A 72,089-nucleotide genomic window follows, 5' to 3' on the forward strand; every position below is an offset into this window, starting at 1 on the left:
CGAGTACAAGCACAAGAGAAATTCCGCCCGAAATCATAGAAATAGAAGGTCAGGAATTAGATACAGAGAACGAGGGTGAGGTGATTGCAGAAGAGCCCCGAGGAGGTGTAGGGACACAACACACCCAGGTAGAGAAAGGGACAGTTAGTCAGCAGGAAGATTGCGTGGAAGAAACACGAGGAGGGATAGATACAGACACCGAACCTGAAGTCTTGAGGATAAAATCCAAAGAAAGTAAAATCCAGCCAGATACAGAATCTGAAGAAAGTGAAGAAGAAAGCAAAAGTGGAAGAACTTTGAGGAAAAGAGCTGGGAAAACAGAGCGAGAAGGGAAAGGAACAAAATTAAAAAGGCTGTTAAAAGAAGATATTTGGCCCAACAGATCAAGAGATTGAGATACCGACTAACCAGAATAAAATCTGCCAATGCTGAACAAGTGAATGAAGTGATTAGTCAAGAAAAACAAGAAGACACAGACCAGAAACACTTGCCAAGAGGGTAAAGAAACCGAACCAGAAGTACAAGTCACCGGAATGGACATATGTGGCACTTCCTGATATACAAGAGGAAGCTGATAGCCAAGAAAGTCTAAGAGTGACTGTGCAGAAAGTGGACGAAAGAGAGGAAGATTCGGAAATCCTGAGAGTTCTCTTGTCTGACTCCAGAGAAGAAACGGATGATCAGGAAGTTCTGAACAAAGACTGTGAACCGAAAGGCGAAGACGATTCACATATAGAGTAAAATGACAAAGGAAATCACCTGGAATTTAAACCCGGACGAGACACGTGACCAGAAAAGAGCCAAATAGGCAACCAGAGCCTTAGGTTTAGACAAAAGTAAATTGTTGAAGAAAAGAGGCTAAGTCAAAAGACACTGATCATTACCGAAATGGCAAACAGAGAAAATAGAAATCCCACATGTGGGTTTCTCCGAAGATGGTGTAGAATGTGTTTTTGTTGTACAGGATTACTAATGCTTGTCTGGATCATATTGGCAATAACGACTTCATTTAGAGTAACATTTGAAAATATAGAGCACACAGTAAACGGAACTAATAAGGAAAAGGTTGATGAAAGTCATGTTACCAAACTGGTAGATAGAACAGAACTTCATAAAGATAAGTCCATAAATAATTTTTCTAATAATGTTTTTTCAAAGTTGTTGTACGAGTATGTAAAAACCATGGAGGTTAGAGACTGCTACGTTTGCATGCAGTTACATGCATCTGTATCAGAAGGTGTTACTTATCATCACCTTCCTTTGACATATGGGATAACTTGTAGTGTCTTAGCTAGTTTGTTTTATAAAACAGGGAAATTAGAATACTATTACACTGATGTAGATAATATTTTCTCACAGATTCCTGTAGTTCCTGAATTAAATAGGGTAAAGCCTGGTAAAACTCTTGGCGAATTCTTCTTAGAAAAAAGAGAATTGACTTTAGAAGAAGTATTTAAGAATAACCTTACTTGTAGTTTGAGAAAATAAGAGAAAACTTTCCTGAACATGGTAGAGGAGAGGAGAGTTAAGATGCAAAAGAAGATGTCTGGGGAAAAGATAGAAACAACATTTTGGGATGCTGGAAAGGAAAATCGTTTAAAGGGAGACACAAATCCAGCAATGGCTTTAGATTGGCCCCAGAAAGGGAAGTTATGCATAAGTAGGGATAATACTGTATATGATAATTATTTTGTAGGTGCAAGTGAATGCCATGACTTATATAGAATAATAGGAGGATGGGGATTTAAAGGAGGAAAAGATCCAGTATTCCCTCGAATATATTTCATTTGTGGGAACAGAGCTTATTATAGGTTGCCGGAACACTGATATAACATTGCTGTACTTACATTCCTGACGAAAGTCAAAACTTAAGGAAATACATAAAGAATATAACTGATTTGCATGAAGAAATTGTTCCACTGGAGGTTGAAGATGTATGGGAGAAACTTGGTAAGGGTTTTTCCACTATTAAGAATTTATTAACAAAACTAGGTAGTTCCTTTGTGGGTAAAATACTGATACCTGTGACCTTTGTGATTATCTTAGCGTTAATATTGAGATTAGGATGTTTGTGTATGAAAAGAAGAAAATTACAAAATAAAATAAAAAGAGAAGATAAGATAATAAAAGGAAAGAGAAAGAAATAAGAGAAAGAGAAATAGAAGACATAGAACTAGAGGAGTTACAAGAAAACATGTACAAGGAAACAAAAGAGAACGATATGGGAAACACTATGATGTAACCTAACAAATGCAACTGGGACTGAATAAAACCATTTCCGTAGAAAAAATTAGAACATTTAGTGATTAGTGGTGATGTTAAAATCACCAAAGGGGGGATTTGATGGAGCAGGTAAAACAAAAATGTTTAACCAACTGATGGACGGTGTGAACCACGAAGGGGACAATGCAGAACCTGTACTAAGATGCTTTCTCTTCTTCCAAACGTTACTTTCGAAACTTTCGCCTGGGAGCCGAAAGAATAATATAAAATTTTGCGCTCTGCCATGCCAAGTCTCATGGAGAACCAGTTTGCCCTGAGAAACTTTTATAAAATTACAAGATGACCCCGGACTGTCCAATCAGAACATTTCTCTACCCCTAAAATGTTGCATGTTAAGATGAAGTAAGAGGAAAAAAAGGGTATAAAATACCCTCATTCGCCAAAGGGGGGTGGTTCATTGGGAGGATCTTTCATGGCGTTGGGTCTGCATTGAGCTGGTGAAGATTTCCATGGTTTGCCTTGGGTTTCTTTGATTTTCGGGAAGTTATTTCATCTGGTGGTTTCATCTTTGCTGTGGGTCGGACATTTATCCCGGAGATTGTACCAGAGAATGCGGATAGTTCTTTGTTTGTTCAGAGGGTCGCCAACGTTTGACATTTGATAATTATTAAATGCGCCTTCTAAATCTATGCTTATTTACTACATGTTTGATTTCTCTTTAAATAACCGAATTTATACTATGACCTGTAGTGCATAAATGCTAATGCGGAGAAAATTATTATTAGATAAACAAAATTTGAATTAATAAGAAAGGAGTTTGTGGTTCTTTAATTGATTACAGAAAAGAATTAAATGTTTCCTAGGCTTTAATTGTGTTTTAGCTGGTTCTAATTCACCATCAACCAGTCCAACTATTTGGACCATCGACCAAGTGGTGGAGTGCCTTGATGTTAAAGTCAAGATTCTATTGGTGCACGTGTATATAATGTATATAATGTATATAATGTAAAGAAATGTAATCCTGATAGGTAATAAGGTACCCACATGTCCAGCGCCTTTTCTCCTGTGTACAGATTCGGGTGAGACAAGTGCGTGTTGGTGTTATGGGCCCCACCAATGAATTAGTGTATGGATGAGTTGTTGTGATTACGAATCTGTGACATAGGGGGAATATGTCAAATTGCCCCTTGCGCTGGATCAATATATAGCCTGTAGAGTCAAATAAACTGTATTATATTGTTTCAACCCTTGCAATCCAGTGATTGCGCATAAACATGTTATCATAAACAAGGGAACCCAAGGATATGACAGGGACAATAGGTGGAGTTATTTATAAAGGAACAAGAGGTCCCTTCCAGAAAAACTTTCACACAGAACCTTCGATAGCTAAACGACACCAAGCACACGAGTCTGACTTCAAAGCAAAGGGGACCAGATTTTCCACATACGTCCGTCGGCGCTGCAGGATCATAGTGCGGTGAGTTCATCACTGCAGTATATTTTTGATGACAGTTACCCAGTTGCGTAGTTATGGCAAGGGGGTGTGCACTTCGGTGCCATAGCTCATCCCTGGCTCTGAATGTAGGAGGCGGGATGTCTAGTTGTGTAAGTGACAATAATGTGTAATGAGTCTGGTTCTGTTGTATACAAATAAAGTGACTGTTCATGTGCTATGTTCCATTTGGTGAATTTCGTGGAACCAGAGATTGTGCAACATATAATCAGCTGTTGTGAACACAAAATCCCAGTTACAGCACCAAGAGTCCATGGAAAGGGCAGGTCTCTACTTAATATATGTGGGAATGTCTAATGGTGCATGTTAGTTATAGATTGTACCTTTTTTAACAAGTCGAGCATAATTGCTTTTATTGGTGAACTCTTTTGTTTAGTATCCCAAAATACATCCTGTGCAACTGGGTGGGACAAAGCTCACTTGAAACTGTTAAAGTTCAGTTTACACCAGAGTGGGAAAACAGGCCAGACTGTGACTTCTAGGTTTAGCTGTTACTCAGGCCCCAACCTGCCAGTAGAACTGCAACCCTAGAATGCAAAGCCCCCCTTTCTAGGGGAACTCTCACACATTATAGCCAAAAAGGTTATATCTATCAACTTTTATTTTACCACTTGTTTCCCTAACTAGCTCTCCCATCTAGGGCAAGTCAAAGAGCAAATATAATCGCCAGATATCGGCATGTACATTATCCCATCGGCAGGGGAAGACATAGGTGATTCCATTGTTAATGGTGCTATATTTACCTTTGGTGCCAGGACAGGGAACCTATTTGCTCAGCTGCTTAGATGGCATAGGTCGTGGTATGTGCGATATGGGGTAGGGTAGGGGTTTGAAGAGCGGGGATGAAAGCTCCTTTGTATAACCAGAAGGTGATTACAATGAACATATAGTTACTTAGTTACACTATGGACTATGCTCGTACAAAGACTAGCTCATGACGTCGATTTACCACGCCGTTCTCTCAGATTCTGAGGAATTCGTGTTTTGACATTTAATAATGGGTCCCTATAAGCGGTTAACTGAGCTTTGATCGCATACACATGGATAAGTAGTTCCGTTGTGCTGTGACAGCACCTCATGTCAGGTTTTACACAAGGTGGCGCTTGTCTTGTTTGTGAATTTAAGGCTTTGTTTCTTGGTACTTTTTAGTTCAAGCCTGGCTAGCGCATGCGCTGCTCTGAGAGGCATACTGTATTAGAGTATGGACTTGAAGCCCAGCCCACTCTCCGCCCATATTTATCATTGGCTTTTGTCATTGTCCTTCGTAAATGCTGGCTTCTGATTCGTTAATAGGCTTGTTAGTCCCTTCTTAGTACCGCCTTGTCTTCATTTGTAACCTCCCATGATGACTGGTCCTTTTACTTCTGTTGTTACACTGTATGTTGTCGTATTTAGTCTGTAAGCACAATATTCTTTGATGAGTTTCTTCTACTGCATGCACGACATGCTTTCCTGCAACATTCAGTGCGCCATGCGCGCTTTCACTTTCCAAGCAATAGATCTTGCATTTACAAGAGTTTGAGCTATTGGCGTTGTAAATAACAATGTCTTTTATTTATGTGCTAATTAACAAAAACGATAAATAAAAGGCATTGTCATTTACAATTCCAATAGCTTAAACTATTGCAAATACGAGACCTAATACATGTAATGTAACTGGTCCTTTTGTAAAGTGCTCTGACACCTTTGAGTAAAGTTTACGCTATATAAAATCGCATTAAATAAAATTAATAAAATAAAATTTAAAAATTGCAAATGCTTGTTTTTATTGCATTTCGTCTGCTTTTCGTGGTTATTACGCATCATGAGACCTAAGGTTTTTCAGCGAAGTTCCCCGCCCTCATTTTGCACAGCATCACAGTTACCTTACAATTTTTTTAATACACTTCGAACGCTTTTCCTGGTTATTACACAACATAGGACCACTGACATCACAGCGAAGTCGGAAGGGAGTTCCATTCCAAGATGGCCGCTCTGCAATGTAGCTACACTAATTGCCTGTGGTAGTCTTTTTTCTATTTTGATGCCCCGCCCTCCAATATAACCTTCCAGACAAGGCCCTCCCTTTCCCTGTCAACAGCAGGGCTGACAAGAAGGTCCGAAGGGGAGGTGGCTGGAGATGAGCAAAGAAGGATTTTTTTTTTGTTTTTTATTTTAATTCGCAGTTTGTTTTAACAGCTTTTTAATCCCCCTTGATGATTTAAGCTCCTTTTATTTCTGCTCTTGGATTCGCATCTCCATCTGAAGCCGAACGGCAGCTGTCAAGAAATCTCCACTTAGTAACAAGGTATGTGACTTCTCTCGAGTGATTTGGATTAAGGGTGTTCCCCACGTCTTTACCGAGGGCGAAGTAGATTATGGGTATCTCCTTTGTTTCCATTTCAGAGGGGTAAAGGATCTAAAAAGACCTGCCAGTGTCGCCCCGCCCACCATTTTTGGTAGTACTGCTCACCACTTGTGTTTTTATGTTGTTGACATCTCTCCTCTCCCACCCCCGTTATGCTTTATACCCCCGTTATGTTGTATCCCTTCCACTGAGCGTTCACGTTAATCTGTTTGGTGCTGGGTGTTGTCCCCTTTTTGGGGGGAGTTCGGTGGGGCCATCGTTCTCCGCTGTTCCTCAATTGGGTAATTGGATGTTAGCTAGACTAGCACCGCACTAATGTGAAATCATGACAATTAGCTTGCCTGGGCTATTTAACTTCGTATAAAGATTGTTAATAGGAATGGTTACTCTTTCTTAGTCGCAAGAATATGTGAAAAAAGTGTTGATCGTAGCCTCCAAAGGGAGGCGCGAATACTTCGTTTACGTTCTAGTTTGTGGACTGTTGAACCATCATTGTTTGTGTGTGTGTGGTTTCAGTGTACTGAGGTAAGCAGTCCCTGCAGCTGGTAAAGTACTTGGCAGTGTGCAGCTTTTTGGTTTAAATTTTGGGTTTCACGCTGTGACCGTAATCCTTCAATCCCTGCACTGGAGCCTCTTGAACGCGACTAGCATTTAAACCGCAGAACATGCCCAGGCATAACACTCTACCAGGACGAGGGAAGAGCAAACTACCTACCCGAGGCCGCTTGCTCTTAACCGGCGGCAGCTAGCAGTAAAGTATTTTACATTCTTTGGGCATAGTTCATGTCTCTGATGGTTTCACAAATCAATTGAATGCATTAAATATTTTAATTTTCTAATCTTGAGTAGGAGCTCGAACTAGTCACTTTAAAGTAAATGATTGTTCCTTCGAACTATTTTACGTTGTGTTTTTTGGGTCCTATTACATTTAACAGTGGCATCTTTTTAATGCATTCTTGTATTTGTAATGCGCTGAATATCACCACCAGGTAGCTTCAAGACATGTATTTAATCAATGAAACATTGACATTAATAACACATTTAAAAAAAAAGAATGACACAAAACGTCCCGACAAGACGAATAAAAAAGAAATAATCGACTTTCGATTTAGCAGAACGTCCATTTAGAATTCAATGCTGGCCACAAAATGTCTACAAATTGTTGCTATGTAGAAAATTTTAAGTGTCAAACTCGCTTGGCTGAACAATGTTTACTAAGATGGAGCAAGCCTATTTGGGTATCGCCAACCCGTTAATTACCGTAACTTGTTTGCATAACGCAGCTTTTAATTAACTGCAGCTGTAGAACTAACGTATCATGTCGGCTAAAAGAATTAAGCCACTAACATACACTAAAACATTCTGAAATATTCTCATCACAATTTACATTTTTAAATGCATTAATGTGCAACGTGACAAAGTTAAAACAATGATCTTTACTACTTAAACACTGTGTACACGCAGAGATGTACTAGTAGCAGTGTAACTAAAGTGATCAAATTACAGGTAAACCGTAATGCTATGTTTTGTGATTTAAGAAGCGCCCCTAAAATACTTGGTGTTGCTTTAAATTATGCCATTTTGTTTCAAAATCTAATGTAAACCGTTTGAGAATGTATATTTAGATACTAAAAAAGTTAAATATTAAAATCGTTTTTAGCTTACTAGGTTTTAGTGATTTGAAAAAGCATCAAATGCTGTTGGCTTCATCTAGACTTGAAGGGTTAAAACGCCGAGTGCACAGGTAAAGAAGGTTGACTCTTCTTAATGCTGTATAACTTCATTGTTTCTGTCCACGACTTCTCCTTGACAATACCCACCAAGCATTGGCAATGCAAATCGTTTTGGATTTTGTGTATTGACAACTGTTGCCAATGTTTACTTGGGTACTGGTAGCTGGAGCTCACTTATCACACAGTGAAGCTTGCACTTCTTGCTGTGTTGTATGCTAGTGATATTTGGTAAATATTTTATGTTGTACAAAAGCCAAACCAGACCTCAGTGCCCGTGTTTTTTAACCCCTTACAAAGTGTATGCCAAATTTGCTATTCCTATTTGGTAAGTACTGACTTGCTTATAAGACCTTAGTATATGGTGCCCAGGGTACCAAGGACAGGTAAGTCAATGTCCCCACACAAGGCTTCAGCACGGACTATGCCACTCTGTGTGACAAGGTACAGAAAGGCTCCCAGCCTGCTACTGCAGACTGGAAGGACAGTGTTTACACTGACAGCTCGACTTTGCCATTCAAATCTATGGCAAAGCCACCCCTTCCCTTAACATTATGCAAGTCTCCACTAAGGAAGGCGTAGAGAGCCCCATGGCATAGAGCTGCATAGTCTTAAGAGGGACATGCATGTGTATAAATGTCGTTGCAGCAGAACCATCAAAATATCGTTTTGCTGTTTGAAAGTTAGGAGCCTATTGGCTATTACAGGGATGTAGGCTGGCCCCTAATTGGCTAATTTCTGAAAGGGACTACCTACCGGGGTACTGTAAGGTATCCAATTAATCGTGGCATGCAACCCATACCTGTTGCCTCGATCATATTTAATGTCTCTATTGAAAAGTAAAGCAACATTTAGAAGGATAGCATTATGTGCCACAGTAGTCTCACATGGGCTACAACTCACAGACAGCTTTGTGCCTGCCTGGGGACTTGTGTGAATGACTCCCTGGCTTAGGATCAAACACAGCCTGCTGCAGGGTGAGGGGTTACCTATCCTTCGTAGGAAGCCAATCTGGGTGTTTGCCCAACAGGCAAGCGTCAAAGGGGAAGCTACCTTTGACGGGCAAATGGCAGTAAAACTCGAGAGGGGCTGCTTTTTGTTCAAATCATTCAGGTACTTGTATAGCAAAGCTCCTCATCTGAGAGGGTTTTCAGGCGCTGTGCTGCGTGTATCAGTCTAAGAGCCAGGTGTTAAGTTACTAACTGAAGGCTGTCAGCAAGGGTGAAGTGCAGAGGTGGAGGGTGTTTCCAAGACTTGACAGCAAGGTGGCAGAAGGAGCATCCTCTGGAGTGGCAGCGATAGATGCATGGTATATGTGCGAGTTGAGCAGAGATTCCTGGGAGAATGTTGGCAATTCAGGCAGTGCTTCATGTAAGCGGGTCTTTGGTCGCAAAGGGCTTTGTATGCGTGGGTCAGAAGTTTGAGTTAGCCTCTCTTCTGAATGGGGAGCCAGTGGAGGGCCTTCAGGTGTTGGGTGATATGGGTCCTCTTGGGTAGGTTGAGGATCCGTCTGGCTGCTGCGTTCTTGATCGCCTGGTGTTTTCATGAATAGGGTGGGGGTGCCTGGGTAGTGTTGACCTAGTCTAGCTTGCTGATAATAAGGGCTTGCGTCAATGGTTTCCTGATGGGGAGCCTCTTGAAGACTTTGCGGACAGTTAGGAATTGCCACAAAGGCAACCCCATTGACTGCCCCTCAACCGGAGCATCATTTGAGCATCTTGACGTCCTGCATCCCCAGCATCAGGACCACTCCATTATATTCTGTGGCGGTCATGCTGTTAAGGTGTGAACTAGACCCCCAAAAAGACCGCCATCCTGTTGGGTTTGGTCACCCAACTTTCACGATTTTTTGGGGGAAGCATTTTCAAGCTTCTTGTTGACCAATGCTTGTTTGCAGTTTATATTAAGTGATAAAACTTTTTAAAAGCTGTATCTACCAAACTTTCAGGCGGATTTTGCTAAGTATGTACTGACATTTTTGTGTGGGTGTGGTGTTTATTGCATTAATCAGTAGCCAGGGTTACTGTATATATCAGTTTATTCGAGATGACCATTATCTGGGTCTAAGTGAAGAATCTTGTTGCCATGCTTGCAATATTCAAAGTGGTTTGACTTTAAAGGAATCGGTAAAAATACCATAGTTCTTACTAATGCCTTATAGTGCCTTTAACTGTGAGTAAACTAATCATAAGACGTAATGGCTCTTAGATGGGAACTGAAGACATTTACATGTTTGCTGAGCAGCAGTATTCCAAGAGTCACTTCATGGCTGTATACATTTTTTTCCCTTTGCAACCTATAGCTTTCTGCAACATCTCTGGTAAAAGGAAGAACCACAAAGAATATAAGCTCACACTGCCTCTGGAAAATTGACCATCATTGATATACTGGTCTTTGCAAATAAAACAATGTAAGTATAGCTGTAAAGTCTTTACAATGCAAATTAACAATTTATTGTGATGCATAATCAAAGGGAGAAATGCTGACTTTTTTTATTCCCTTTCAATATAGATGATCGAAGCATTGACAACATCCGAAGCACAGACCCTTCTCTACCAGTTGAACGAATTGCTGGAACAGGAGCTTAGATGGCAGCCCAAAGCCTGTGGGCTGAGACTTATTGAATCTTCTCATGACAATGGCCTTCGCATGACTGCCAGGCTAAGGGACTTTGAAGTCAAAGATCTCTTGAGCTTGACCCAGTTTTTTGGGTTCAGTACTGAGACTTTTTCCTTAGCTGTTCATCTGTTAGATCGTTTTTTATCCAAAATGAAGGTAAGTTAGACTTCGTATGTTCTACTCTACATATGTTAAGCTTTATTTTTTGTGCTTTGAGTGGATAATTGCTAAACGTTGGGAGCACTATTTTGCTGAGAAAAGTAATGTGATATTATGCACCAAGGGAAAAGCTATTACTGCAGCCATAATAGACGTGTGTAGAAAAGTGGAGTAATATGTTGTATGGCTGGATTGCCTTACCATGTTGTATTCTCATAAAACACCAAAGATGGTACTTGGGAGTCACACAAATAAATCCTTAGTACAGTACTGGTAGAGCTGCAAAGAGCAGTCTCTTTACTAGAGGAATACATGTTAAGCATTTCAGAGTACCAACATGGACAATAAGTAATTGAGACAACTCAAGAAAAATCCAACACCAGTTTATACAAAGAATGTATTTTTAGCTTATGTTAGACACCAAAACGAGTGGAATATCGCCTAAATTGTAGGTTTAGGCGAGTTAGGGGTGTGGTAGCTAGTAGCTAATGGGCAGCTTGGCCCTGCGTTTAGTTTGCTCTTGAGGTAACCACATCTGGTGGTGGTCACCTTTCCTGCCGAAAATCCAGTTTCTGCCCTCCTAAAGTTGGCAGAACGCTCTTAGGTGTGCTGTCCACCCTAAAGCCTAGCGGGAGTGTACACTTCCCACATTGCTAATTTACTGCCTTGTCAAGGTGCAAGCATGCTTGGGGCAAGGGGGGGGGGGTCTATTTCCTCCGCAGGGGACAGCACAGATGCATATCGGAGGCTTTATAGCTTTTGACTCAGACCACTCTTCTGTTCCAATTCACTAGCTATCTGGGGAGGAGGGAGGTGTGACCTTCTTGCCCATCCCTTGGATTCCTGGGAATGATGACACTGCCTAGCTAGCCGTCAATCTGGTCTTGACTGCAGCAGCTGCAGTAAAGTGCGGGCTGGTCAGCCAGAACACAGTAAAGCTGGGGGCAGCCTCTAAGGTGCCATCTGTCTGTATTCCAGGGCACGAGAACCATGTCAAGGTGTGAGATGGCACATTGTTTGATACCAAACTTGATTTATTTTAGTGATTCAATCACTGAGCTGCCAATCTCTAGGGTACTCTGTTGGCAGCCCATGTTATCTTATGGACAGAACTCTTAAAGTGGCTTTCAATAGGGAACACCACTATAGGGATGTATAGGCTTGCACTTGAATGTCCACACCATAAATATAATGCATCCTGGGCTGAGGAGCCCTTCCTTAGGGGTGCCTTACAAACCTTAAAGGCAGTGTTTGTATGGTGCCACACATGGTGAGGGCACAGTCAAGTTTGTGCTTTCTGCACTGCTCCTGCAGACTGCAATGGAAGGCCTGCTGTCAGTTGGTTGCATGGGTTGACCAATGTGGCACAAACCCATGCTGCAGCTCTGGTGACCCCTTTACCAAATATGCCTTTGGTACTACATACTAGGTAATTAGAAGTGGGCAAGCTTTTGCCAATTTGGGATTACCAAGTTGAGCATCTCCGCTTTAGGAGAGAGCACAGGCATTGGGGTCTGGACAGCAGATTCCACTACACTATCAGTTCTAACCATCAGCATTTTGAGCAGAAAGTGGGGGTGACAATACAAAATGCAGCACTTTCCTACAACGAGGCTAAGAATGTAAGATCTTAAAACGTAACAAATACTATGCTGAAACACTTGTATACAAAAAAAAATTCCTTTTGGGGGAAGGCGGACTTTTAAAATAAAACCTTTAACTGTTGCGCAGATCATAATCTCCATGTTCTTGATAAACTACATTTGGATCTTGGCTGATTTGATGTACTATGTCTTCAGGTAACTACTTTTTTTTGTCTGTAGACGTGGGTTTCTTACTCTTTGTATTTTCTCTCAGGTCTTGCGACCTATGGATTCAACTGTCTGGGCTAAACATAAATACTATTGCATACAGTACTGCATAGTGTCCCTTTCTCATGATTGAATGGCTTTTTTGTCTGTTTGTCCCTACTCTTGAATGACTGGCTTCCTCTTTATTCTAGTTTGTTCGGCCTCCGGAGCATTTCTTCACCCATATTTGTTTGGCTAAGTTGGTCTTTCCACTGCTAAATGTAATAGAATTTTTGTTTCGACTGATATTGTGCACTTGGAGCACATTTTTCTCTTGATTCACGAACCACTTCACTCGATCCCACCCTTAAGTTCTGAGGTTGGAGATGCTGTTTATTCCTCTGTGTGACAGCCTTCATGCATGGGGATTCCATGGGTATTGTTGCATAGCACTTTGCTTGCCCTTGTCTTCAAGCCCTCTTTGATGTCCATTTCCTGCTCCACTGTGGCTGGCTGGCTCTATGGTCTTTGCCAATGCCACATGCTTTTAAAATATGCTGACACTGGTAGTAGTACAATCTGTCTTGAGTTTCTTATACTTTCTAGTTGGCCTCCACATTGCATGGAACAATGTGGTGCCAAAATACGGGGGCCATCTTGAAAGTGTGAAAACATTATTTTTCTATACTTTAAAAGATGGCAGTCCCACAATGTATGTATTATCTTGGGAGTGTAAAAAAAAAAAAAAAAACCACAATGGCTTGTTGCCAATTTTAGCATTCAGTGCTAGTGCATTTCAATAGGCTTGAGCTGTGGAAAGCCAATAGCAGCAACCAAAACCTGTGGCGAAGTGAGCCTGATTGGCAAGGCCAATGCTTGTTTAGGTCTCGCCTGACCCAGCGCATGGGCTGGTCTGGCGAGACTTATTGAGAGGGCTCCAAAAGTGCTACCAGGCCAGCCTAGAGCTACAGTGCATGTGTGCGGGCACGTGCACTGCGATTACTTTCACTTTCATGGCCGCTTTGATGTTTGATCTTTATCACTTTCACGGCCGCTTTGCATAGCCAACAGGTCTCACTTTTGGGACCTTGTAAGTATTTAGTTATGCAACTGTTGCATGGAAAAACACTTATAAGGTCCTAAAGGCGAGACCTATTGGCTATGCCAATGCTTGTTTTAATTGGCTGCTGCCACAATTGATCTTATGGGTACGGGGCACAAAGCTTAGCTGCTTTTTTTTTTTTTCTTTAAGGAGCCATCATTGTGTAGAAGTGTTTTTTTCTTTTTTTAACGTGCAAGTCTTCCTATTGAATGTTAGTGGTTTTAAGGCATGTATTCCACAGAGGAGGTCTTAACTGAATTATTTACTGTAATTCGTACTCCATTTATTTGTTGGCTGTTTAGCTTCCCTAAATAACATTAAACAGTGGCATTTCTAGTGGAAAAAAAACTTTCATGGCAGTGCTGGTCTCAGCATTTATTGTCACAACTGACAAGCTCACCCTTGTAGGCCCACTCTTTAGGCAGGTATCTACCAGTGAATCTTACCCAGTGTGTCATAAGCATCGTAAAGGCAGAACCCTGTGAGCAAGTTGCTGTCCACACTGTATTCTGTTTTCTTGCTTGGTCTTAAATTCACTGTCATTAGAACCTCTCGATGGCTTCTTGAATGACCATACAGGGTGCATTTGGTGGATAGTTCCTCAGTCCCTTGATTGCTCCTGTTGCCCCTCAGCTCCACAGGAAATGGCAGCCTTCTCCATGAATTACCATTTCCCTTTTGTTTGATGTATATTTACATCCAATCTGGTGGTGGTTTCACACTCTTGGCATAGCTTTCACAATACTGATCAGTAGATGCTCTTTAGGCTTAACTGCTATCAGGGGAGATTTTACTTGCCGTTTTTGTGACCAGTGTGCCAGGAATAAGGTCTGGGGCATAGAGTATGCTCTGCTGGACGCCTTGCTGCTTCTTCCATCACAGCCCAGTGCATCACCCGGGGCGAGGACTCCAGTCCCCAGGGTGCCCTAGACAGTACCCAGCTGCCGCGACTGAGGGTGGAGGCGTGGTCCATCGTGCATAAAGCGCTGCTTCTACCCCCCGCCGCGCAGGACAAAGCACAGACCAAGGGTGTGCCTGTCCGGGGCTGGAAGAGGCTGGGATGGGCCACCTCCCTGTCATTAGTCCCATTCTAGATCATTGTAGTGGGCTTAGTTAGTAGTGAGACACAGTACCTGTTTACTGGTTTTCTTTACCTTTTTTGTTTTTATCTCACTTTCAGTTTTGTCATTCCTCCCCAAGTTAGGGAAATGAGCAAGATTACGTGAAAAGGGGTGGCGGGGGACGGGAGTGGTGGGTACTCTTGATGCTTTTCTTTCTCGGGCAGAATCCGTGTTAATACAAGAGATTCAGTTGACCGAATGCCAACTCTCCCTAGATCCGCTATACCCCCCATAGGTTTAACTCCAGCATTAGTCTAATGTCCCTAATTTGTGCTCCCAATCGCCCTCAGCGCCCACAGTAAGTCCACAGCTAGGGCTTTCTACTGTATGTATTGTAGATAGTTTATTATTCTCTCTGCCCGCTACTTCTGCTAATGTGATCACTAGGCGGCAAAAGACAACCCTGGCCCTAGGTGGTGATCCTCAGTTAAAGAGGAAAGCGTGTAGTTCAGGTGAAACACAAGCCCGTGGCAACAGGGAGGGGGGGGCAGGCTCTGTGCCATCTTCTATGCCCCTAAATACAAATGTGGGTGCTGCAGTCATAGCTAGAACCTCCATAGAGAACCAACAGCCCTATTCTTTGCTGGCTCAAGATTTTTTTAAGCGGGTTGAAGTTAAGCTGCTAGTGCTGATTGACCCCCCGATTGTTATAATTGGCTGCAATAGATTAGAAAAAATGGAACAGCATATTTTTAAAGCCCCACAAGTCTACTCTGGGATTAGACAGCTTGAGTCCACTGACGTGAGTCAGGAGAATAGAATAGCACCTGATCCACTTCCACACTTTGTGGCTTGTCCTCCCCCTGCCCCCCCCTCCCCCAGTTTTAGCAATTTCCCCGAAACCTATCACATCGCTATTACCTTCACAAAGTGGTCCATTGTTACAGAAGGAAGGACCTAAGGGTCCTCAGGCTAGAATGCAAAGTACGGGTGGGGGTATATCTACTAATGTTTTCCTCCACCTCCACCTCCCACCTGGGGCCACACCTTATACTATTGTATTGGCAAATGTTCCAAGACTCCAAGCCCCAGTTCGTGAACACCGGTCTTCCCTTAAGAACAAGGCCCTTTATTTCTTGAACAATAGGACTGGTTTCTGGAACCATCTCCTCTGAGTTCAAGATGGTTCGAAGAGTCTCCGGGGTTGGTCAATCCGACAAAGTTTATGATGGTGACTGTGTAGTTCTAAGTTTCAGGTCTACAGGTTTGGTCCAGTTAATTTTGGACAGGGCAGCGTCACTTAGACTATGCAAAGATGCTATTAACGTTCTCCCGCTCGGCTATTTTTATCAATCAAGCACTTACTTTAGAGGGGAGTACAAAGGATACCTGTGAACATGCCTGGCCCTCATAACTTTGCGGTGCCGACCTTTAACAGATTTGAGGTTTTTGGTTCGATGGAGGATAATGATTGACTTTAATCCAGTTCATGCTTCACTAGCTCTAAGATGTACGATACTAGGGAGTCAGGAGTGGATCATTCAATATTTGTTATTCGGGTGCATGGGGCTCTTCCCCATTAACATTTAAATCGCCGCTGAGAGCTATTAACGGGGAAGATAAAGTGGGGGAAGTTGTTAGAACCAGCGAGCCACCCTCGAGCGCAGTGAGTCTGTTGGTGGGTGTAATAGAGCCCGGCTTAGTACCTTGTGACAACTTGTTACCACCCAGTCTAAATCGAAGTCATAGTGATTTTAATCTTCTACTGGAACATTGCTGGGTTAAAGAATAAATTATCGTCGCTGGATTGGTCATCTTTCATCGAAGCCCATGACATCTTGGTGTTTCAGGAAACCTGGTCAGTGGAACCCGTGTACCGCCAAGGTTATTTACACTTTTGTAAACCTGCTATGGCTGGCCTGAAGGGGAGACCAATGGGGGATTGGTCATCTTTCATCGAAGCCCATGACATCTTGGTGTTTCAGGAAACCTGGTCAGTGGAACCCGTGTACCGCCAAGGTTATTTACACTTTTGTAAACCTGATATGGCTGGCCTGAAGGGGAGACCAATGGGGGGTTTAACAATCTGGGTGAGACAGAATGATGGGTATAAAGTTCAGCAATTGGATATTGATAGTAGAGATTTTATTAATTAAACTTCAGATTCCGGATGTCACGAACCTACTAATTTTTAATGTATACGCAAGAGGGATACCTGGTGGTAAAGCCTCTGACATCGTTGCCCTCCTGGACTCTTATCTTTTTCAGTACAAAGGTACGGGTAACCTAATAGTAGCAGGTGATTTTAACTGTTCATTTGAACCGCTAGACAGCAATGATGTAGATCTTAGCTTAGAGGAGGCTTCTCAATGGAACATTCCGCAACTGACACTAACCCCTATTAAAAAATGGATGGACGCTGCACTTCAGCTTAAAGTTTTATGTCTGGAACGAGGGATGCAAATGGGAGGGTGGACTCGGATAGGCAGGGTTCCCCAACTTTTAGCAACGGGTTGAGAAGTAGTCACAGACATTTTTCTCAACAAGGAACTTTGGCCTTCCCTTATGGATATGGCTGTCATGGAACGGGTGGAAAGCGACCATAACCCCCTAGTACTGTCTTTGCAGCTGAAAGGACGCCATGTCACCGAAGAACAGGCAACGGAAAGCGCCAATATTTAAGTGCAGCTTAGTACTGATTCTAGAAGAGTTGAATCGTCAAACTGCATTAATAATGAGGAACAATTGGAGCTTATGAGGCAGTTGGTTGATAATGCAACAGTATATCTCCAAAGATGTGTTACACAGGAGGAAACTGACACCAAAGTTATTCTCATCCATAATGAACTTTTTAATAAGCTTAAGGGCTTTTTTATAACTAATCTAAACTTTTTTTAGAAAAATCATGGCCCAATGGTGGATACATGGTACGGGAAATCGTGTAGGGAAGCTTACAAAGCATTGGCCAGGGCCATAAGATCCAAGAATAGGGACAGGATTAAAAGCGCGAGGGTGGAATACAAGCTTGTACAATATAAAGCGAAAAGGGATTGGGACGAGCCATATTGGGACGAGTTATTCAAAGCCAGCAAAGATGGAAATATGGCTACATTCTGGCGTTTGGTGAAGTGGGGTAAGGGGAAACCAAGTCAAACTGCTCTAGTAATCGTGTAGCACCCAAACTGTGGGTATCCCATTTCAAGACCCAGTTTGCTATTGCGGATCATGAATTAGACCATGATCATGAACCATTCCTGATTCCTGTAGGTATTTCTCCCCCTCCCCCTTGAACTTTACTAGGCAGGAGGTAGATCTTGCACTAAACTCAGTCCAGAGAGGTAGAGCACCTGGGTTGGACTGTGTACCTTCAGATCTGTTCTTGCAAAATAAGGCTACATGGGTAATTTATATTCAGTCCCTAGCGAATGCTATTGCTAGCGGCTCCCCAATACCAGACTCATGGCAGGGAGCCGAGATCCTTCCAATATTTAAAAAGGGGATTGTTCAAATCCAGGTAATTATAGGCCCATAAGCTTAATCGACTGCCTACAGAAAGTTACTGCCAGGCGCGTGTAGTCTAATCCAGATTTGGATAGATGATTGACATCCTCTCTCCATTGCAGGCTAGGTTCTGCTCACACACTAGCACTATCGACCAGGTTTTTAGGTTTGTTTTAATTTACTGGCGCGTGGTGATTTTAAGAGGCGGTATATATTATGCTGCTTATGTAGATCTAAAGTCTGCATTCGACCTAGTTCCACGTGCAAAGATGTGGAGAGTATTTGAGGAACAGGGCATGCCTTTGGAACTACTGGCCTTTTTAATCAAACTCCACAATTCCAATTTTGCACATGTTCGATGGGGTCAGCAGGGGAGGGTGGCAGATAGGTTTCCGATTGCCAGAGGGGTTCCTCAGGGGTGCGTTTTGGCTCCAACTATTTTTTTCTTTGTTTATAAACATGATGATTCTGTATCTTATGAATCATCCAACCAACGCCCCTACTCTTTCTGGCATGAAGATTCCCCCTGCTTATGTTTGCAGATGATACTGTTAATTTCCAAAACCCAAAAAGGCTTGCAGACAGCGATTGATAGATTTGAGGAGTTCTGCTGGGACCATGGCTTTATAGTCCATGTGGACAAGACCAAGTTCATGGTGCTACATAAACAATCGTAAAAGGGAGAGTAGCAATGAATGATGCCACATTAGAGCAGACTCAAGTTTTCACATACCTGGGTTAAACTTTAGGTAGCAAACTCAATTGGAAACCACATATAGGTCAGTTGGTCCTTAAACATGCACAATTGTCTGGTGCCCTATTAAAGGAACAGCGTCTCTCCCATACTAAGCCGCTCGCCCCTGCGTTAAAAATTTACAATTCAAAAATTAGTGCTTCTGTCCTGTATGGGGCCGAATTATGGAGTTTTAGCAACTTAGCACCACTGACGATTTCCCAAAACAAATTTCTGAGGGGTATAACTGGTCTTCCACAATCTACACCACTGCTGCCCCTTTACTTAGATTTGGGTTGTAATTTTTTTCGAGGATGTGGCACGTTGTAGACCAGTGGCTTACTGGAGAAGGCTCTGGGTTACCCCTGAGCTTTCCCGGTATGCACAGGCTCTCCTCGAAGTAAGGGATGCTGACCGTGCGTGTACAATTCCCTGGCTGAGGCAGGCAAAAGTTATTTTTAGTGCGATGGTGTTGAGTTAATTGTGGGAAAATCCTGTAGACAATATTTTCCTTTTAGAAAGTATTTCAAGGAGACTTACTGGAGCATGGTTACCATGAAGCGCTTTTCGTCTCTATCTAGGCCGTCTCTAACGAGGGAGTTTTTGGAGATTAAACATGTTACCGAATATGAAGGATACTGGGATTTTATTAAGGTTTCTAATGACCGGAAACGTTACCACCAATTTCGGGTGGGCACACTCCCAGTTAATTCATTTGTTTGTAAGTGGTGTACTACGATCTGCACCAAATGTTCATTCTGCCCTACCCAGACCAGATCTATAGTGCATATCTTATTCATTTGTCCAGCCTATAAAAAAAACCAAGGCACAAGTGGCTCAAACCAATCTGTCTAAGGGTATTAACAGCGGCAGCGAAGCATTTAGGATTCTAAAAACAGACACAACGGAACCTATAGTAATTGCGGTTGCCAAATTTTTTATTCTGGATGTGCCATTCGTGCCAATAAGATGAGATTGCGCTAACTTGTTTGTTTTTTTTGTTTTTTTTTTTTAATGTAGATACCTGGTCCTTTTATATAGTCACATATACGTGTGGCACCTACTGTAAATAGGCACAGGGTTTTTATTGAATATTGTTTGTATTTTCGGATGGAATTACTAGATGTGCTTTCCTATTGTGTCCGCTTTATATTTGTGGAAATGGAATGTTTTAATATTTTAAATGTAAATGTCTTTTATGATTTTTGTTAAATCGAAATAAAGACTTAACGAACGAGCTATCAGAAACAAGAGCTTAAATTCAGCGCATGTTCCAAAAAGTTGAAGCTTGGATGGATTGGTACTTTTATTGATGGCCAAGCTCTAGTATCAAACTTGATATAGGGGGATTGTCATTTCTCCCGTTGAGGCCAGTCATTGACTTCAAAATGTCTGTCTCTGGATGAACAAGAGGCATCTCCCGATTTGTGATACTGAGGGATTCTTCAGCTTTGCTCTACTTGTAGAAACTGCTATTTTTAGGGACACTCTAGGATTAAAGTGGACTGTGGCAATGCTATTGTTTGTAATGGACTAAATCTACAAAAATTGTTCAAAATGCTGTTTCATGTCTGTTTTTCGACCATTCCGGAAATGCATCTCGCACTCTTAAATCTACGTTGAATTTTACAACGTGTAAAGTTTAACTCTTCACAACTTTTTGGATCGGAGCTCTACAATCTTTAGAACCTGCCTAAAACAATCCTTACAAAGAACCGGCGCTTAAAACTAAATTAATTCGGATAAACATCTTAATTGAACCAATTAGACTAGTAGAACATGGAAAATAATCACTGGGAAGCCTAAGGATTGAGAAGAACTACCTTAATTGAGGTACTGTTGCATATGAATGTGATAGAGGGAGGTTGTAAAATTGGAAATAAAAGGAGTATCAAGGGGCACTTGAGGTACTTTGAGGATGCGCATAGTTTGGGATAATCTAGTAAGGTATGGACATCCACATTTATTAGCTGTAAGAGGTCACAGAGCTCTGCAGAGATTAAGTAGCGTCCATGTGAGTTTGAATTTTTATCTGCAGTCTTGTAGATATTTTGTAACCGAAATTAAAAGGACTAACACAGAAGGATTTCCACAACTAGATATTTAAACTACAACTAGTGTTCATTTATCTGTCACTGAAAGTAAGGCAACCTTTTGGTTTTAAGGACAGATAGAACTTCTACTAGGCTGGCACCAGGGTATTCTTTACAACACGAAAGGCTGCAGAGCCTCCCTTTTACAACATCAGGCCTCTCAAAATCATACAAATGTTACCAGACCTGCAGCTCTATAGATTTAAATCTACTCTGCCCTAAATGTAATACTCCTCACCCATAGATTCCTCTCAAATTATATGATCCTGAGCAAATATTTTGATTCACATAGCTGCAATTTTCTTTATCACACACGTGCACATTGAAATACGTGAGTTCAGCAGGTCTGCTCTAACAACCTCTTTTATTAGACTTAAATGTTTGCTCTGTATAAAATGGAAATCTAGCCACATACGGTATACATTACTCCTGCCTTGCCTCTTAGTTCATTGACGGCATTGTCATCCAGGCAGGGGCAGAAATGTTTCTCAGTTAATGTCATGTAAAGTTATGATTTGTTTTACTCCTATTAAATCTTTCTTTGCATCAGACTTTTGAATTACAAAAAAAATTCCTGATATATTTGAAATGTTTGTACTATTCATTTACAAGCTATTTAAATGCTCAGTTTGGAATAAAACTGACTGCCTTTTGTTTCACAATGATGGTCAGACAGCTCACTTTACAAATTCCTCTAGCTCCATTAAGAGAAAAATAAACACCATATTCCAGGACAAGATGAGCAGCATTAGTAAAAAGACAAACTGACGTTTGACCTCTGTCCTTGAACAGACCGCCAATGCTAAAGGCATCTTTCTTGCACATTCACTTTCTGAATGAGCAGAACATCTGTTTCTTTCCAGCTCAAGTTCACTTGCCAGAACAGACCAGTAAGTCCTAAAAATAGCTAGACCTGATCAAATATGACTTTCCATAGCGAGTGGGCAAATAGATTTGTCACGGCCTGCACGTCTTCAATTTGCAAAGACCTGGAAAGAGGAGGATCGTTCCTCTAGCCCACCTTATTGATTTTATTGCCCATGCTAGTTGAGAAAGTGGTCTGTGTAGATGTTTAGACTGACATTCCATCTCATTTGGGCCATTAACTCGTTTAGTTTACAAAGAAACTAAAGTCTGTAAGCTATCACTCTGAATCTCTTGAACACTCCGATGCATCTTCACCAGGTTTAGTGCATTGTAAATTGGATTATCCCTTTGAAAAAGGTCTAGCACGTTCTATAGCTCTATACGGAGGTATCTTATAGGCTGGAAACAAGCACACACAATGCTAGTGGTGGTAGACTTAGTAAATGTATTGTTTAGCATAATGTACACAAATGGAATCCCACCATTTGTATGTTTAAAACCACTCTGCCCATCTCTCTCTGATGTAAACTCAGACTGAGGAAACCAAATCACCCAGGTATTTGTACAGAAGGTAGCTTAGCATAAGCACACCTGTTTAAAGCACAGCTCACTCGCCACCACACCACCAGACTTCTGAAAATACTACCTTTTCTAAACCTTGCTTGCCAGAGTGAAAAGCGTGAGTATAGCTGTAGAATTCTGCTGTGTGGTGGCATAGGGATCAACAAGACTGACTTGTACAAGTTTACTGTTATTACACCCAACTAGAATGCTTCAGCACTAGTGAGTGCAGAAGGTAATAGAGTGCAAATGGACATATGCACTTGCATCGGTTGGCTGCCTGGAGCTTAATCTCTGCTGATGCCATACCTTGACTTTACCTATTCATTGCACAAGACTTTCCGTCATGACTTCAAACTCTTAAGTCAGCCTATCTGCGTTACACAATTGTTTCACCGTCTATGGTCAAAACATGCAAAAGCCATTCCAGTCCTTAAGGTAAACATATTTTTACCCATCAACCGTACAATTAGTCTAAACCATTTGCCACTCTTGGACATCAAGTCTTTGCCAACTTTGTCTTGGTTATTAACACCACCCTACAACCAATCCACTCAGTCATACAAGAATGCGGCTTGTCTCCTTAAACATTCTTGATGTATCTTGACCTAGACTTCCATGCTGTCAGAACCATAAACGATGGCACCAATTTAATCCTATTAGGGCCATACTTTTTTTACATGATATTGCCCAGCTCTGTTCATGCCTGAAATCTGCATATCTCCTTGGTGGCCTGACGTCTCAGGATACCAAACATTTAAATTTATTGTGCATTTTCTTCATCTGCCCATTAATGGATCATTTTGAATGAATAGGGCCCCTTGTGTTCCGTTATAATTAAAGCACCAACCCTTAATCCTCCGTGAAACGGTTTACTGTTTCAAGGGATACTTGGCTGAATGGCATGTTCGTTCCTTTGGGGGGGGGGGGGGGGGGGGGGGGGGGGTTACTGTTGTAAAACCCACCTGGTTTAATGCATTCTGCAACCATGCAATGAAGATTTTAATCGCGTTGCTTATGGTATTGCCATCTGTGTGCGCACAACAGTTAAGCATAAACCACCCTGTATCTAAATGCTGTGTGACTTGCACATGGACAAATCGTTCCATACCTCTTTCTAACTGTAGCTGGGTGCTGAGGTCAGCGGCCTGAACTTGTTTGGACTCCTTCCTTTTGAAACCATGCCTTTGGATCTTCTCATATTGTTTCTCAAGTATGACACTTTGGATTGCGCCCCTTGTCATGATTATTTGGTGATGGGTCCCCCCAAAATAAAATATCCAATATTCACTTGCCATCATAATCCTAAGTGAAGAGTCTTCATGAAGGAGGTTGAGTGCAGCCTGTTAGATTATGGCACGTTAGTTTGCATGCTTTTACCACGCATGCCATTACAACGCGGTGGTTACGACTGCCTTACCGCGCATACCATTATAATGCAAGTCTGAACAACTACTTGCTGTAGGGGGAGTGGGGGGGGGGGGCACTAGATTTTGGAATAGTATAATTTACTATTCCAACTCCAGTCTGTGCCAGTAGGGAAGGTGTTGGATTTTAAATCTAACACCATCTGCCCCCTTCAGCAAGTCGTTCGTTGTAATGGCATACGTTGTAATGGCATGCATGATTTTGCATTCGTGGTAAACAAAGTTGTACCAGCCTGCTATAGCCGTCCTAGCAAATACCTTATTTCAATGACCTACACAATCTCCTACTCTATCCCTTGTATAGCTCCCAATGTCCCACACCCTTGATTGATTTCGCGCTCTTTAATTGTAGTAAGTGTCCTTCAGATTTCTTCAACTGGCATATCCCTCTGCTTTAGGTACATATCTTTGGTATCTTGTCTTGTTTCCATGCATCCTCTCCTTGATAACCAGTTCCCTGCTGCTCAGTGAGTGATGTCCTAGAATGTGTATGTATGCTTTTAGAGATCAGTTGAAGAGTGGGCTGAGCAGCAGCAGGCTTCTCCTGGTGGGGCTATGCATTTACCATCTTATCTACCTGTAATCTCAGGATATCATTTACAATAAATCCTCCTATTTTCTACATTACCGGCTACGTGACTTTCTGCCTTTGAGGGTATAAACTGGCGACGATTGGGGAAATCCTATTTGCTCTTAAACGTTTACTTAAACTTGCTTGTGTTGGGCCATGTGAGTTACCGGTGATGGGGCTTTGTTGCACCCAAACATTGCCTTTTGATCGGGCATTTGAGTTGCACCCAAACATTGCTTACAGTTGCTTGTGATTGGAATGCCGTCTTTCACCTGTAACCTCACTACCTAGGCTCAACATCCAATTAGCCATAATGTTTCTTCCAGCAAATGAGCGAGGCTTTCCTGGAGGAGCATCACAGTATGAGCGGTCAGATCACAGCAATAATGTGGGCAATAGGATTTGAATTTGCAGAATACCTAGTTCATCACACTGAAAACACAGGCCCAGAAGAGTGCTGACGGTAAGCCGTTGAGGCTAGGTTTGTATCCGTAGCATGTTGACAGCATGTACATCTCACTGGCAACACGCCTCTCTAGGCTACAGCAATGAGCTCAGCACCTTCCACACAAAGGAGTAAGCAGAGAACTTAAAGAAATGCCAAATACGAAATTCCTTGCTGCTCAGCTGTTACAACAGTGGCATAAAATAAAACCATATTCGCAAACAGTCTCTTGTGAGCGAGGCCTTCAGAAATAAATTCAAATACATGGAGTTCTGCACTGCACGAGTTGGGTGTTGCTGTTCACTGTTACAAAGCCACTCAACACGAGGCGTAGTTAAGCTTGCTAGTCTTATTCACCATGCTACCTTCTCGGCTACATGACTTCTGTGTAGGAGTATCTCGTTATTACAATATCCAGCATACACAACGTTATCTAAAGCCTTTCACATAGAGGTTCTTTTCTCTCACTTTAGAAAATATTCTCACTCTGACACCTTTGCTTCCATCATTCAATCCTCAGTTTCTGCTACCCTGTGTACCCCTGCACTAATTACGCTTCTACACCATTTAATTTGGCCTCTTACCACACACCTTGCAGATGGCTTTGATTCAAGGTCATTCCGTGGAACAGTCCAACTGCTCCAACAGTGACATGTCTTTGGGCCTTTATGGGTTTTTATGTTAACTTTTACTTTGACCTTGCTGTTAATCACCACCTCTGGCGTGCTGCTAATTCATGAATGCCCAGCAGTCTGTTCTCCACCCCTGTTCCTTTAAAGCTTCAACATGCCACTAATTCTCATTTAACTCTGTCTCGAGCAAGCACTTTTGAGCCTCTGTTAATTTCAACGTTGGATGACCTCTGGCTGAGGAAACCTTTTTTTTTTTTTTTTTTTATTATCCTTTGGTTCCTCTTGATGTGAGCTTGCTCAAGTTTCGCCTACTGTATAGGCGAAGGAATATTTACCGTGTTAGAAAGGAAATGCAATAACCTAGTTTAAAACACCAGTTACACCTAAAACCTCTACAGCGTTTTGATACCCAACACTAGAGATCCATCTGGTATCCAAGCCGATCAACTATTGCGGTCCAATGACTGTGGAGCAAAGCAGGAAGCCAAAAAATGTTAATGAAGACCAGTTCATTCAACACTGCTTACAGTAGCTTGAATGGTTTACTGAGGCATTCCCACTTAAGATTCGCAAGTAGTAATCCTGTATCCCAGCTCCAGTAGTTGCACGTCTTCAACCCTCTGACAACTGCTCCCCTGCTACACACGGAGCTACACTTTCAATGAATACAACTTGTTAATGGCATTCTAATAAATATTAGTGCACCAAGCAACTCCACAGTGCACCAAATGTTTTTAATTTGTCTTAACAGGGACTGCTCACTCATGCAAGAAGTTGTGGCTGTGCCGAGCACGTGGCCCAGTGAAGAAATCATTAGTCAAACTAGAGTTAAAGGAATGGAATGTTTGTTACCTTTAGGATGCTTTTGGTTGCTCTGAAAGGTGTGACTTTTCTTAGTTTTTCAAGGGGTTGTTATGTTGACGCTTCGTGCATATATGTGATGGAGTATATTTGTTTCGAAGATTTATTTTAGTCCATTCGCTTGAGCCATATATTGTACAGGTGATCTGTTGTAACACCTTAGACCTGTTTTGATCTACTCTATTGCTTTTCTCCCTTGTTCAATGAGTTAATCATTTTATTAATCTTGTAGCGATGTATACCAGGAAACTCGCACCTGCTTTTTATGTGTATTGAACTTTAAATTACGGAGCGGCTACCTAAAGTCCTGTAGCCAGACTGTTTTGAGTGTGGCATGACACCCAGAAAATGTATTGTACTATGCAGTGAATATTTGGTTATTCAATCCACCCCTATTAACTTAATACTTGCATTTTTTGCTTTGCCATTGGGTGTTGGTAAAGCACCTTGGTAACAAGTTTGTTTTTCTTTCAGGTACAGCCAAAGCATCTGGGTTGCGTTGGCTTAACTTGCTTTTACCTGGCAGTCAAAGGAACCGAGGAGGAAAAGAACGTGCCTTTAGCCACCGACCTCATCCGAATCAGCCAGTATAAGTTCACAGTTTGTGATATGATGAGAATGGAGAAGATTGTGGTAGAGAAACTGAGTTGGAAAGTTAAATCTACAACTGCATATCATTTTTTACAACTTTATCATTCTCTTGTCTACGAGAATTTAGATTTTGAAAGGTAATGCCTTACTGGTTTTTGCAGTTGTATTTGTTTTACTGCTTTTATTGAGTTTGTGTGCAGCTAAGCCTGTGTTAAAACATTTCATTCGGCACAAGTTTGCTTATTTGCACTTATTGTGATGGTCCTCTTACTTATTTTTGTTTTATATTGCGCGAACTTGACCCTAGTAGGGTATCCGAGCACTTTACATTCACAATTTTCTACTTAAAACATGAACACCTTGCAGTTTCAGTAAACCTGATAAGTTTACACTAAGTTACTAGCAACAGTTAAGCTACAAAGTCATAGATTAAGTTAGTTGTACATTGCAAAGTTGGAGAAACATTTGTGCGTGACATTCAAATTTGCTAAATCTGACCTTATTGAGCACTGTGGTAACGTGTGTATTAAACAAAAAGGTCCTCTGCTAATGTCAAGACTGCTGGAGTTATGGCAGGAATTTGCTCAGGTTTTGGCAGCGTTTTTAAAAGCCACGATGGATGCTATTTATTTTTATGTTCGGGGGAGAGCGTTCCAAATTCTTGGTGTTGTGCCGGAGAAAGCTTGGTCATGTTTTCTTTCGGAAAAGGTGCCGGTTTCAGCAATGGCCTTCCACGATTCCTGATAGTGATTTTCTGAGCTAGGTACCTAGGGGTATTGCAACGTATCGTTTTGTGAGTGATGCATGCCATTTTTAGCTGTATTCTTGCTTCGCTGGGCAGCCAGTTGAGCGCTTTCAGATGGGTGATGTGGTCGAATTTTCTGGATCCAGTTAGACGTCTTGTAGCCGCATTGAGACAGGCTTTTAGTGGTGCTGTTGTAATCTTAGGAAGACCAGCTAGTGTTGTGCAGCCATACTCGATCCTTGAAATGACTAGTGCCAGACTGCAGTTTTGAGGTCTGAGTTCATGAAAGGTTTCTGTTTTCTGTGGTAGCTTAAATGGAAGCAGGCGTTTTTTGACATAGTGTTGATATGTGCAAGCATGTTCAGGTTTGTGTCTAGCATAATGCCCTAGGATTTGGTTGAATCCATAATCCTCAGAGTACAGTTTAGCGCCGTGATTAATTTGTTCCATGGTCGTTTTTCTGGGAGGAAATCGAGGGTAATTCAGTTTTCTGTGGGTTAAGCTTGAGGTGATTACTAGTTAGCCAATGGACGGTTTTCTTTAATGCCTGGTTCATGATTCCGATCACAATCGATGTAAAGCTGTATATCGTCTGAGTACATGTGGAAGAAGATGTTTGCTTGGTGTAAAATTTCTGTGAATGGCTCTATGTACAAGTTGAATAGAGCAGGGGATAATGTTGAGCCCTGTGGTACTTCGATAACCTTTCTGGATGAAGCAGATAAGACTGGCTCACTAAGAATTTTTGCAATCTGTTTTCTAAGAACGAACTAAACCACTTTTGGATTATACTCTAAGCCAATCCTTTTTTTCAGGCAATCTAGTATTTTGGTACAGTTCAGTGTCAAATGCCGCTGAAAGGTCAAGCAGGATTATGAGACGTTTTGTTGCGGTCGAGGGCAAGTAGAGCATCATCCACGATGTGCAGAATTGCTGTTTCAGAGCTATGGTTCGGTCTAAATCCTGATTGGAAGTCAATTAGCAGTTTGAATTCAGAGATGTGTTCTCAGTTGTTGTACACATTTTTCCAGGACTTTGGCTAGCATGGGAATGTTTGTTACTGGTCTGTAATTGTTCAGGTCTGCGGGGTTCACTGTTTGCTTTTTAAAATTGGAGTGACTTGCCCTGTTTTTAGGCAGTCTGGTAGTGAGCCTTGCGCTAGTGAGGCGTTAATATCTTTGTCCAAGAGGGGATGAGCAGATGGTTTATTGTAGACCAACACTTTGCAGGTAGAGGATCGTTTGGTTTATGGTCCAGATAATCTCTGCGATATCTGTCGGAGACCGGCTTGAATTTTGACCATAAAGCATTATTAGGCCTTTCCAGCTTTGGTTGAGCTTGAGGCTTGGCTGGGGTGTTCTTTTTGATTGAAATGGCAAAACCGCTGTCTTTTTGAGCTCCACCTCCATTGAGATGGCTTTGGCTTCAAAGGAGCATTCTTCGCTGTTTGTAAGATTTTGTAGCTGTTGGTGCAGATTTGGCCATTTTATTGGATTGGTCTTTTAGTATTTCGAAGAGTTTCCTACGTCTGTTTTTTTGCATTATCTAATTATTTTCTAAAGTCTTTTTAAAAAAAAATTTAAAAAAATTAGAATGCTTTTATTGTAGACCTTTCTGGCCTGTCTTAGTTGGATTAAATGTGGTGAGGAGGGGTGTTGTCGCAATTTCCGCTCGGGAGTCTGAGTAATCGTCTCTTCATTGAGGGATCCGTTGAACCAAGGGTTTTTATCTTTGTCTGGGAACCTTTTGAGTTTTAATGGGGCTATGTCCTCAATTATGCTAGTCATCGTATTGCAGTAATCTGTGGTCCTTGGCGTCTTCCAGGGTATTGAGAGGTTGCTTTCACACAGCGTGCTCCCAGAATTTCCATATGAAGCCCTCAGGTGTCGCAAATCCATTTTCTGGATTTTATTGGTTGTGAGGAGATTTTCATTGTTTTGTGGGGTATTTGGAATGTAATGATATGATGATCACCCCTTGTGACTGGTCTGATCTCTTTACCCACAGCTTTTTCTTTAGCGCTGATCCAATCTAAGGTACAGCCTTTCAGATGAGTTGGTAGGTGGCATTCTTGAACCAGCGATTTGCTCTACGAGGAATGTTTTGAATAGGTTGATCTGATTGTCGGTGTGATCCTCACAGTGAAGATTGAAGTCTCCTAGGAAAATATCATTAGAATGGGGAGTCGTGTTTTCTGTGATTTCTATCAGCTGGTCTATGGACATTGTGTATTTACCGGGAGGGTGGTAAAAAGCATGAAGTTTGCAAGTTTAATTATTTAAGGACCTTAATGACAGCCCAAGATATTCACACGAATCGAAGGGTCCCAGTCCCTATTGGTACTGGCATGCCTGAAGGGTAAATCTAATGTTGGCGGCCTGTGGATCCATCTGACCTTTTATAGATTGTGCAAAACTATTTCCTCAGTATCTGCACCGTAAGGTGGTTGGATCGCTTCGCTTGCACAAGTGAAGAGTTTGTGACCCAAGTATTAAAGGTACCATTTAAAAAAAGCAAAAAAACAAGTTCTGATAACGTGGGATTTATATTTGTGATGTATATACATAACATATATGTAGCCTTTACATGAAGTATGCATATGGTTTTGTATATAAAGTTTAAAAATAAACCAGTTAATGACTTTTACATTGTTTCAGTAGTTTATACACGTTAGTGCAAGTGTTTTACAACATGATTTATTGTAGTACTTGCCGTTTGATTGCCATGTGTATTTTTTTTAGAAAGAAGAACTTCTGCTTTGAAAGGCTTGAAGCACATCTTAAAGCTTGCCATTGCAGATTACTTTTCTCCAAAGCTAAGGTGAGTAAAGCAGTCCTTTTTGAAATCTAATCATTTACAGGTGGAGGCTCGGACCTTTATTTGTATTCAAGCCCCAGTGCAGAGTGAAGTTTAAAAGTTTACTTCTAATTTTTTGGTGTAGTTGTAATTTCCCCTCATCTCCTTTTACCAGCACCTTAGACTGCATAACTTCACAAAGCAATGCATGATCAATAAAACTATATTTAATACCAAAGGCTGCCACGCTTCATGATGGACCGTGGAAAGAAGTTTGTTTCCAAACGCCCCACACACACGCACACCTACACCTGGTGGCAGGCCTATTGCTGGGTCAGTTCCTTAGTCGGGGGTGACCTTTGCTGCTGTCCATGCACTAGTCACTATATGACCATGTGAATTGCCCATCCCCGGTATGCAGCCTCCACTGTTACCTGTGAGGGCTAACGCATTCTCCAATCATGTACATCACAGACTGGTTCCCAGCTCTGTCATAAGCTCTTTAATTCCAGTCTCTACGTTCTGTGTGCACAATCCATTGGCCATCAGTCCACACAAGACCTGGGAACTGGCCACAAGGGTCGCAGCGTTGACAAATGCTCCGATTGACTGTGGGAAGAATGAAACTACTGTTCATGTTCAAACTACATTCAGCTTTGGCCCTTTGACACAGTGACCACTTGCTGTTTTTACTCACTTCTTACTTTTGGGCATTGCGCAGTTTGTTTACAAAAAGATCTGAGTGTACATAATCATAATATGAATGTTTCACATATTTGATTGGTTAACTATTATGCAAAATATGGCGTTATGAGAATGTGAATTAATGTTTTGTCATCTTTGTCCCCTTTAGCACTTAATAAGCAACGCTTGAAAGTCACATTTTAGTTTTTTCACTTTCGTGGATGCAATGTGCCCTATGTGCCGATGGAAAAAATCATAATTCCTGCAGTGCAATTAAAATCTAGATTCAGTACTATTTCAGAGCTAGCATTAGATGAGGAAAAACCTTTAGCCTAGTATACTGGGACTGAGGCCTCTTCAGTGGCCGCTGGTCTGGATAGAGATTAAATCAAACACACAAGTGATAGAGGACTGCTTGTAATAAGCATAACCATCGCTTGGGGTAGCATTCCAACTCCTAGTTCTTTTGTTCACCATGACACCTTAGTTTGGACCAAGTCATATGCAAATCAATCTTGACTGTCCTCCAATAGGAACATTCCAGCCTGAACTGGTAGACCGTCCTCACTGAACCAGAGCACAAGCATCCTGAGAACATTTTCGCCCTGATAGGGGCTGTACGGTTGGGTGTAGATTACCCTGAAACTAAAAAAAACTAAGATTTGGCGAAGCAAGGAGAGAACAGCATTTTGAGTAGGATGCCACAAAGAATGGTGACTAGATGTTGCCTGTATCTTCAGTTTCTTATGGTCTGTAATCTAACTAGAATGAAATATTTCTGCCCAATTTTCACCCCACCTCCCTATGTCACTCAGTTTTTGCAGTACTTCTGGTATTTTGACAACAAAGTGTTACACGGTTTTGTTGCGGAAAACTAATGCCAGGTGCTTGATTGTGTTTTTTTCTTAGCCCTCTGTGTTGGCTCTTTCCATAATGGCACTGGAAATTCAAGAACAGAAGCTACATGAGTTGACAGATGCTGTAGAAGGCCTCCAGAAGCATTCCAAGGTAAGCACTAACTGTATCCGGTCAATTAAGTGACAGAAGGATTTGCAGCAGGCGTTACTCTGGTTTTAATTGGCTTTTTAGTGTTTGGATGTTCTGAGGTGGAAGGCGATGTCTGCATATCTGTATCACTGTCAGAAATGGTTTCTGGCTGGCTAGGGTATGCCCATAAGCCAGGCAGAACCCACCACTAGTCTGGGCAAGTCAGTTACACACCAAAGATGACCTGAACTCGCCTTCTGGTAGCTTGGTGCAGAGGAGGAAGGCTTATCAAACTGTGTAAAGCATTTGTGCAACACAATGAATAGACCTCAAGACTCCACATAATATATAAAAAATATAGTATATTGTACGGAACCTCAAAGAGCAAAACTACATGAATTGAAATGCTGTGCATACTATGCAAATCCTGTGGTGGTGCTCACCCTGACCATGCAGGAATCAAAACATACATTATAACATCAGGGTTTGAAAATAAGCTGCTTAGTTCGAGGCATAACACATGAATCACCATATATAATGATAAACCCGGGGTGCAGTGCACAGCACTCCTATTAAACTTTGTGGTAATTTGGCTCAATGTAGGGCATTGCAGCGCCTTGTGCCCATTACCTTCAATACAATAATTGTTTCTGAGTGACACATTCCTGATGGGAACTCAGTTGATGGCTCACTCCGAAATGCCACAAAAAACAATTGCCCAAGGTAGGACCCAAAGGGGGAGGTGGGTGGGCACATGTTGCGGAATCAAGCGACAGGACCTCACATGAAAATAAGCTAGGCAGCTGCCTGCTAACACACAGTGCAGCTATTGAGTAAGGCAGTCTTGTACATCAATAAAGCCGTCCTGAGGTTTTAGCATGTCCAGGGACTCTCAGACTGCTATTGCTAATGTAAAACAGATCTGGTCCTGAACACATAGGACGGCTTTGAGAATTCAGGCTGCCCTGCACACCCACTCCATACCTGGGTGCATTGCTCTGGTACGAAAGAGTGCAGGGTGGTCTCTGACCTGGCTCTACTCCCCATGTCCTGGCTGACAGGCATGCCCAACTTACCTTGTTGGCATCTGGAACTCTGGCATCGCTGTAGTCTGCCATCACAAGGTTGTAACCCATATTGGAGCAGTTCAGACTTCCACTTTTGCGTTGGTGAACCACATGCTGTTTGGTAAAGAAGTTCTCAGCACGTGCTGACTTCCAGCTTATAGTTGCTGGACTCTAGGTTACAAGGAAGTGATGAAGCAGAGTCTTGCCTGGGCCTGAGATTCTTAAAGAACAAGAAAAGGGTGTCGGGCCCTGCATTTGGCGAGCATTAGCAGTGAGCAAAGGAGAGGAGTTGGCCTAATGGTTAGGGCGGTTGACCTCCAATCTGGGGAACTGGGTTTGAGTCTCTGCAATGACACTGAACATCCTGTGACTCTGGGCAAATCACTTAATCTCCCTGTGCCTAACAAAAAAGAATGTGTCCTCGTCATGCAACTGGTGCTATATGTAAAGGGCTCTGATACCCGATTCGGGTCAAGTTTGCGCTGTATAAAACTCTAACAAGCAGCAGGCCAGCACATCTAAAATTAGTTGCATTCCCTCCTTCTGCCTAGCAATCTGCAAGCAGTAGGCCAACACAGCAAAGCTGTCCACATGACTGGTGGTTTCTTCTGGCAGCTCAGCAGTCCTCTAGCACTAAGGCATATAGAGCAAGCACTGTCTGGTTACAAGTCGGGCTCAGTCTCAAATCATGGGTTCAAAACCCCTGTACTTAAACTCCATAATGTCTTTTTTCAAGAGGTGACTCGGGGAGTGTTGTGCTTCTTTCAACCCAGCCCTGGCTCCAGACATCAGTAGGTGATCAGCCTTTTGTGTAAGGGAAGGGCACAGCCTATGCAAATGTAAAGTGTGAATGCCCCCTCCCAACCCAGGAAGACAATCCGTATACAGATGTAACCCTGTCACACACCACCCTTTGTGTGATGGCTGTCTGTAAAGTACACAAAGTGTAGCTGTCACCTAGTCCCAGACATGTATTGGAGTCAGGCTGCAAAGCAGTCGTAAGCACAAATGCCTTATTTCTAAAAGTTGTTTCTAAAATAGTAATGTAAAATCAAACTACACCTGCAGGCAGTTCTTATAGCTACCATTCTAATCCTGGCAATGCTACTCCTTTCAGATCAGAAATTGCCACTTACAAGTATATAAGGGAATTCCCAATGCTTGCCTATGAAAGGAGTAGGCCTCATACTAGTGCGGAATTAAATAAGCGGTTTGTCACTACCAGGACATGCCACACAAGGTACATCTCCTACCTTTTACTTGCACAGCACCCTGCCCATAGTAATACCTTAGGGGTGACCTATTAGAGGAGTTTTAGCCTGGCAAGTAGGTTTAAATGCTAGGTCAAAGTTCCAGTAAACTACGCAGGCCCTTCAATGGCTGTCCTGAGACTGGTTTGTAAGCCGGTCAGTGGATGGCACAAGTAGTGCTGTAGGCACACTAGTATTTAATTTACCGGCCCTGGGTATATGGTATACCTCTTTAAAAGGGACTTACAAGTAAATCCGATATGTTTAACTGGTATAAACCCATCATACCATGTTTTAGAGGCGAGATCACATACACTTTACTGCTGCTAATTTGTGCTGGAGTCCTAAAACCAACAGTGTCAGAAAAATAGGAAGAGGGAGTCAAAAGGTTTGGGGCTAACTCTGCAGAAAGGGCAAGGTCCAGCAGTCACCCATTTCAATTTAATGTCCTGGTTTGTCAATTGAAATATTTAAATTGGTGTCTGCTACTTGTGCATTTCTTGTTGCCAATGTCAAAAGCTTTAAGTGAAATGGTTTCCCAGTCCAAGCTAAACTAAACCAAACATTCTTGCAAATCATCGAGCAAACCAGTCTGGTTGTTTAAAGTTCTGTGGGGTTTTTTTTCTGTGCGATGTTCAGATACATTTTGTATTCATTATTGGAAGGTATACTAATTAATTATCCACCCTGATGTAGATTAATGTGAATTCGAGTTTATAACCAGATTGTGGTAGTTTTTTGGTGTTTGAGGAACATTGCCTTCTGAAACCTTTTATTTTTTCTTCTCGGCTCTTGTAGATTTGAATTTTACTTCTAAAGGGATGCCACCCAATCTAGGATTGCTTGAGCCTTGCTTCATATCCAGTATACCACACCTGCACACATAGCCACATACACAACAGTGTTCCCCTAACTACTATGCATATTTGTAGCAGGTTGAGAACTGAACTAGTTCTGAAGTGCCACTCTGTCAATGGGTTTCTAGAAGGTAACTAGTATCATTACGGAGGGACCAGTCATGCGTTTTAAGATCAGCAGTATGTATTTGGCAATCTAAAACCTGCACAACACCAGTGCATGGCAATCCACTTCAAAGTGATTTTAACACCTTTTTAACAGGGAAGGAACAAAGTGTAAATCACTTAGTCATAAGTGGACTCTTATCAACTTATCCTATTTTTGTTTTTTTTTGCTCATAGTCTGTCACTTTGAAGTCGGGGGCCTAGCAAGGTTGTTAAAAGCTATGAGTTGGCATTTCAGACAAAAGATGTGAAAAGACTTTACGAACAATATTGGCTCCACGGTTTTGAGTGGGCACTAAATTAGTGTTTGCCCATCCTGAGATGGATTTAATGACATTTTGCGGGTATTGTGATTCATGCAGCATCTCGTTCAGAAGTAGCTTCTGAACACTTATGGCAAAACTGTAGCGATGGTTAATTCTTTAACTCTGTTTCATAACTGAACCCTGTGTAGCAGGGCTTCCTGTCATGTAGATCTTGCTTACACAGGTTAGTTTTCTGTCTGGCCTCTGACAGCCTAGTGCCCCTGGAATCCCCTGGAATGCACTATGTGATTGAATGGTATACTGGGTAATGCAGAAACGTAGCTTGTGGTTTCCATGGAGGCATATATGCATGGCTATGTAGACACGTGTGTGTGTGTCTATATATTGGGTTTCTGTAGCACAAGCCTGACTAATAGGCAACAGAATGCTGTACATATTCAGACCAGTGTAGACTCGTTGATTTCTTTTGGGGGGTGGCATGGGGTACATGGAGCACATGCAGACTTGTAGACAGTCTACTTGGTGGTTAAATGAGATGTAGCCATCAATTTGCATGCAGCCCGTGCCCACTCTGTTTTGGAGTGGACCAATTGAATGAAGCACTGTGCCACACTTAAAGTATTTCTAATACACACACTCTGGACTTTGTATACCAATTCTTTAAGCTATGGTTCCACCAGCTGAAGAAACTGACACTGGGTGGAAATGCGAATTGTGGTCTTACATGGTTGCATGTATTAAAATGCTCATGAAATGGACTGTATGGTAGAGAGTCCTTCGAGACAAAGCACTGGCTTTTAATTTAAGCTTTATATACTTGAAAAACCGATAGTTGTATTAAAAAAAAAAAAAGTTGGCGAATTGGGGGTAAGGAATCTGGGTTGCAGACAGTTAATGCACCAAGTAGTTTTCTTTGAAGGGGATTTGGGCACATAGCTGGAAAAGGCTAGTTTTCGTGCTATTCCTAGTTTTACACTTGGTCTGCAGTCTGATGGTGTCCTGGCTGCGTGTGCCAATCTACCAGAGGATAAGCTTGTCTGCTAGATGAGGGTTGCTGGTCATAATGGCTTTGTTAACAATGCAGCTGTTTTTGAGATGGTGTGGGCTGGCAAGGGGAGCCAGTGGAGGTCCATCAGAATATGGGTGATGTCATTATACCAAAGTGTTAATTGCTAAAGTCTTGGCATGATCCTCTGCATATGCTGATTGTTCACAATGTGGATGCTTTGCTTTTTGTCTCCCTTTACAGTGCATATTTGGTGCTAGTACTGAATGTTAAGCACAATATTTCACTAACTTGAACATACTGAAAACTGCATTGAGATGGAATCTGACTTTTTTGTGGACATGGAAGTTGGTGCTTTGACAAATGCTGTAGCTGATTATCATTTCTGCCTTTTGGTTTGACTGTTGCACAAGTTGCTTTGGTTTAAGGTCGGTGCATCTTCTGGTCTTGTATTGTTTGAAGTTTTACATGATCCATTTGTTCCCTCTATTACTATAGATAATTAGCCGAGATTTGTTAGTTTGGAAGGAGATGGTGTCAAAGTGTTTGGCAGAATATTCATCTACCAAGTGTTCAAAACCAAACGTCCAAAAACTGAAGTGGATTGTGTCTGGGCGTACAGCACGACAACTAAGGCACAGTTTCTACCGGATGGACCACCTTCCAACAATTCCAGAGAGCAGCTGCTAGCATGCTCTGGCTCCAATACAGTAAGTTACATATGTATTCTAACAATTTTGGTTGAAATAAACCACGAAGGATAAGTTCCAAACTTGTAGTTGTGAAAGATAACTGGCGGAGGCTATAGTGACTAACAGCCATAGTAGAAATTTCAGGTAAAGTAATATCGTTAAATGTATTCAAGAACATTCCACCTAAAATAAAGGTATGCATATGAAACCATGTAAATGGATTTGCTAGCTCCCACAATAGTGCATGGTTTATTAGAATTTAATGTCTGTGCATTGTGGTGCATGGATAACCTTTTCCTACTTTTTAAAATGGTACACCAGCAGGCTGGTGGAGCAGACATTGAACGGGTGCTTTTAATCCAGATATTGCACCATCGGAAAGGAACTGCATATGCAGCAAACCCATTGTACTTTAAGCTGCGTGCTCTAGTCCGGTAGCTGAATCAAATGCTTTCATCTTTATCTGCGAACACCCACATACAGCTTGTACAGCAGTCCCCTTTGACATAATTGGTGGTTTTTACTTTTGGTCCAAAACTCATAGGTTTGGAATAAATCTTGTTTTGACTGATAACTGGAGACAGAAGAACGGGGATTACAAGTCGTGCAATAAAAGCAAACACTGAATTGTATATTCCCTCCTATTTCACCTTCAAAAATACACTTCATGTACAGTTTAATCATGGTTTTGAATATGTTGGTAAGATCCCGTTTGGATCAATTGCAGTTGTTGGCATTAAAATGGCTGAATAGAAAATTGCCTTTGTCACTTTGCTATGAGAAAATGAAATGGCTTTGTCTAAAGCTTTCAACTTTATACAAATCTGTACTCTGCAGGTTTGTGTGGAAGGTTATATCTGTCTGCAGTTCTGGTTGCCATGCTTTTGTCCTTATGCCTTACCCTTGAAGGTCAGATTCTCTGGAGCTTGTACTCAAAGGGGCCTCTGCCTTTCTAAAATTAGAAAGCAGAGCGCTGCTTTTAACAATCCTTAGGTTACCTGGCTCTCAACCAACAGTGAATCTGCTAAGTCTCTGCTTTCTGGATGGACCTAGATAAGCTGCCTTTCCTTGAGTAAAGGGACGTGTAAGTTCTGTGTAGGTAGCTACACCACTGTAGTTTCTTACAATATAGTATAACAAACCAGTACACTTTTAAGGCGGTGTCATTTTAAAATGTAGTTAGTCTAAACAATCTGAAAACTAAGATCAATCTCCTTACGTAGAAATAATCCAAGTAACGAGAGTGGTAATATTTTGACTCCCTGATGGAAAATACTAATTTCCATTTATTTGATCTTTATTTCGGTGTAAGTGCACCATAAAAGAATGACCACATATGATAACATTATTTAACTGGTTTAACATTTTTAAACCAGGGTAAAAAACCAAATTGAAGCTAAAAACAATGTGATCAATTAAAAAGGTCGTAATTACACTTTAAGAAAATTCATCCTTGCCCACCACAGAGTATTAAAAGCGATATTGCATAAGTTATTTGCAGATCAGTGCTGTATTTTAGAGCCTAACAGCTTCTTTACAGATTTGTGCCAACCTTTCTGCATAACTGGATCAACCCTCTATGCCTAATTATATGGTAGCCCTTGCAGGAAAAACAGTACATGTAATTCTGACTCCTCACCCTTGCCACAGGCAGGACACCCCAAAAAGGACCCACAAGACCAATTGTTTGTGTAGGATCTCAAGGGAAGGCAGCCATGCCGAAACTGTGTATACAGTTTTCCGCCTAATGCTGGACGGTTGTCATCTAGACATGGCTCAAGCTTATACATGGCCTTTACATCTAAATATTTTGAGGTAAGAGCCAGTGGAGGAATCTGCTTGGAGTTTATACAGCTTACTTTCATTATAGCTGGTAATTATTGATTCATGTGGGGTTCTCACACAGGCTTTTTCAGGGTTTTACCACTGCTCATATCGGTTAAGGGAGCTAAAACTTTCTCTATCAGAAAACCATGGCATCTTAACTACACCAGGACACCGGAGGACCTCTAAAAGCTCCAATCTAAATTCGGCCAGTTCCGGGGTTGCCCCGAGGCGGCGCCAGAAAAGCAAGGGTCTGCATCAGGATTCTTCTGCAACTGGTCTCACACCGAGATCCATATTAAGTGGAACCAAGGGAGAGCTCACAGGCAAGTTAAACAGCTGACTTACGAAGTTGTTCTATGTTTTGGCAATCAAGGTTGGATAAAGATGCCCCCACAATCCTGCCCCATATAGAGGTGCACTTCTTGGAGTCTTATAGATCTCCACAGCAGGGCTTAGTAGCTTGTGAAACTATTTCGTATAAAACTTAGCCAAGCCACCTGTGGTCTGCGACGGGTCAAGATTTGACTTGGCTATTTGGGGTCCCCAGGCCATATTTTCACTAAGTGTAACTCCCAAAGAATCAAAGGTAGTTACCCTCTCGAGCAATACCATTCATACGTGGGCTAGCACAAGTTGATTTTTGTTGGGTTTGAAGACCATAAATTTGGTTTCATCAAGATTGATTTCCAATCCCCTGGTCCTACAGAACTCCCAAAACCCATCCAGTATTCTCTGAATTCCCAAGGGAGATTTAGAGAAGATTCATCAGCAAACATCAAGGCTGATATCTGCTTATGCGCTAATTTGGCGGCATCTATGTCCTTGAGTTTGTTCAAGGCGCCTACCAGACCATTGATGTATATGCAGAACAGGGTGGGCACAAGTACACATCCGTCTTACCCCTCTCTCAGTGGGAATAGGCTGAGACCGTTTCCTTTTTCCCCAAAGCGAATTTGGGCATAATTGCCGGTTTGAAGTCTTTTCAATATGTTTAGAAGATAATGTGGTAGCCCTAGTTCGCTCAGTACCCCCCCCCCCCCCCCCCCCCCCCCCCCCCCAAATGCATCTCTAGGGACCAGGTCAAAAGCAAGCTTAAGATCCACAAAGACCAGGTACAGGCTGATTTTTAAGATGTACAATTTTCCAATAAGAAGTTGAAGCCTGAGAACCTGGTCTATTGTGGAAACTTTTGCTCTGAACCCAGCCTGCAATGGGGTCATGATGTTGTACTCCTTCAGCCAGGCTTGCAACCGGCCTACAATCCTGGCAAATACCTTTTGGGAAACATCAATCAGACTAATTTGTCTATAATTAGTTGGTATTGTGGGTGAACCCTTTAGGTCTCGCCTGACCCAGCACATGCGCTGGTCTGGCGAGACTTTTTGTGAGGGCTCAAAAATGCTACCATGGCCAGCCTAGAGCTACAGTGCATGTGCGCGCACACTTAGGAGCAGAGGCTGGCAAACCTAGTCATGCTCATTAAGCACCCGCGATCTTCACTTTCGCCCGTGAGCACTTTCGCAGCGTACCTTTGATGTTCTCGTTCAAAGAACATGTGTTAATGCTTTGCTGCGTTCGTTTGACTTGCAATGTGCTTTCTCTTTCCACAAACTGTTCCTTTATTTTGAGATGCTTTTAGTATTACTGTTTTGTGGCTTAAAGAACATTAAGGAAATGTTACTGTGAAACTGGACAACGTTCAGTGTTTATTTCGAATCGCAGCGGCTGCTTCATGTCCGTTGCACCATTCAGGGAGTCCTTTCGTTGGTGCTTTCATGAGGACATGAGGAAGCTGGAAACTTTTGGCACATTCTCTTTAAAAGCACAGCATGTTGGCGACTGGTTAATCGATTAGACCTATGTAGCGCTTTAGATCTCAAAGTGCTATGGTGGGTGCAGCAGTTACAACTCATGAAATATGGGGTGCAACTTACAAGGAGGGGGCAGGTTTGTTTGCATATTGGCTGCAATTGAACTCTTAAGATTGGCTGTGTATCCATTATCAGCAATCAGTCTTCGCTAAGTGATCTTGTTTGTTTTTGTTAATGCTTTGCTCCACCCCTTTGACTTACAACGTGCTTTCTCTTTCCACAAACTGTTTGTGTTCCTTTATTTTGAGATGCTTTTAGTATTAGTCACACGCACAACGACGCCCGGCCGCGCACATGCACAACTGCGCACGCACAACCGTGCACGCACACAATCCCACCAAGCCTTGGCATAGCCAATAGGTCTCGCCTTTGGGAACTTATAAGTGTTTAGCCACGCAACAGTTATTGTGGTTGCACTAAGGATATTGTGCAGCATAACTAAATACTTAGAAGGTCCCAAAAGCAAGACCAATTGGCTATGCCAATGCTTGTTATAGATTGGGAGGATTTCTGCTCCAGACTACGTTGCAGGTAGGACCATTCCCTTAAGGATGGCATTAAAGACCACCCAAAGGTAGGGGCACCAGATCTTGGGTTCAGCCCGATAAAGTTTCCCTGGGATCTTATCCAGGCTAGCAGCCTTCCCAGGCACTATCCTATTTACAGCTGTTGTAACTTCACTCAGGGTAATCTCTGGGATGTGTGTCTGCAAAAAGAGACCTATTTCCTAAAGGCAAAGTATTCGCTCCCATTACGTGTGGGCTATAGAGCCAGAAAGGGCTCTTTCCAGAAGCTAGCATCAATGTTAGGCTCTATGGCCACCTTTCCTGAGCTGCTACCAGTGGAAATAATGAACCAGAATTTCTCCATGTCCTTGGCCTCCAGGGCATTTTTCAAGCTATCCCATTTGTCCACTTCCCAGTCCTTTTTAAAAAAAAAAAAAAAAAAATTATTGGTGAAGCACTGTTTGCAAAACTTAGTACATACCTAGAATGAAAGCTCAACCAATGCAATACAGTACCACATTAGCCATATTCTAGTGTGTGCAAAACAGCAGTTTGTCAAGCTCCGATCCAAAACTCTAGCTAAATGATTACTATCTTCCAGTCTAAAATGGATTCCTTCATATCACGGTCCATGTAAAGCTCAGGACCTGTTGAAGTTGGTTTTATGTATTGATTGACATATTTGCAAAGCTTGCAATGCAACGGTACTGACTGTCCTTTTAAAGAAAGGGGCGGAGGCGGTGTTTGATAAACACACAACTCACTAAAGACCACACTGTATTCCGGATCTGGTTAGCTAACCGAATGTAGGAGCATTGCACTCAACAGATTGGAGTGCAACAAGAGGGGGGAAAAAGTTAGTGGTGGAAAACGTATTCCACGCTTTTTGAAACTACAAGGTTGGGGGGCGAATTAGAATTTCCAAACTACCCCCTTTCCTATTGGGGCTAAACTAAAGTGTACCAATATGGAGTTTCTGGTATCTGTAGGGACTAGAAGCTCGAACTGTTGCTAGAGACCAACATAGCGGGAACCTACGGGACAAACTGTCTGGGATGGCGTGCTTTCATTCTAACAATTAGTTGCATGTTTGAGCTTTGAAGCTTTCTATTATCAAAGCGGTTCTAATATTCTTTGTCTGCCGCAACTTTAACTGTACTCTCCTTGTAAAGGGGAGGGGGGGGGGGTTTGAACAAGGTGGGCTGGAGAAGTAGTCTTCGTCAAGCCGATCTGTAATACCACCACTTGTGCTGTCCTGGTTTTTTTTTTTTTTCTACACTTCCTTTGGTAGGAGCTATCTTTTTTGTGTGTAATTTTGAATTGCTAGCTTCTCATAGCTTTTATTTTGAAAACTAAAGAGGTTCTGTTGCATCTTAAAGCCTTCCTTGTTTCTCATCTGCAGCTGGTGTCCCAATCCACAGTATTATTCTCGGCTGGTCAAATGTGTACAGATGGTTGTGGAGTTCACCCTAAATTAACGTGTAACTTTCTGTTTTTGCAGATCCGCTAAGAAGAACATTATGCTGGCATATTGTACGGAGCCTAGGACTATGAAGTATTTCATAAACTGTGAAACCAGAGAAGATAATGTGTAGCTCAGGCAAAAGTGTTTTTATATTTATATATTTCTTTTAAAATGTAAAGTTCAGGACTAAGAAATGTATTTATCCAGAAACCTATATCATATTGATGTGGAACTAAAATGTGATCTGGTAATCTTTAACAGTAGGTTGGTTTAAGAGCATTTAAACAATTTTCATTTTGTACTGAGCTACATCATGCTGGGTGGGGAATGTTTTGCCCTTGAACATGAAGGACATGTTATCACATGTTTCCTCATTGTCAAAAGTTTAATTTTGAAGTCCTGGACTTAAACATTTTTAAATCTATTTGCACTTTATGTTCAATTTTAACCTTAAAGTTAGGATAACCTTATTGGGCAAAGCCCTACTGAAATTGATCACCATTTTAATGGATCTCCAGTTGCTTAAAGCAATAGTTCATTCGGTTTATTAAAAGTTGTACAATGCACCTTGAAGGATGCCTGGCTAGAATGCACATGTGAACCAATTGCTTTAACACCCATGTTAGGCATGTATGCACTGAATTTTATATTGGCCATTAAATGCAGGTAATGGCCCTGAAGGACCTTTTTGTGACGGCACTTGCTATGAATCATCAACTGCTGGTGGTAGGATATCTGTGAAAGGTAACCCTGAAGGGGATGTAAACATCCATCCAACTTTAACCCAATCCATGTTTTAAAAAAAAACAAAAAAAACCCTGTGCTCATTTCATTTGATGCACAAGCAGTAACGCAGTTGTATTTAAATTCCTGCCCTTGAATGGGATGTCCCTATTTATAAATCTACTTTCTGCTAGTTTGTACAGCGGGCAGTAGCTTCTCATTTGTTAGCTTGTCACTGAGATAATAAATCTGTCACCCAGGACTGGTTTAATTCATTAGAATATTCTTTTTGCAGCAGGTGCAAGCTTTTAAGGACACTGCAATTGATAATCTGCAACAGTCATCCATTTTGGATTAAAAACATTTCATATTTTGAATGTTGTTGCACTTGGTGGGTTCCAGAAAAGACCAAGGACGTGTTTTAACAGGCTAAATGTATGAGTTAATGGTCACCTTTTGTGTTGTGAGATTTAATGCTTGCACTTAAGTTAATTACAACAGACTACTTATTAACAGCTGCTGAGTTTACTCAGCACTTTATAGCCATTTGTTTCCAGGGCCTTAGGGTAGTCTGTTGTGCTGTGGTGACTTTGGATAATGTCAGATGCTGTAGACAGATGGTTATTAAAATGAGAAATTACATGTGGTAATCGCAATAATGGATGGATGTGTAAACAACAAACTGTATTTGACACTGCATAAATACAAGCTCTGTAACAAGAATTTAAGAACTGTACCTTTCAATAAACTAAACTTGTTGAAAAGATGATGTTGCAGTTGTAAGCTGATTTGGGTTGTTAGAGGGTATAACTAGGCGATGGTGTAAATTCATGATAAAGGGAAAATAAATCAACCACCATAGCTTTGCCCTCACAAAGCTTTTGAGCATATATCGCTACCATGTCTATAAACAGTAGTATTTGAATACATTTTCTTCATAGAAAATACATGCTCAAGAGCTAAACTCCAACTGTAGTTGAGGCAGTTACCCTTTATTCTTGTGAGAACTGTCAAAGATCGTGAAGAGATGCAAGGCGAAAGCTTCTCTGCTGAATTAACTGGATTCTTACTTTCTCCCTTACGAGTGCAAAAGTGAAAACAAGCCTTGGGATTTTCGGAGCAGAAAGGCCTACACATCTCACTAGAATGTAGGAGTGCATTGTAAATGCGATTTCATAATTGTGTGGCTGATGCAGAGTTCTAATGGATGGAACGCTAATTGCATGTTTACACCCTGTCCTAAATAAAAGGTCCACTTCTAGATGGGAAGTGCATGGTCTCAAATGTAATGAGTCTCTGCAGATTAATAGCTGTAATGTCTCATTTTATTTATTTGATTTTTTTATTCATCCTGTTCTTGGCTTAACACCGATCCATGGTCTTTATAGCTGTCTAACTTGCATACGTAGTCCAAGCTAAAGCTAGCATGAACTTTCCCAGCTTGTGGAAGATTGGACTACTTGTGAGTTTGTGCACCCCACCCCTCTATCCTACTATTAACTTTTCTCCTTTATAACCGATGTCGGTTTGGAATGGTGTTCGTGTGTAAACTTTGACTTTTTTCCTGTAAACAATTTCCCCTTCCAGCTTGTTTTCAAACTAGGTGACCTTAATATGCAAAACAGTAGGCAATTTTCCGTTTGTAGTTATGAGGCAGGGTACACAACAGACATAAACCTCACACCTTAGCATGCAAATCATTTGGTGGAGCAGAGGAGTTGAGCCATATATAGCAAGCACTTTAGGTCATTGGGCCTGTATCATTTCTGCTGCTAAGAGAAGTTCCAAATGGCTTCCATATATCCCTATACTGTGATGTAGCAGCAGTAGAGTTTTAAGTAATTTATCTTGCAAGTTGTGATATCCTTCAACCAGTTTGCTTAGCACTGCTGTGCCCTCCAATGCATTGCAACTTTGCATTTACGTAGCTGTAGGGCAAGGCAAACCAGTCTGCAGAAGGGTTTAGGAACCTCCTGAGTATAGCACAAAGCTACCCTAGGTGTGATCGCAGGTCCGAGGCAGTTATTAACCCCCACTCCTTGATGGGTTCCTGCCAATAGGCTGCTCTCACAGAGCAGGACCACACCATGTGGAGGAAGTCTGCTTTCAAAACCTTACGCCTTCAGCTTCGAGTCTGTAGATGTAGTGTATCTGACCATTCAAGCCAGTGTAGTAGGTGGTGTGTTTAGCATTTGCTGAAACCTTTTTTTTTTTTTTTGCAACAATACAGCCTTACTGCATCTAATAGCATGCCCACCTCCTTCCAATTGGCTTTCATATTCAAATTATCACCTTACTGAGTATTCACAAAACAGCTGTACATGTGTACCCAATTTGTGGGTACTAGGGTTCGCTATAATCCTAGTTAACATCGGCCAATTAGGTGGTTCATTGGGGAGGGAGAACTACCTCTTTCAAAGAATAACTTGAGCATTGATAAGTTAATACATTCAGGCAATTAGGGCAGCACCATTTTGTTATTCAGTTAATGTCAAATGCGATTGTTAATGAACAAGGTTCCCAGTGGGTCTAATTTTTGGTCCCACCGCTTCCCAACAATGCCCCTCACATTGGCCAAGTAAAGTTAAGGGGTTTTGAACAGGGCGATCGGCGAGGAATACATTTCCGTAACTCCAGCTTTTGTGACCAGTCTACTTCAAGCCCATCTAGAGGATCTGACTGCATCTCTTTAATTCGCTGACTAGATTCAGCAGATGGCTGCCTGTAACAAAGTCTGAGCGGCCAAGACAGCCTACTACTTAAGTGAAAGAAAGCTTATGAATACTGTTGGGGTGGCTGAAGTGGGGTAAGGAAAGCATCGATTTTTCCTTTTTCACTTCACACTACTGACATACGTGTTTATGATGCAGCTTGGTATATGATTATGAAAACTACTTTTGAAAAGAGAAAGGCACTGCTGCATCGCATGATGTGCTTTTAAAAACTACAAAAACTGCTGGTGAACCGACACCAGTATACTGAGTGCACTGCTGGAAATATGTGAAGAACAGTTATTACATTTTTTCTAATATGAAACAATATTGACGTGAATTTAAACTGTTTGAAACAGCAATCTGATGGTCAGTAAAAACAAACAACATATCGAGGAAAACTGTATTTAAGTCAATCACAAGGGGACAATAAAATTAAACCTGGCATCAATATGGAAGTTGCATAAGACAAGAAAACCTATTGATACAATCAATGAAGGAACTGCGCGAGGGCAGTAGACTTGATCGTCAGTTCTTAAGGAATGGCCCAATGCATTTCGGGATGGGTAGCATCCCTTCTTCAGGGGCAGCTGTGGGAAAACGGAAATTACATTTGAAACGTATACATTCCAGAAACTCATTGTATTTAATAAATTAACAATTACAAGATGCATCGTGTCAATGACACAAAAAAAATGGAAGGCTGATCTGAATCAAGCAAAAGCAATTCAACGAGAAATAACGTGAGGGCAGTAGAGGTAACACCGTGCTTAAGTTTGGAACAAGAACGTACCCAGAGTGCAATAAGATGAAAGAAATAAACAATGTGCGCAAAGTAACCCAAAGACTCTCAGTGAAAGTGTGACAAAGAACAGGATGGTAAGAGTGTGCCGTGGAGCTGAACGAGTGAAAGACAAGAGAAATATGAGGTTCTTACTGATTGGTGAAAGACGATGAAACGCAATGCGGGGTTCGCAGAGATGGACAATGGGAGAAAAGCACCAACATTAAAAACGCTGAAAAACAAGAGGAGCACTAAGAACCTGGGCCGAACGAAATAGTTGGCATAGCAGACAACGAAATCAGGTTGCAAAACTTACTAAATGCACATCCACTGAAAGTGGACCAATGGGGTGTTGACGTACTTCAACTCCGAGGGGCACAATTTAGACCCGGTGTGAGGGTGAAAGCGCCATGTATTCAATGTGAGGATGGGCTCTGGGACGAAAGAAAGAAAACGAGAATGAGGTCAAAGACGAATCTAATGGAGAATGACCGGATAAGCTGGGAACATAGGACAAAACTTACCACTAAGACGAGTGGTGCGAAGTCGAAAAGGTAACAGCTGCTGGGAACCTCCGATAAGGACAGCAACGCGAGCCTGCACAACCAGGAAGTTAAATGCATGCCCGCGTAAACGTGTGACGGGCTGTGCCGAATGGTGATAGAAAGAGGACTGGGTAAAAAATGGACCACGGACTGACAAGCGGGCCAAGAGTGTAATGTACATAGTGATGAGGAAAATATGATCGTTTATAGACAGCTATCGTGGAATGTGTGAATGTACAATATATTGCATGAAATTGTAATGTGCAACGTGATTTTCATTAAAAAGCGAATGATGAGGTTGTTAATGAACAACTGCCGTGTAATGAATGAAAATGTGATGTAAAACGTGACGACACCACAGACGAGAAATAAAGGTCCGTGTGGCCAGCCAGGGACTGCAACCCCAGATAGGGACACCCCTATGACGCGTGGGGGGAACAAGATGAAACGGAGAACAATGAAAGAGTCAAGAGAATAACTGAGATCTAGTGTCAGTCAATAACACCCAAATGTAGAGCACTGGTAATGAGAGAAATGAAAACCCAGAGAAGCAATCTGAGATGTGTGCCACGAAGTGGGAAAAGTAGAAGCAAGAAACTAAAAAAGATAGAAGGTGCTGGAACTGGTGGAAAAAGAATGAGGATGCTAGGAAAACAGTCACAAGGGGTGAAAGAATGTGAAAGGTTAAAGCCATGACCAATATGAAAAAATGAAGAAATGTGAGTAAACAGTCAACTGACAGAATTAACAAAAACTGAGAATGGAAAATCAAAACTGAACCAGAAGAACAGTGTTGAATTGCTCGAACTGAAACGGACGTACAATTTGGGTAAAAAAGGACAAAATGACACGCATGAATGTTATAAAAAGCATTGCATTTCTAATCTGTCATTAAGCCCGGAGGGTAACAGTCTGTAAGAACTTGGTCCACCAGACTTCTCTTTGTGATAGGAGCCTCTCAGTATTGGTTTGGGTGTTGCGAGGCATCATTTCGAGAATGGTGAATCTTAATTGTGCGATAGTGTGGTGGTGTTCTAACCAGTGTACAGTCAAGGGAGATTTAAGACTGTTGGTGCGGATTGAACTTTTATGTTCTGATATCCTGACTTTCACTTTACAGGAAGTTTTGCCAACATACATTAAACCGCAGGGGCATTTGATGGTATAAATGACATTAGTGCTGTCAAGTGCCAGTGTATCTGAGTTTAATGATTTTGCCTGAGCGTGGATGGTGAATGACATTGCCAGTGATAGCATTATGGCAGTTAACACAGTTCTGGCATTTCTGCATGCCTTTGAACTAGTCATGATGGACTGTTGATGTGAATGAGAATATATCTTTGATGTTTTTGCTGCGAGTATATGCAAAGATGGGATCAGAAGAGAATAGTCCGTTGAAATCTGGTTCATGTTTGAGCACATCCCATCTGTTTTTGATAATCTGACGGATGCGACGTGAACTCGTGGAGAATGTGGATACAAAGACATGACTGTTGTGAGGATTTTTCACTGAGGGTGTGAGGAGTTCTGTGCGCGTTTTAGTGCAGGTTCTGGATAGAGCAGTCTCAAGGACTGTTTCAGGATAACCCCGCTCTTTGAATTTTTTGACTTGTTTTTGAAGTGCTGGGTCCAAATGTTGGCTGTCAGAAACAATTCTCTTAATCCTAATTAGCTGGGAGTACGGAGGATGGAAACTGGAATGAAGTAAAAGGTTATTTCTGTCAGTTGATTTTGAATAGACTGTTGTGGTTAAAGTATTGGATTTTTTTGTAATCAATACATCCAGAAAAGACAGTTGAGTGCTGATGTTGTGCGTGAACTGAATGTGTGTTTTTTTTTGGTTTAATTGACCAATTTGTTGGACTAATAAACCTTCAGAGTTCTTCCAAATTAAAAAAATGTCGTCGATGAATCTTGCGTAAAATGCAAGGTTATCACTCCAAATGCTGTCAAAGATGTGATCATGTTCGAACTTGGTCATGAACGTATTTGCGTAGGCAGGAGCGCCGGAAAAACCCATAGATGTACCGCTTATCTGCAGGTAAAACTCATTATTCCACTGCAGGTAACTGTGTTGGAGACAGAAGGTGAGGAGCTCCAGGATGAAAACTTTGTCTATAGCAGTTTCTGGTGACTGAAGTAGTGCCCATTCGCTGGCTTCTAGGCCTTCAGACAATGGAATTGATGTATATAAAGATGTCACATCGATCGAACAAAGCAACCATGATTCTGAGAATTGATTTTGAACTTGATTGAGAAGAGATAGGAAGTGAGTGGTATCCTTGATGAAGCTTCTCCACGTTTGTACAAACTTTTGGAGAAAATGATCAACGAGTTGGCCTGCTGGCATGAAGATCGAATCACACCCAGACACAATGGGTCTGAACGGTGGTTCTTGTAAATTTTTATGTATCTTTGGCAGCATGTAGAGTTTGGGTTGTCTGGGATGGGATACTGTCAAAAACCTGCGGATTTTTTGGGTGATCCAAACCATTTCTTCAGCATGATCAAGAATCTCAGTCAAAGTGTGTTGAAATGAAATGGTGGGATCTTGATCAAGTTTTATGTAAGTGGTGGTCTCTTGTAGATGAAGGTGGACTTTCTGTTCGTAAAATGCACGGTCCATGATGGCCAAGGCACCACCTTTTTCTGCTGGTTGCAATAGGAGTCTATTGTCCTTAGCTAGGTTGTTGATAATGGCAACTTCGTGTTTTTTCAAATTAGTGGGAAATGGTTGCCTGAAGTTTACTTTAGAGAGATCGCTGCGGATGAGTGTTTCAAATGAGTCCAGAGTCTTGTGGGAAACTGGTGGCATGAAAGTAGATTTGGGTTTAAATCGTTGCAAGTGTGGATTCAAATCTTCAGTTTGTCCATCAATAGAATCTTGAGAGGGTACTATGTTTGAGAAAAAGTGCTTCAATCCGAGATTTCTCATGAACTTGAACAAGGATATTTCTACCTCGAAGGGATTGGTGTGGTAAACGGGGACAAACCTTTATTTAGAACTTTTTCTTGAGATGGAGATAAGGGAACAGACGAAATCTTTATGGTAAGGGTTTGCCTTTGCTCCTCAGATTCCGAGCTTCCAATTCCTTTTCCTTTTCTTTTACTCCTCCTGATTATTTTTGGATCCGGTGGTCGACTGGAGGATGGGCCGCTGGACAAAAAAGAAGACTAAGTAGATTGGACATTTGTGTCCTTATCCGTGGGTAAAGCACTCGTTGTTGGTGTTTCGTCAGGAAGCGTGACTGGTGTGCGTGTGGCGTCAAGATCGCGGTCTGAGACAACAGATTCTTGAGATGTGTTAGGTTTCTGGAATGGTCTTCTGCGGGCGTATACCTCCGCCCAGGTGTAAACTTCGTTAAGCTTGTAGTCTATAATGTCTCTACGAAACTTGCATAGTTTGCCTTCTTGTAACTCTTTGCCATATATCTCAAGTTTATTGTCATCAAGGGTCAGTTTCCAGTAGTCAGCCTCACAACGAGTAGAAAGGTCAGATTTTAAAGAAACTATTTCCTCATCCAGTTCTCGGATAGTTCGAGCAAGTTCTTCAATGAATAATAGAATAAGGTCAAGTGAACATTTGTTCAACACGGCTTGCCACTTTTCCATAAAAGCTTATTGAATTGAAACTTGTATAATAAAGGTTTGATGGGCAAACGCAGTCCACGTGGGATGCGCTGAACTTTGTGGTACTGGATGAGTGTGGAAGCATGAAGTCTTTGCTTAAAGCCCTGCGAGTGACAAATTCAAGTTGATGTAACTGCTGCGACACGGAGCCACTTTGCGCATTGAAGGACGGTGCATCTTATATAAGTGAGTAAATGTCATTGACCTGTGATGAGTACGTGAGAGTGTCGGCTCTATTGTCAGTTAAGTTGGAGATGCTCTCGAAAGACATTTGAGGATTTTTTTTTTAAAGGGGTGCAGCTAACTAAGGCCGGGCTGGCAAGATTAATGGACAGTTGGTTGTAAGTTAGCGCACACCTACTATGGACATAGAATCAATACATTTCATACAATTGAACTAATGAAGCGTGCAACTCTGAGTCGAGGAAGCCCACCTCGCGACTGAACACAAACTGCTGGTGAACCGACACCAGTATACTGAGTGCACTGCTGGAAATATGTGAAGAACAGTTATAACATGAAACAATATTGACGTGGATTTAAACTGTTTGAAACAGCAATCTGATGGTCAGTAAAAACAAACAACATATCAAGGAAAACTGTATTTATAAGTCAATCACAAGGAGACAATAAAATTAAACATGGCATCAATATGGAAGTTGCATAAGAAAAGAAAACATATTGATACAATCAATGAAGGAACTGCGCGAGGGCAGTAGACTTGATCGTCCATTCTTAAGGAATGGCCCAATGCATTTCGGGATGGGTAACATCCCTTCTTCAGGGGAAGCTGTGGGAAAACGGAAATTACATTGGAAACTTATACATTCCAGAAACGCATTGTATTTAATAAAGTGTGGATGGTGAATGACACTGCCAGTGATAGCATTATGGCAGTTAACACAGTTCTGGCATTTCTGCATGCCTTTGAACTCGTCATGATGGACTGTTGATGTGAATGACATATCTTTGATGTTTTTGCGGCGAGTATATGCAAAGATGGGATCAGAAGAGAATAGTCAGTTGAAATCTGGTTCATGTTTGAGCACATCCCATCTGTTTTTGATAATCTGACGGATGCGACGTGAACTCGTGGAGAATGTGGATACAAAGACATGACTGTTGTGAGGATTTTTCACTGAGGGAGTGAGGAGTTCTGTGCACGTTTTAGTTGCTGTCCTTATGGGAGGTTCCCAGCAGCTGTTACCTTTTCGACTTTGCACCACTCGTCTTAGTGGTAAGTTCTTTGTCCTATGTTCCCAGCTTATCCGGTCATTCTCCATTAGATTCGTCTTTGACCTCATTCTCGTTTTCTTTCTTTCGTCCCAGAGCCCATCCTCACATTGAATACATGGCGCTTTCACCCTCACACCGGGTCTAAATTGTGCCCCTCGGAGTTGAAGTACGTCAACACCCCATTGGTCCACTTTCAGTGGATGTGCATTTAGTAAGTTTTGCAACCTGATTTCGTTGTCTGCTATGCCAACGATTTCGTTCGGCACAGGTTCTTGGTTCTCTTGTTTTTCAGCATTTTTAATGTTGGTGCTTTTCTCCCATTGTCCATCTCTGCGAACCCCGCATTGTGTTTCATCGTCTTTCACCAATCAGTAAGAACCTCATATTTCTCTTGTCTTTTTCACTCGTTCAGCTCCACGGCACACTCTCTTACCATCTGTTCTTTGTCACACTTTCACTGAGAGTCTTTGGGTCCTTTGCGCACATTGTTTATTTCTTTCATCTTATTGCACTCTGGGTACGTTCTTGTTCCAAACTTAAGCACGGTGTTACCTCTACTGCCCTCACGCTATTTCTCGTTGAATTGCTTTTGCTTTATTCAGATCAGCCTTCCATTTTTTGTGTCATTGACATGATGCATCTTGTAATTGTTCATTTATTAAATACAATGAGTTTCTGGAATGTATAAGTTTCCAATGTAATTTCAGTTTTCCCACAGCTTCCCCTGAAGAAGGGATGCTACCCATCCCGAAATGCATTGGGCCATTCCTTAAGAACTGACGATCAAGTCTACTGCCCTCGCGCAGTTCCTTCATTGATTGTATCAATATGTTTTCTTGTCTTATGAAACTTCCATATTGATGCCATGTTTAATTTTATTGTCTCCTTGTGATTTACTTATAAATACAGTTTTCCTTGATATGTTTGTTTTTACTGACCATCAGATTGCTGTTCCAAACAGTTTAAATTCACGTCAATATTGTTTCATGTTAGAAAAAATGTAATAACTGTTCTTCACATATTTCCAGCAGTGCACTCAGTATACTGGTGTCGGTTCACCAGCAGTTTTTGTGTTCAGTCGCGAGGTGGGCTTCCTCGACTCTGAGTTGCACGCTTCATTAGTTCAATTGTATGAAATGTATTGATTCTATGTCCATAGTAGGTGTGCGCTAACTTGCATACAACTGTCTTTTAAAAACTACACCACGATGTTATAGGAATTGACTTGCAAACAAAAGGAGATGATGGACGGAGCGCTGAAACATTTCAGACACTCTTCACCCCCAGTCACAGATCTGGGTTGAATCAATCATCGTTCTTTAGCTCACTTCGCCACCTCAGTTCAGACACCGCTATATGCAAATCCGTCTTGACCCGGTCTTTTTGGAACAGTCCAGTCCGAACTGCCAAGCCATGTCTTCCCTGGACCGGAAACGAGCATCCTTGGACCAGTTTCGGGCTAACAGAACTCATCAGCCAGGCTAGCTTGACTCCAGTGGCAAAGTGAGCAAGGGACCCATGTCTTGGGCATACCCTGCCAACCTAGGGGGCAAACCTAAGGAGATGGACGGAGCGCTTAAACTTTTCAGGCACTCTCCCCCAGTCACAGATAGCTGGGTTCTGAACTGGGGTGAAGTGAGCTAAAGAACAATGATCGATTCAACCCCGGTCTGTGACTGGGGATGAGTGTCTGAAAAGTTTTAGCACTCCGTCCATCACCTCCTTGTGTTTGCTTTGTTTGCCCTAAGTTGGCAGGGTATGCCCAGATGTGGGTCCCTTGCTCACTTTGCCACTGGATTCAAGCTAGCCTGGCTGTTGGCTGTTAGCATAGGAATTGACTTGTCATTGGAGAAACCTTGGAAATCCTGTCATTTAGGTGTCATGCAAGCAACGTAGGAGTAATTCTAGGCACTTATTCTGGGGTTTCCAAGTCTAATGATAAAGCCACGTTACAAGTGCTGCTGATTATTACGTTGGACTTAGATGGCTTTTGATGTGTCAACAGCGTCACTTAAACATAAATGTAAGTGCATGCCTATATACATCACATCCCTAGGGGGGCTTTTATGTCATCCCTCTTCAGTTATTGGTTTGTTCAGCTGTGTATATTGAACTTGGGCCAACGGGTTTGCCCACTTCAGCCAATAGCTCTATTGCACTGTGATTAACTGCATTTTGCTTGATCATGTGCACATTCCCTTAAAGTGAATTTTGTTGCCAGGACTTTTGTGCAATTACTTTGCCATTTTTTATCCTATTTGTTATATATATGTTTTAAACTGTCTTGCGTCTCAAGTATGCTTTGGGTTGCAGTAATTCAAAGTTTGTGTGTCACACGTCACAGCCTCTGCTAATAGCCACCAGCCCTGCTCAGAGGCTCCAGCATATGGGCATGGAGAGTACTGTGAATCAAACCTTGCAGAAAGAAGGCACCGAAGCCCTAATACGGGTAGTTCCAAACTTTTTATTCCATAATAAAACTCAGCATGCTCAATATCTGACATGCTTCGGCTTTTCATGTAGACATTGATCACAGTTGAGCTGAATTATGGTGTCAACCATGTGCCTTTGAGTCTGGTTTCCCTACATGAAATTGCATTCTTTGAGGCAAAGACGAGGATACCTACTTATACGATTATGGGAAATAGGACTACTAAATGTTTGATATGGAAGGACACAGTGGGGTTCATATTGAGCAGCCACAATGCATTATGGTTACTGTGGTCTTGAAGTGTTTTGGGAAACATCAGTTGCGCTTTCATTTAATAAAACCCCTATTAATGACTTTTGCTTATGTGGGCTGATATATCAGTTATTGACAGTGAATACGGTGAACGCTAAGTGATAACCACAATATTTACATCAATCTCCAAATGTATATCAATGATTTGCATGTGACTGATCTGATCCTTTTGTTCTTTGTGAGAATTTTTTAAAACGTGCAAGTGATTTACTCAGCATTTCCATATGATTAAGACCTGAACCGGTCGAAACACGTCCTGGAGATTTGCTACTAGAACTCTGAAATAAATTAAATCATTTTTTAATCTGAAACCGGCAGGTAGGGTTGTGCCCTTTAATGTTACAGCTGCACTTTCTGTACCCATTCTAAGTGTCTGCAATGCTAGGGAGCACCCATTTGCTCTATTAAAATAACATGCAGTGTTAAATTTTATTTTAATGTAACTTTTTTTTTTTTTTATTGTAAGCATATGGCCACAGCCTTTAGCTTTGCACTCCTCCCTCTTAATTCAGTGGCTTTTTTCCCTTATTTGCTTGTCCCTACTAAGAGTACTTCAATCTGTGTTTTGAATGGTTGATATATCCTTTAACTGCTGATGTCAAACCTTGCATTTCAGTACACTTGAAGGACTGTGGCCCCCTTGCTCTCACCCTGCTCCCGCTTCCTTCCCATATATTTACTCCTCTTTTTTCACCCACTGGTGCCAAGCTCCCATACATTTATCTTTACTACTTCATGCTTGTACTCCACACTGGCCAAAAAGTTTTACATTTTAAAAAAAAATGATCTTCATGTCTCCCCCATATTTTCACTTAGGATGTACACAACCCAAGGTAGCTGCCTAAGTCTCGTGATACTTCTACATATTTCTAAATTACAATTTACAACATAAGCTACATCACTTTTGGAGCATAGCCAATCTCCAGCCATACTTCGACTTTTTATTTTCATGTCCGGTTTGTGAGGATCAAAATCCTCAAACCTTTTCCTAGATGCTAAAACTGCCTTCCACGAATGGCTGACATTTTGATACACTTCTGGCACCATGATAGCCTTCTTTATATGTAAGCCCCATCCATGCGTTCCCCAAGGAAGTTTGGGATAAAGCTATATATTTACACTGTAAAAGAAAAGTGCATATAACTTTCTGTACACCCTCAGTGGTTCTGAGAAATGTGGTGATCATGCCATTTTAGGAAGAGCAGCAATTGCTTACTAGAGTACGGGCTGGAACACAACTTGCTCAATGATGCACTGTGAGAAAGTGCCATCTTTCTTGCATGGTATGCCCCCACTTGCCCTGGACTCCTGCCAATCTGGTGCCCAGGGCCTATGTTCCTTCCCTAAAAACCTCAAACCCTGGCCACCTGTCAGCCCCTGGTAAATGGTACCCCGGGCCTTGTGACCAGGGAAGGCCTCGATGGGCTGCAGCACTCATTGTGCCACCCTTAAGAGGCCCTGTACCGTAACACACACTGCACTTGCAGGCTGAGTGTCTGGGTACAAGACAAAACAAGAGTCAAAATGGCACACATCCCCGTGTGCCATGCCCACCACCTACATTGCCCTGGCATACATCAGGCACCCCTCTAGCTGGGTGCCCTATGCCAGTGGTGTGGGCACATGAGCCCTGTGTCCCTACAGTACCCAGGTCCATTCCTGGGCACTGTGTGCAGTACTGCCATTTAAGAGTACATGCTGCTGAGAGCCCGTCAAACACAAACTCCACAGCATCTTAATGGCAACACTGAAGACTGAGGTTTGGTATCAAACTTCTCAGCACATTAAACCCGCACTTATGCCAGTGTGGGATTTAATATACCAAACACCAGAGGGCATCTTAGAGATGCCCCCTGAAACCTAACCTACAACCCACGTCTGGTCTGGGATGCTGCCTATGCTGCCACACAGCAGACATGTTGCTGGACCCCTGGGTAGGAGAACCCCCGCTCTCCTGGGCCTGCAACTATGCACATCCTGGGCGAGGTGCTAGGTCTCCTCTCCCAGGATGGACAGGGGGAAGCTTCAAAAGCATGCCGCCTCTGTGAGCTTCCCCAGGCCACTTGCTGTACCCAGCTTACTGACCCCCACTCTGGCGGGAAGACTGGCTGGAAACCCCAAATAAGGACCAGGGATGTGCCAGCCTGCCAACCCCACCCCTCAGGTGGGGGAGGCGAGGTGAAGCACATCTCCGGGCGCTCGCCATCTTGAAGATGGGAGGCCCTGCCCAATCAGGACTAGGCTACTGCCCCCCTCCCACAGGAGAGTGGCAGGATAGGGGGGTGTGCCCAATAACTCCCCTAAATCTAGTATTTAGGTGCACCCTGAACCTTCCTTCCTTAGATTCCAGATTCCGAAAAACAAAGAAGAGCAAGAAGAAAGACCTGCCGCGCAGCTGCTAAGAAGAGGAAGACACCAACTGTCCGAACCTGCCCCTGCTACATCCTGGCACCTCTCGTGGCCAGCAACCTCACAAACCCCGGAGGACCTGGCTACCTTTTGACTCTAAGGACCTGGGACTCCCATGAGCAGTGGCTCTGCTCAAAACCAGCTTCTAACCCCTGGCATCAGCCCGGAACCGCGAACCTTGCACACTCTGCACCCGCCATGCCTGGCCTGTGCCGGAGTGAACAAAGACCCCGAGGATGTACCCCCCCGGCGACTGTGACCCCGAATCCAGCACCCAAGGACTCGCCTTGACGCTCGCGACGACACTTGTATCTCAGAACCAGGTACCCCCCACCACAATCAACAGAGGGTAAGATTTCCTGACAACAAAAGGCACCCCTGCACCCGGTGCCCTGCGGCCCCCTGTGTCCAACTCCTACCTTTCTTCCACCTACCCAACTTACCTCTCGAAGTGGTGGTGGCACCTGAAGAATCTTAGTCCCCGAGCTTGCAACCTTTGTTCATCCAGGAGCGCCCGAAGGGTCAAAGCACTCTGCCCCCAGCTGCCCGAGTGGCCCTGGCAGTGTAAGCTCTACTCCCTATCTACTTCCCCATTTGCCCTGAGCAAGTGACCAGGAACCCAGCTCCCACAGCCGCGTGGCCTGCTAGTCAGCGGCCACCAACCAAGGCCCCCTTGCCTCCCATAGGATAACATTGGGCCTTACTCACTCTGCACCCAGCTGCCCCTGTGCCGCTGAGGGTGTAAACTGTACTTACCTGATCCTGGGAGACCCCCAGAGTCTGCCCAGAACCTTAACTCTGCCAGTCGAGTACTTACCCAAAAGCAGATGACACAATTTTCCTCCATAGGGTAACATTGACTGGTCTCTTCTGAAATTTCTTCTAAGTGTGTGGTTTCTAAAACTTAAAATATTCACCTAAAATCAACCGAGAAACACATACTCGCCTGCTATTAGGCGAGATCCCAGTGCTGGCTCTTGGTGCCCAGCACTGACCCTGAAAAGTACTCACAACCGCACTTACCATTAACCCAATTTTCTTCCATAGGAAATCATTGACTATTTTTCTGTGAAATTTCTTCTAAGTGTCGATTTTTGCAAACTAAAAATGTTCTTTAAAATCGTACCAACTCTGAAAATGTAATTGCTTACCTGTTTTAGATTGAGGTCCCAGTACTGAGCCCAGTACTGGATTACAAAAGTAACGAACATACCATACTTGTAACTTGAATTTTCTCCCATAGGGAATCATTGACTGTTTCTCTATGAAATTTCTTTTAAGTGTCAACTTTTAAAATAGCAAAATATTGCCTAAAAATCACAACAGTAACTAAGTCGACTTTACTCGTTTCCAAGAACTGTCCCAGGACTGAATCTAGAATCCAGTCCTGGAGTTAGAAAAGCAATCCTGAAAGTAATCTATTGTAAATAACTTTAAACTTCCATTGAGCTCAATGTACTATTGTGTTTGAAATTGTGTTGCCTATTGCAACAACCTGTAACTACTAGCTACAAAAGTCAATTGCATATTGCAAAAGTATTTAACTAAAGCATCTCATTCTGAGAAAGTATATTTTAATACCTATTGTTGGTTCTAAAATAAAACAAACATTTATTTTTTATATAAACCATTGGCCTAGAGTTCAGTTCTTGTGAGACCATTTCCTGACTGTGTACAACAAATGCTTTACTGTCCTCTGATACTGCCTTACTGCTCGACCAAGCTACTGCTTTGGAGAGTAAGGTTATATCTAACTTTAGCCTCTGCCAAACCTCTGGACTGTGGACTCTGTACATACTGTACCTATTTGGGAACAGTATATACGGAGTACTTTCTCACATGCACTTTTTTCCCTCTATTGTATTGAGTCTGTTTTCAAAGTCCTGCAGTGTAGGGCAGCCAAGTGGCAACTGCTGAGTTTAGATTATTTCACTTTCTGCCTTGTTGAGGCTGAAGAGTAATCTGAAAGCTTATTTAACTGCCCCAAAGTCCAGCTGAATTGGAGTAAATGTCATATGTATACCATGCTTTTTAGCTGTGCTGTTAGTAATATAGGGCATCAGTTCCTAGCCTTTTGTGGACCCCCACAGAATCTCTGACCTGGGAATCTGAGCTTAAGCAATTTCTAATATTTGAACTTAAACAATCTACAAATATATAGAAACAAGTATACATCATACAGATCTACTGCATACAAGAACGGTGGCAGGGTATATCTTGCTGCACCAACTACCAGTGTTTGTTTCAAATAATTCAGAAAATATTCCATATAATGTGTAACAATCAATGCCCACCTCCCGAAACCAGCCATCTACTATGGTTTAAAATACAACATGAAAACACAGAGGCATTGTTACAAGGGCATGAATTCGTAGGGTTTAAATCCCACAGATGATGAATGACAGCGATGACAGAAATGGTGAGTCTTTCACTAGATGGTTCTGTAGATCCTTTTATTCTTTATTAAATGTACAAGAGCCAACACATTTCACCCATGCGGGCTTCTTCAGGTCTGCAAATACAAACCTAATCAACAAAAAAATACGATTTAAAAGTGTTTTCGGACAATATTTACATAGATCTACATCAACGTATGCCTAGATCCTTCTTCTGACTAATATACAGAACAAACACATGATGAAACAATTGTGCAATGTGACCAAGACACCCATGGTGCAAGAGTCAAACATTGTGTCCATTAAAATATGTACAATAGGTTACTCAGTTTTTATATACACTGATTTAGTATACAGAATAACCACCACACCGAGGAATCTTGTTTGTTTTGCAAAAGAAAGAACACTTCTTATAGGTTACAAAAGCACATTTAGAACATACAGGTTTAGGCCACTTAAAATCAAGAAATGGTTAACTAAGGAATACAAAAAGAAATGGATTGAAGAGGTACCCATTGTATACCAAAAATTCAAAGTAAAAAAAAAAAAATAGAAGGGTGAAGAAAATATCTGGAAGCTGTAATCTAAGAAAGAGACCAAAACAAAGAAAGTTGGAATAAAGGTAAGTAGAAGTCATTGACACTAAATCTAAGATTCTTCAGCTACACACCCAAACCTGTTCCCAGATTGTATATAAATCAATCTGTTACCCACCAAAGAAATGGTTCACACAATCCTTAAAGGGAATTCCAAATGATGTACGCCCAAATCGATCCGCATTTACTTAAATGTTTTTTTTTTATCTTAAACACTGAGTCTAAGAAGCTGGGCAAAGATCAGATAAGAATTGGAGCACCGATTATGAAAATATTAAGCAAGCATGTACTGCCTCGTGAAAATCAAAAGCACAATGTACCTGAAAGACGTTTTTTTTCCCAATGTGCAATGGTCCGTGATCACTGTCCCATTCAGGGACCAGAGTGTATGGGGTATTATGCGCTCAATCGCCGGCCTACAATCAAGGTAAATGTGCACAGTTACACAGAGATCAAAGGACGCTCTGATTTGTTTAGAAATCCCAGTGCAGTTTAAGATTAACCAAAAAATGTCCAACGCTCATATGTGGCTTCTAATCGCAAATAGTTTAATGTGCCTACACTGTCAAGCCTGGCAGGTCAGCATACAGACCTATATGTCCGTAATATTGTGGACATGCTATGCCTCCTAGCGTTTAAAAGATAGCAACCTAAGCACATCAAGCATGCTCCCTCCAGTGACGCTGGCCACTAAACAGACAAATGTCCAAGTAGATCCTAAATTAAATACTAACAATTAGAGCAATCATTGCAGTTAAAAACGCAAGGTCAATGCACGTCCTTCTTAAACCTTACCTATTTACGCAGCCATCGGGTGAAATCGTGTCACTTTGAATGTTTCGGGAAAGTGCCAGGCCAAGCACCCCTGAGTTTAAATAGCCTTGTTAATTAACCAACCCAAATCAGTTGTGTTAGTAGGCGGGAAGCAAAACACTAGACTGCCTGCCCCGTCATCCATATTGCGTTTCCCCAAATGAAGGAAGCACGTCTATTCCTTGGCATGTATCCTACTTTGATCACAATTTTTACTCTGATGAAGATACAAAATGTCTGCCTGTCTATGAGATTTCCACAAAATACTAAATTCAATTTTTAATTCCTAGAAAGCATATATTTTTTTTACAAATATAGACTTTTTTTTACTAAAACTGTAAGATAAGAAGACTCCAACCCTGTAAGTGCCTAATACAATCTACCCTGCTCAACAAACTGCTATTTGGTCCCTTTGAGATTGTAATCACTCTTAGCCTATTACTCTACACATACAAAATTTATAAAACAAATTCCACAAATAGAAGCCACTCTCCAATGTCTTAATTTAAAAACAAAACCTTTTTAAAAGTTTTGCGATAAAGCAGGGACACAAACCCTGCCAATGCGTATACAAGTCAGCCCTGTTCAGTGTGTTATGCTATCAGCCATCTGACTAAAGAATCACTCCTGGTTCTATTTACCCGCATGTGTCATCAATTATCAAACCCAGAAGCACCACTGAAAAAGAATGACACAACAGATGGTGAGCCTATAAGACGCTACTTATGGGCATATATTTAATCCAAAATCTATACAGCAACATTCCTAAAACAGGTTCCACAGTAGAAACCACTCTGTTTAAATATCTTTATTGGAATTTGATTTTAACATAATTGGCACCACGATTGAATAAAAGATATTCAAATGTCCACAACAGTATTATGGAACACATATGACGAATAGCGGTACATAATTCAACAGCCATCTTTGAAATATGAATAGGGTCAATTTTACATGACTGAATATGAAGGTGCATGCACAATTTGTTCCCGCTTAGTGGCTCGTTTAGTCGGGGGATGAATCGGTGCGCATATCTTAATAAAATTACAAAGCAGCAGAGGGCACCGACATAGCAGGGAGAACCGACCATTACGGACCAGGGGACATAGGAGTTTCCACTTCTTTGCGCTCCAAAGTGCACCTGCTCCTCTCAGCCGAGTGGCAAGGTGCTCATGTGCCTATTGCAGATCAGCAGAGTGAGTATCAACATCCTCCACTGCGTAACCGCGTTGAAGGGCGGCAAGTAGTGTGTCCCGGCCTTGCGCAATAGGATATTTGCAGAGCCTCGCCATCTCTTCTGTGCAGCGCCGTGCTCCCCACCTGCTCCCATATTGTGAGTGAGCGTTTCCAGCTAACTACCTCTGGCGGATCCGCCGGTTTCCATTTCTTAGTTATTAGTCATTTTGCAGTAATGAAACCTAAATCACGAAATCTCGGGGTAACCTTATTTTCTTTTGATCTGGGATAAAGCCCTAGAAGGCAAACTTCCCATGACAGTGGCAGGGGTGTGTTTGTGCAGAAGGCAAGGGTCGTGACCACCTCCTGCCAATAATGCTGAAGGGATACACAGGCCCATAGCCTATGAAGTAGGTCTGCGTCTAACTGCTGGCAGCGCGGGCATGCAGAGGTGGCGATATGAAAATATCTGTTTATTTTGTCAAGAGAGAGATTCGCCCTTTGTATAATGAATGTTTGTAGAAGTTTGAATCTAGAGTTCCTCGGTATGTATCTGGAGCCCGCCAGGATAGCATCCCACTCCCTATCTGTCCATGGCTGGCCCTATATGTTTCCCAGCTGACTTGGAATTTCTGTATCGGCTTCAATGTGTGTGCAAGAAGCGCCTCCACCAGCCGCTGCACTGTGTGAGCCCGCCCCCATTACATGCAGGTATTGTAATAGTAGATGTCGGTAGCTCGGCTGTTAGGTCGTCTCAGGCGGCTGACAAAGCCTTCATTAGAGAGGTATGTAGGAGGAATTGGCCTGCCGGTAACTCAGCATCCTCGACCAGTGTCTCGAATGGCAATAGTACGCTGTCCCTATATAGATCGCCCAAAGTGTCTAACCCCACAGCATGTCAGGGCTGTGTAGGAAGTACCACGTTTAACTCTTGGTGTTGCCATCAATGGCAAAATCTGGGCATATGGAAGGGTCGCGCGGGTGAGATATAAGTTCCTCTTGTAACATTGAAATGCCACTCCCAAATGTAATTGTAGTGGTCGTGGGGGTTTAGCAACTGGGTGGAACAGATGACAAATTTGAGAGTGGTTCCAGGGCTGGTGCATAGTCGCTGTCTACCAGACTCCTACCGTCTAGCCATTTTGTCGCCCATTGGAGTTGGGCAGCTAAATAATACAGTTCCATATTGGGGACATCCAGCCCACCCTTATCAGAAGGAGCATACATCTTCCACAAAGCGACTTGTGGCCTCCCCTTATTCCATATTAAGTCCTGAAATAAACATTCCAACTCTCGGAAAATCTTAGGTGGGATATAAAGTGGGAGATTTGAGAAATAATATAGCAGCTTGGGCAGTACAATAATTTTCAGCAGGGTGACACGGCTCATGACGTTCAGTGGGACTGTTTTCCAAAATTGCATTTGGGCTCGTAGAGCCGAAATTGCTCTCACCAGATTGCCCTCCAATAAGTCGTTAGGCATCCGATATATAAAAATGCCGAGATATCTGAAGGTGATGGGGTACCATGTGAGGGGCGAGCCATTTAAAACTACAGCTTCCTCTGTTGTATCGGCACTGAATGGATAGATTCCTGATTTAACCCAATTGACCCGGAGTCCAGATTTCTCCTCGAAGGTCCGAAGTATGTCCGCAATGGACGACTGGATCGCAGTAACATCGTGGAGGTATAATAACAGATCTGCATATAGGGAAATCTTGTGTAGCCCATCTCCCAGCTGTATACCCCACACCTCCACATCTCTCCAGAGCAACATCGCCAGAGGCTCCATAGCAAGAGAAAACAGCAACGGGGACAAGGGGCAGCCCTGACGTGTTCCTCGCCTCACTCTAATGGGGTCTGAGAGTAACACCGGTGCGGACTCGAACACTGGGGCGTTGATACAATAGACGAATCATATTTAAATAGTGCTCTCCCAGTTCATATTTGCCCAAAACTGCTGCCAAATAAGGCCATTCCAAAGAATCGAAGGCTTTCTCCAAGTCCAGAACCAAGCAACCGGATCTGGGTCAACTATGTGTTGCATATTGCTGTACTCTGAAGAGCCGACTGATATTAAGAGAGGTGCACCGGGAGGGAACAAAACCATTCTGGTCAGGGTGTACCAGCGTTTTCACTAAGGGTGAAAGACGCTTTGCCAACAGTGATTCAAAGATTTTATAGTCTGTGTTTAGGAGTGCCAGCGTGCGATAGGAGCGCAGGAAATTGGGATTTTGATCAGGTTTAAGGAGGGAGACTAGCAAGGCCTCGTTCTGTGTGGTGGCAAGAGTCTCCTACTCAAAAGAAAACTGATTAGTGATAAACGAAACAAAGACTAAAGTTATGGTTATCACTAAAAACATAAGATTAAAACTTAAATCCAAATGGTTTCTGGAGAATAACCAATTAGAACATGTTGAAACATATAGGTACTTGGGAGTATTATTCGATGATAATGGAAACGTCCGCCTGCAAAAATTAGATATACAAAGGAAAGCAAATGCTTTGACAGCAGCATTCAGGATCCTGCAGAAATCATTAGGAAATCTTACTTATCGCCCCCTTTTAAAGGTTATATCTGCAAAACTCCTGCCCACTCTAACATACAGTAGTGAGGCGCTAAGTGGGAAAGATACTGTGATTATAAACAATGCAGTTTCAAAAACTTTTAAATCCCTTTTTCATCTACTAAATAATGCTTCACCAGCACAAATAAGGCCGGAGTTTGGTCTCAATAACCAGTTGTACGCAAGAAAGAGCCAATTTATCTAAGTATGGAACAGGAGAAAAAATGACCATGAAAATCAAATGTCTCCGCTACTATGGCAAGAAATAAATAACAGAAAATTACAAGCCTGGAAATATTTAATTATAGCGCTGGAAGATTTTGACGTGATGTCAATTTGGAATACCACAAGAACCAAGGAATCGTTCAAAAAGGCAATGAATAAAATAACAAATTATCTATCAATTGTACGAGATAGACATATTTGCACAAAGAAAACATGCTTGGCCAATAATTAGTGGGTTTACAAAAAAGCGGATTCGACCATACTTAGAAATACCATGGTCATTACAAAAAAAACAAATCTTTATAAAGGCAAGATTTGGTGTATTACCTGGACTATGCCATCTCCCTCCATGGATAAAGTCGGAAGGGGACACATTATGTAGATTATGTAAAACCGGAGAGGAGAACATTACTCATTTATTATGTATCTGCCCTGAACTGCAAACTGAAAGAAAAACTATACTTAAGATGCTTTTTAATGCGCGAGGAATAAGTTCATGTATGCAAGCGTTGATAATGTGTCTGCATTCTAATGATATAATTATGAATTCTGCTTTTGTCAAGTTTTTACTAAGAGTAGGAGCCAAATTGGAAGATCACAATTAAGAAAACACTAGCACAGTATGAAACTTTGTTTACATTATGAAATGAACATTTTATATATATATATATATACACACATATATCATGAAATTAATTTTAACTGTTGCAACTGGCTTAAAACCAATTTGATGATGCATTTTTTATCCTGTTTTAGTTGTTTTATATTGTATTATATATTATATGTATAATGTCACATTGTAAGATTTTAAGTAATCAAACAAAGAATTATTATTGGTGGCAAGGGTAGAGTCATCTAGCACAGTTTCGTACACTTTTAATAACTGCGGCACTAAAATGTGAGTGTATGCCTTGTAAAACTCAGTTAGTAGACCCATCAGGTTCCGGTGACTTCCCATTAGATAGCGGAAAAATACTGTCCCGAACTTCCTCTGATTGAAGAGGGGCGTTTAGTTCTTCACTTTGGGTGCGTGTAGGTTTTGGCAAATCCAGGCCCTCCAGGTAGATCTGTAGCTCTAGGGGCGTAGCTCGCACGCGTGACTTATACAGACCTTGATAATGCTTTAAAAACGCACAATGAATATCGCGCTGTGTGTATGCAATTACCCCATTCGCCATCCTCACCGATACTATTGGTGCTGATGACTCATTTTGGCGGATGAGCCATGTAAGCAACTTGCCTGCTTTATCACCCATATGATGCGTTCGTGCCGAATGAGCGGCGTAATTTAGGCATCTCAAATGCTCTAGCAGTCGTACATGTTCCTCTCTGTGTATATCCAGCCGCCCCTGGGCTCCATCTATGGCTGCTTGCTCACTAGTGGCCAGCCTCCGTTCTAAAATGGTAAGCTCCTTTTCTAACTGTGCGCGCATACCTGCCTGTGTCCCTAAACAATGCCCCCTAACGACCACCTTAAGAGCGTCCCATTCCACCAATGGTGACGTGGCTCTGCCCGCATTATCCTCAAAATATTGTGCCACAGTGGTGGCAAATAAATCTCAAAGGCGCATCGAGGAGAACATCCGGTTGGAGGCGCCACATTGGGATCGGCGGCAGTTCGGCCTCCCATCGTAGCTCCATCACATGCAGATTATGATCAGAGTTTGTACGTCCCATATAGGAGGACTCGGGACTACATGGTAGGAGATCGTTTGTCTATTTGAAAAACACTATGCACCGGGTTGAGTGCTATGGTAACCTAGAAGGGCATGTCAACTCTAGAGACAAAAAAATCTTAACAAATATCTTGAAAAAAATATATAATTTTTATTACTCTTCTTTTTGCTTTTTATTTTAAAGATTATGGGCCATATGTAGGTAGCCTAACATTTACCACTTCATAAATACCGAATTTTACCGATTCGGTATTTATGAAGTGGTAAATGCTATGTAGGTAATCCATCGGTAATATTTACCGATTCGGAATGGGTCGGTAATTTAGAATCGGTATTTACCAATTCGGTAATGGTAACTGGCTTCCCATTGATTCCTATGGGCCAGGAGGCCCATAGGAATCAATGGGAAGCCAGTTACCATTACCGAATCGGTAAATAACCGATTCGGTAATGGGGGGAGCACAATCAAGGGTGACAGGGTGTCACAGTGACACCCTGTTGCACCCCTGATTCCTGCATGTGTGCACATGTGGCACACATACATGCCCTAAGGGCATGTATGTCTGCCACATTGCACACTTCAAAGTGCAAAGAAATGCTTTTTTACAGCTATTCGTCATTTACCACCAACTTTTTGTTGGTGGTAAATAACGAATCCCCACAACAACCACACACTCCCCCTACATATCATTTCAGGATTCGGTATTTACCGAATAGGTAAAATTACCGAATAGGTAATTTTACCGATTCAGTAAATTACCGAATCCTGAAATGTGCCCCCTACATACCAAAAGCCTGAATACCGGTCGGTAACGGGATATTTACCAAAAATTAGCCGTTACCGACCGGTATTGGGCTTCCTACATATGGCCCTAAGTAATTTATTTGGAAAATATATATATTTATAAATACAGTTCATACAAAATTGATTTCACTACATGAATGAATACACATAAATATTTTTTGTACAAATTAGAACCACTTGTCATTTTAAGTTGCGGTATAACCTGAGGAAAATATATCATGAATACAACTTAAAGGTACAAATATATCTGTAATAGCTGATCTACCAGTTTATTAATTTCATAACAATCTGCATTGTCCTTATGCAAATGAACATGTGATCAAAGCCATATCTGAAGACACTGGCAGTATTCATAAAATACCAACGCGTTTCGGCAAAGCCTTCAGGATTTTCATACCAGTGGTTACTAAAATAAGGAATATAAACATAGTTGTGATCTAGAATTTAAACGCTCTTTCAACAATGCATTAAATATGTACATACACAGCAAAAAGTTTTGATCTTTTATAAATGAGGAGTGGTCGCTGATTATACCATCTATTGATTCAGCCGAGGTAAATGATATAAGTAATAATATATCTTATAAATGTGGATCTCATTTGTCTCCTGTATCAGATAGGGAAAATCATATCAATTATGGCTTTCCTTTGTAGTCGATAAGACAAAGAATATCAGTCATGGGAATACAGGATCCCACTTTAGGATTCATGCACATGATTAATTATTAATTATTTTTATTTTGTCTATTTTGATTTTTAGTTGCATGATTAATAATAACTCACTTCTGATTGAGAGAGAGATTGCTTCACTGTTAATAATTTGCTAAGTTATTGTAACTCACAACAATGTTCAGGTTGTTATCTTAGACCTTCATTTAGTGTATGATATCTTAAAACATTTTGCTATGTATGTACATATTTAATGCATTGTTGAAAGAGCGTTTAAACTCTAGATCACAGCTATGTTTATATTCCTTATTTTAGTAAACACTGGTATGAAAATCCTGAAGAAGGCTTTGCCGAAACGCGTTGGTATTTTATGAATACTGCCAGTGTCTTCAAATATAGCATTGATCACATGTTCATTTGCATAAGGACAATGCAGATTGTTATGAAATTAATAAACTGGTAGATCAGCTATTACAGATATATTTGTACCTTTAACCCCTTCAGTGCCACGCCCTTTCCCCCTCCTGTGCCGGGCGTTGCACTAGTGGGTGGGGTTCATGACGAGATAGTCTCGTCATGGGCACAGTGCAACCGTGCTCCATGACGAGACTATCTCGTCATGGGCACTGAAGAGGTTAAGTTGTATTCATGATATATTTTCCTCAGGTTATACCGCAACTTAAATTGACAGGTGGTTCTAATTTGTACAAAAAATATTTATAATGTGTATTTATTCATGTAGTGAAATCAATTTTGTATGAATTGTATTTATAAAGATATATTTTCCAAATAAATTACTTTTTATCTTTAAAATAAAAAACAAAAAGAAGAGTAATACAAATTATATATTTTTTTCAAGATGTGTCATGATTTTTGTGTCTCTAGAGTTTACATGCCCTTCTAGGTTATCATAGCACTCAACTCGGTGCATAGTGTTTTTCAAATAATTGATATCCCTGTTAGGGTTCATCCTTTTTTCAGGGGCCCCTTGTGTTTTCCAGATTAGGAGATCGCTTGACACCATGAAGCGGTCCAAGTGCACATGGAGTCTGTGGGCACCGGAATAGTAGGAGTATACCCTATCCAGTGGGTTCCCGGATCGCCACACATCAGCAGAGCGCCATTGCTCAGCCCAGTGTGCTAATGCTTTTGCAGCTACGTGTGTAGCTGTGCCAGGCAAGGGAGGAAAAGATCGGTCTAGGTAGACATCCAGTACACAGTTATAATCACCGCCCAAGATCATAGGTGTATCATGCCATGCAGATAGTTGTTGTGATATCTGATCTAAAAAGGCTGCCTGCTCAGTGTTGGGTGCATAAAGTGATGCTAATACTACCAGCTTACCTTCTAATACACCCCTAACTAGAACATATCTGCCCTCCCCATCCACTATTGTGTCCAACACCCGAAATGGAGTACCCGGCCTTACCCACACTAGAACCCCACGTGCATACGCAGAGTAGCCTGTCGCATACAATTGCCCCCTCCAACGTCTATGCAGGCGCGTGACTTCTATTTGAGGCAAATTTGTCGCCTGAAGGAGTGTTTTTTTGTATGTGATGACATTTTAATTGGGAGTATATGAGATATCGGTGTGCCAGACTATGAATTCCTCGCACATTCCAGGTTCCTATCTTGATGGGCACCATAACCAATGAATGTCAGGGGTACAAACGGTCCCTTCTGGCCAGAGGGTGGGAGAAGCTGGCAGTAGGCCTATAAAATCCATGTTAAAGCGCATTACCCTGCGTGAAGCAACTACACAACAATCATACCCTTGTTGAAAAATGATGGCATAGTAAACATAAAAACAGTTCTCAAAAGAAAATACCATGAGAGCAATTCTGCAGCAAACAATCGCCCAAACTTGTAATACAGTAGCACACAACTAACGCCTGGGGGAGGGAGGGGGGGCACTATTGTGCACAGCAATACAGGAACTAGCTAAAGAAAAGAAGGGGACCGTCACTAGCGGCTGAACCTGTCTCTGGCTAGACACTTGTGAAAACAGGGCCGCTGCCTGTTTGCCATATGTGCGATTCCCATATAATAAAGTACCAATAAGGGGAGAATGTCAACAATTCCGGTACCTGCCGTACAAAAGCTACACCATCTCGGCTGCATAGAAAGTCTCTTATACTTGCGTGTCTGATGGAACCATGTATTGCCCAGCCATTGAAGGAGAGGCGTGACAAACTACTAATATAAACATATTCAGGCAATGTTATCAGAAGTCTGTGGTGTGACATGCGGCAACACACAGGAGTCCTGGGAAACAGGAATGTTGTCTGATAGCTCATCACTGGCCGGCCCTTGTAGATCAGTGTCTGAGTTGGTTTCTTCCGGTGATCCACTGATGATCGCCACAGCTTGTACCACTTCAAGTTGACCGTTTAATATCAGCTCGGGTTGTGGGCCAAATGTCTGCGAGGCCAGAGACCGCGATTTTCTTCGTCATCTTTGGCGTTGTCGTAAGGGAGCTTCCGGCATCAACTTCTTCCGCCCAGTTTGTGATGAACCATGAGCTTCCAGCCACGCCTCTGCACTCTCCGGGGTAGTGAAAAAGTGGGTCTTGCCATTTGCAATGACCCTCAGTTTGGCAGGAAACAGCAAAGTGTACTTGAGATCACACTGTCGTAGACGCCTTTTCACCGCAAGGTAAGAATGTCGTTGCTTCTGGACTTGGAAGGTGTAGTCCGAGAAAATCATGACTTTATGGTATGTCCTGCAGTTAACGAGTTTCTTGGAGAATGGCGTCGCTATCCCTGTAATTCAGTAATCTGATTAGAAATGGCCTCTGGTTCGAGCCCGGGGGTGGGGGCTTGGCAGATACCTTGTGAGATCTCTCAACAACAAAGTGTGGTAATAGGGCCTCTCCCGGCAGCAGCGATCTAATCCAATCTTCTGAGTAAATCACAGCATTTCTTCCCTCCACTCCCTCTGGAAAGGCCCACGACGCATACGTTATTGCGGCGGGCCCTGCCTTCAGCATCCCCAGCCATGTCTTCCAGTAATTCCACTGTTCAATAAGTCATAAATGCTCTTTTCTGCCGTGGTTACTCATGGCAAAACCTCCGCAATGTCCCCTTCAGTGGCTACAGTACGGTCTGTGAGCTTCCGATGGTCTGCATGCAGCAGTGTAAGATCAAGTGCCACCTTATCTATTTTACCTTCCAGGGAGGTGCGAATTTGATTAATCTTCTCTCCAAGCTTCTCGACTGCCGCCAACACTGCGTCGAGCTTATGCACCATGGGATCCGCCGTCTCCGTCCCTGCCATCTTATCAACCTGTGCCCGAGTCTGTGGGTGAGGGGCTGCCGCACCCCTGGTGCCAATCTTCGTACGGCCCCTGTGACATGGAGTAGCAGGTAGTAAAG

At 42.1% G+C, this 72,089-nt stretch overlaps 1 protein-coding gene across 1 annotated transcript; it reads left to right on the forward strand.

Moving 5' to 3' along the window:
* Positions 1-5,801: 5,801 nt before the first annotated feature.
* Positions 5,802-44,499, forward strand: CCNG1 (cyclin G1). The gene is made up of 8 exons (XM_085617831.1): positions 5,802-6,023; positions 10,116-10,223; positions 10,325-10,588; positions 26,710-26,963; positions 30,313-30,391; positions 31,961-32,059; positions 37,148-37,359; positions 43,047-44,499. Exons 3-7 carry the CDS (start codon positions 10,325-10,327, stop codon positions 37,337-37,339), a joined length of 888 nt encoding a protein of 295 aa, XP_085473957.1. The 5' UTR covers positions 5,802-6,023; positions 10,116-10,223; the 3' UTR covers positions 37,340-37,359; positions 43,047-44,499.
* Positions 44,500-72,089: the final 27,590 nt, after the last annotated feature.

The sequence above is a fragment of the Triturus cristatus genome, chromosome 7, assembly GCF_964204655.1.
Source record: "Triturus cristatus chromosome 7, aTriCri1.1, whole genome shotgun sequence".
Taxonomy (NCBI): Eukaryota; Metazoa; Chordata; class Amphibia; order Caudata; family Salamandridae; genus Triturus; species Triturus cristatus.

Bases quoted from the DNA above. Each gene is read 5' to 3' on its own strand.
- CCNG1 (XM_085617831.1), top strand. From the start codon at position 10,325: ATGATCGAAGCATTGACAACATCCGAAGCACAGACCCTTCTCTACCAG. The intron at 10,589-26,709 runs GTAAGTTAGACT...TTTTTCTTTCAG, and splicing joins GTTTTTTATCCAAAATGAAG to GTACAGCCAAAGCATCTGGG. The intron at 30,392-31,960 runs GTGAGTAAAGCA...TTTTTTTCTTAG, and splicing joins TACTTTTCTCCAAAGCTAAG to CCCTCTGTGTTGGCTCTTTC.